The 72,089-nt window shown below is 42.0% G+C and overlaps 1 protein-coding gene and 1 long non-coding RNA gene across 2 annotated transcripts; one reads left to right on the forward strand and one right to left on the reverse strand.

Moving 5' to 3' along the window:
• The first annotated feature begins 808 nt into the window (after positions 1-808).
• lmo4a (LIM domain only 4a) lies at positions 809-33,451 on the forward strand. Its single transcript, XM_062031377.1, has 5 exons — positions 809-939; positions 27,248-27,494; positions 31,351-31,447; positions 31,537-31,695; positions 32,140-33,451. Exons 2-5 carry the CDS (start codon positions 27,253-27,255, stop codon positions 32,146-32,148), a joined length of 507 nt encoding a protein of 168 aa, XP_061887361.1. The 5' UTR covers positions 809-939; positions 27,248-27,252; the 3' UTR covers positions 32,149-33,451.
• LOC133638593 (uncharacterized) lies at positions 26,806-51,671 on the reverse strand. Its single transcript, XR_009823658.1, has 4 exons — positions 51,594-51,671; positions 35,001-35,163; positions 32,197-32,260; positions 26,806-27,512 (listed from the first exon to the last, which is right to left on the reverse strand). It is a non-coding gene; the product is annotated as an uncharacterized LOC133638593 (long non-coding RNA).
• Positions 51,672-72,089: the final 20,418 nt, after the last annotated feature.

Raw genomic sequence — 72,089 nt, forward strand, 5'->3', positions numbered from 1 at the left:
CAACCGGAAGTTTAGCGGGAAATTTAAAATTGCACTTTATAAGTTAACCCGGCCGTATTGGCATGTGTTGCAATGTTAAGATTTCATCATTGATATATAAACTATCAGACTGCGTGGTCGGTAGTAGTGGGTTTCAGTAGGCCTTTAAGGACAAAATTGCAATGAAAAACACATGTTTAATGTACTGTAAAATTTTTGTTAAAATAAAGCCAATAATGACATTTTTTGTGGTCCCCTTTATTTAGAAAAGTACCGAAATACTTTTGGTACCGGTATCGGTACCAACATATTGGTATCGGGACAACACTAATACACACACACCGAGCACCCACCGGCAGAAATGTAGATCGGCGCTTATGCGCATGCGGCTCGACTCATTTATCATTTGTTGTAAAGTACGCTGGTCTGTAGTTTAGATATATATATATATATATATATATATATATATATATATATATATATATATATATATATATATATATATATATATATATATATATATATATATATATATATATATATATATATATATATATATATATATATATATATATATATATATTGTGTTTTATTTGCATTGTAAATTAATTACCAATATAAAGTCAGTAGACTGTGAAAGCCTTGTACTTTAGAAATATGAACACTCGAAAATGCTGACATTTTTTTCTTTACAAGACTCCTTATATGGGCATCCAGCGTTGATGCTCCTGGAAGGAATCCAAGCCAGAGCCACGCCTCTTCCCTGGTAGGAGGCGGACCGAATAAGGACGCATTTATATTGGAGAGCACGCGCTTGGCAGCCGGGAAAGTAAAAGAAAGTGAAAGTGAATGTCTGTCAACTCAGCTGCTCGTTGACTGTCACACACCAGCTGGACTGAAAAGTTTTGTGGACTTCAGCAGTTTTATCTTTTGCTTCGTCGTATTCCTGAATTCAGTGACGTGAGTAAATACCCTGCTTGTTTTGTTTAATTTATTAATTGCAACAACAACTTTGTTCAATTTACTATAGAAATAGGTAAAACAAAACACTGAAAACAAGTCAACATATTTCCTTTTGAGATGCAACTGATGCTTAATGCTGGTGACTGGATGCTGACCACCAGCAGGGGATGCTGTGGTAAACCTTAATAAAGTCCAGAACTACTGTATGGGATGTCATAAAGTCTGATTCTATAGGCATAAAATGCATATTTTATAGTTATTTATATATATATATAAAAGAAGAAAAAAGTAAATGTACGTATAATGTAAATAAACAATACAGCATTATTAATACATGTATTTATTTTTTAATTCATTTGTTAAAAAAATTATATATCTATATCATATATAATTGAATAAATTAACCTTTTTGTGCAATGTATGTATATTACATGTCCGAACTTTAAGGACACGCTGTATATACCTCTTTTAGAAATTAATGACTGCTGTACTTTGTGGGGTTTTCATAACAAAATAGTAATTAGAATTAAATTAGAAGCTTAAAGGGAAACTGCACTTTTTTTCGGAATTGTTTTGTATTGTTCACAATCATTTTGAGAGACATGACAACGGATGGATTACATTTTTTTTTCATTTTAAATATTAAAAAAATGCGATCAAAAGTCAGCTTAATAGGAAGCCTATGGGAGCCACTCAATTATGCCTATAAGAGCCCCTAAAACAGTGGTTCTTAACCTTGTTGGAGGTACCGAACCCCACCAGTTTCATATGCGTTGTACCAAACCTTTCTTTAGTGAAAAATAAAATGTTGTTTTTTTTTCAAATTCAAGACAAAGTTATATGTTTTTGGTAACAGTTTAGTATGGGGAACATATTCTAAGTAACAAAGACTTAATTTAGAGTTATTTGGACACTAGGGGAACATATTCTAAGTAACAAAGACTTAATTTAGAGTTATTTGGACACTAGGGGAACATATTCTAAGTAACAAAGACTTAATTTAGAGTTATTTTGTTAGGGTTAGGGTCAGAGTTAGAGAGTTAGGGTTATAATAAGGCCATGCTGAATAAGGCATTAATAAGTACTTAATAATGACTAGTTAAGAGCCAATATGTTACTAATTTGCATGTTAATAAGCAACTAATTAATGGTGAATATGTTCCCCATACTAAAGTGTTACCATGTTTTTTTTTACTGTTGCATAAAATGAACCGTGCATGAACATCACCTTGTTCAAACAACAAAACCAACACAGTGCATAAACTCACAACAAACTACACACCTGCAAATCAGTCATCTGTTGCCGTATCCATAATACGCCGATAGGGAGAATTTTGTATTTACACGATGAGTCGGATGTGTTTTGACCTCCGCGGAACCCCTGAGGCCGACTCGCCGAACCCCTAGGGTTCGATCGAACACAGGTTAAGAACCACTGCCCTAAAAAGCATCCAAATACCTCCATTAAGGTTTTATATAAATGATGTAAGTATATATGTAATGTAGTAACAAGCACATTTATAATAACATTTATTATTGACGTTTTTTGATAATTTTAAGCATACGCGGCACATTAATTTAAAAAATGTGTCACGTTTGCCTTTTAATAGTTTCAGTTTCAGTTTATTTATTTATATAGCACATTTAAAAAACAACCCCAGTTGGCCAAAGGGCTGTACAGACATAAGAAAAGGGGCACATAGCGTCACATTCACATCGTAACACGGAAGGATGAATAAAATACAGTAGTAAAATATACCTTCAAAGAAGTCGAGAATATATCCACTAAAATACTAAAATGTAGTAAATAAAGAATAAAACAAGAAATGAAAACAACCAATAAATAATAATATATAATAAATAATAATAATAAATAATAAAACATCACTTACTCTACAAGGTCTGCTGTCATTAGTATGCTGACTGCCAGAATGTTCATTTATTCCCATTTAAATGAAAAATGTCTCATAATCCTCGAGAAGAAACGGGGTGGGGGAGAGGCAAGTGGTGTGAACAAGTGTTTTTCGGGTCATTCTCGCCAGTTCCAGGTCCTATATGGTGGTGTCAACGTGCCCCAACTTGTCGGTTTATATCAGATGAAGGCATGATTTAGGACCTACAATAAACTTACAGGGAGCAGGGAAACGAGAAAGCAGCTGATCAGTCGATGATGTAAACTTAGGGATACAGGAAGTGATCACGGCGCCGCTATAAATAGTTTGTCTGCGTTAGTGTTTATAATAAAAATATCACTTATATTTGGTTAATATTCAAGTCACGAAATGTAAATGGTTTATTGTTGGTGCTTTTTGAGTGGTTTGGAATGTTTTTTTATCTGATTTTATGGCCGCAATAGTATTGGCTCCCGTGTAAGCGGACTTTTATTTACGTTTCTTTAATATTTAGAATGCATTGAAAAAATCCATACGCCGTCATGTTTTTTTGTTAGTGATTGTGAATGAGAGGCAAAATTCCCCAAAAAAGTGCAGTTCCCCTTTAATGGCAAATATCAAGTAAAAGTAAATGTTTTCAAGTCCAAAAGACAAATAATTACAGGTGTTTCGTACACAAGAAGATAAGGCAATATTGGCTCACTTGTAATGGTCTGTGAAGATTTCAGAAACACAATGTGCTTCTCTTCAGTCATGTTGTATACCGAGATGCCTACTTTTTTCTCTGTATTTGCTGGCGTAGAATTAATTCATTGTGTACAAGAACTAGCGTATTGCAATTTTTTTGTAACTTTTTTAGTAACAGAGAATAAACAAAAACAAAACATATGGTGGGTAATAGTCATAGTAATGCAGTGTGTCCCTAAACTTTGGATGGCACCTGTAGACATCTGCCAAGGTTCAGCAATCTGATTTAGATCACCAATTCTGTTCCATATTCTTTGTCATACCAGCATTAACTGACATCGATAGAGTACCCCGTAAGTAATCACCAATTGAGTTTGAGTTTGAGTTTATTTCGAACATGCAAGCATACAACATGATACATCCCAATTTCCAGTTTCTCTTTTCAACGTGTTCGAAAAAGGAGTAGGAAGAAGTAGAGCTTATTTAATCCTACCCCTTTTCTTTTACATAACAGTTGCTAAAACTTTTGTTCACTTCCTGTTCTCAATTTATTCACAATATACTCCATAAGTAATCACAATAAAAACAAATAAATAAATAATAATTGGTGAAGTAAGTTACATTTCATATGATGAGATAAGTAAGATTATTATGAGAGTGAAAGAATGGATGAATTAAGTAAATTCAGAATGTTTATCATGGTTCTTCTTCTTTGTACTTTGTAAACACTTTAAGTTTAAAGAGTTTCTTGAAGTGGATCATATTAGTACATTGTTTGATTGCTTTGCTTAATCCATTGCATAATTTAATTTCACATACTGATATACTGAAGGTCTTAAGTGTTGTACGTGCATACAAATGTTTTAAATTACATTTCTCTCTAAGATTATATTTCTCCTCTTTTTTTGAGGAGAATTGTTGTATATTCTTGGGTAGCAGGTTATAGTTTGCTTTGTGTATAATTTTAGCTGTTTGCAAATTCACTATGTCGTGGAATTTCAGTATCTTTGATTCAATAAATAAAGGATTTGTATGTTCTCTATATCCAACATTATGTATTATTCTAACTGATCTTTTTTGTAACACCGTTAATGAATGAAGTGTACTTTTGTAATTATTTCCCCATATTTCTACACAGTAACTCACTCTTGACATTTGTTTTCAAGATAAGAAACCATACAATTTTAGCAATATTTATTGTTGATTGTCTCTGACTAGAAAGGACTAATCTCATTTTATAATTAAATGAAGTTTAAGTAAAAGTAAATAACAAAATAGATATTAACCATTATCAATATACGCATGCTACACACCCATGTAACTGAAAGAATGTCAGGTAAAAGCTCAACGAAACCCTTTTTTTAATGACAATTCAAACATTACAAGCGCTCAAATGAACAAATGTCCAAAACAAGCCAGCACATGTCAAGAATAAAACAAAACACTCATATGACTGATGAACTCCAATGGTGCTCAGTCGCAATGATACCACTCTCTCGCGCTCTGAAGTCACGGCGTCACTGCAAAACTTCGCTGACAGATGCATCCAAAACTGCCTGTACGCAAAATGTGTGGACTTTATGATTTGAGGCGTTGACATTGTTTAACACGAGTATCCAACATTGTTGACAAGATGCATAAGTCAGAAAAGATTACATTTCATCATAAGTCTCCTTTAACTTGCTCTCGTATCCCATCTGCGCTAAACTGTGCTTATTTGGTTTGGTTGGCTGTCATTGTTTAACCTTCTATTTTCACTAAATGATCACAATCTATTCTATTTTTCTATTTATTGTATTCTAACTATTCATTCACTGGAATAATATTGGCATGTGGATTACTGGATCGTTAGCAGGACGGTTGATTGAGCGCGGTAGCGGCGGTCGTAGGTAAACTCTTTAAACTGACACTAACTTTTATTAATATGCGAGACTTTGAGAGACTTTTGAGGAGGAAATATGGTTGAGTTACAAACTTTTATGTGGTGTTGCTTCCTTATTTGTGATTACTCCAAGCTGATTTTCACATCCTACCAATGTCTGGGGTGAATGTGACAGTGTGTCATAATGACGGTCAGCTGGGAAAAAACCCAAAAATGGTAGCCGTATCATTTGTCCAGAATCTTAATGGTCCTCCCGGCCTGACCCAATTTCAGTTAGAACTGGTACCAAAAAATTCTGATACTGAATATACATCCCTACTCATATCTAGTATTAAGTATATTTACATTTTCTAATTTTATAACATTTAATGCGTTTTCTCTGTAATGACACACTACTGTATCAAAGAATGGGTAATTAGGTTTGTGAATTATTTTAAATAAACGTTTTACATTTTTTTGTAAATTGATTGCAGCGGGTCACACGGTGGCCTATACAGTCAGGAAATCTTGGTTCGTATCTCCATTTGGGCATCTGTGTGTGGCGTTTGCTTGTTTTCCCCCTGCGTGCGTGGGTCTTCTCCCCGGGGACTACAGCTTCCTCCCACGTTCCAAAAATATGCACTTTAGTTGAATCGTAGACTCTAAAATGACCATATGTATGAATGTGAGTGTGAATGCTGTCTGTATGTACCCCTGCGATCGGCTGACGGCTAGTCTAGCGTGTACTTCGCCTCTAAACCGAAGTCAGCTGTGATATGCTCCAGCTTACCCGTGACCCTAATGAGGATAAGCAATATAGAAAATGGATAGATGAATGGGATGATTGATTGCAGCGTTCTGCTCCAACTGCTGGCGGTCTTCTGATGTTTTACTCAGACAGGAAAACCAGTCTTTACAATAATCACATCTCGAGCTTAGAGAGACCATAATTTAATTTTCTAGCTTTTCTGAGCTTTCATTCCAGTAACAATCTACATTTTATGTTTTCATAGCACTTAAGTGTAATGTAAACATGGACGTTCTACAAGCGGCAAAGTGTGCCTGTGTCACCGCGATCAAAGATAAAATGGTTTTGTCTGGTCGAGAGAACAACTTGCCATGGCTTTGCATCTGAGATTTCCCAAATGTCCCTCTTTCTCTGTGCATTTCTGCTCGCTATTTTCAAGCTTGTGGCTTAACAGTAACTGGACGCCCTTACAATTCCCCTGCTTCGGAATGGACCGAGGGTCAAAAAAGAGTCAGGATGCATGTGCATTAATCACAGGTTAAAAAATGATCGCTGTTAAAAGTGGGTGAAAATATGTCAACACGGCTAGATATATCCTGTGGTTTAGTTTAGTTTAGTTTAGTTTAGTTTATTAAGGATCCCCATTAGTCTACACCGCTTGTTGGTGGTGTACCCCAGGGATCAATACTGGGACCAAGATTGTTTAATCTTTATATAAACGACATTTGTAATGTTACAAAGGACTTAAAGTTAGTTTTATTTGCAGACGACACAACTGCTTTCTGTTCAGGAGAGAGCACACGGAAGATAATACAAATAATAACAGAAGAAATGAACAAATTAAAAAGATGGTTTGACAAAAACAGATTATCTTTGAATCTCAGTAAAACTAAAATAATGCTATTTGGTAATAGTAGAAAAGAGCATCATACACGAATACAAATAGACGGAGTAGACATCGAAAGGATACAATAAACCAGATTTTTGGGAGTATTAAGAGATGATCAATTGAATTGGAAATCTCACGTACAAAACATACAACATAAGGTGGCAAAGAAACATTTCAATAATGAATAAAGCAAAATACGTCCTGGGCCAAAAATCACTTCATATTCTCTACTGCTCGCTAGTGTTACCATATCTGAGTTATTGTGCAGAAATATGGGGAAATAACTACAAATGTGCGCTACATTCGCTAACTGTGTTACAAAAAAGATCAGTAAGAATAATACATAATGTTGGATATAGAGAACATACAAACCCTTTATTTATTGAGTCAGAAATATTAAAGTTCGGTGATTTGGTAAAATTGCAAACAGCTAAAATGATGTACAAAGCAAACTATAACCTGCTACCAAAGAATGTACAACAATTCTTCTCAACTAAAGAAGAGAAATACAACCTTAGAGGAAAAGATAATTTAAAACATTTATATGCACGTACAACACTTAGAACTTTTAGAATATCAGTATGTGGAATTAAATTATGGACTGGATTAAGTAAAGAAGTTAAAAATTGTACTCATATGATCCAGTTTAAGAGGTTGTTCAAAATAATAGTGCTTACAAAGTACAAAGAAGAAGAATTATGAGAAATACTTCCAACCTTATTGAAAATAAGATATTCTTCATCTCAGTATGTTATGCCTGGTCCACACCAACGGCGCTTGCCGCGCTTTAAAGCGGCGAGCAAAGCGCCGTCATTTTTGTCAATTTTTCCACGAATATCCCGATCTCTGAAGTAATGTTATGCTTTGATACGCTCTGATATGCTCTGATACACTCTGATACGAATTAGTTGCCGCTTTGTTACCGTTCCGCACGCTTTGATCCCGCTTTGATACGCTTTAAATCATGCTTTGATACGTTTTATTACGCTTTATTGAACTTTATTACGCTCTGACACGATTATCAAGCTCTGTTGTGCATTGTTACAACAAAAATAAGAAAAAAATGTGAAAAACTCAGTATACTGTTTTCCACACATTTTTTATATTCATTTATTTTTTCAATTTCTCTTTTTTTTCCCCGTTATATTATGTTTTATATCTTCATTTATTTTATTTTTGTCATCTTAATAAATATCTATCTTTCATTTGTTATGCTAGTTGAAAATAAAAAAGGCAATTATCCACACATTTTTTATATTCATTTATTTTTTCAATTCCTCTTTTTTTTCCGTTATATTATGTTTTATATCTTCATTTATTTTATTTTTGTCATCTTAATAAATATCTATCTTTCATTTCTTATGCTAGTTGAAAATAATAAAAGGCATTTCTTTTATAAAACGTAACATATTCTCTTTATTATTAACATTTTCATACAGAAAAATTATAGACAGTAATGTCAAACTGCAACATCAAACAGCAAACTAACAGAAGTACAGAAACAATGATCATCGTATAAAAAAAGGCAATGATGCAAAAGAGAATGGATTTGTAATCCTGTGTTGGTTTTACATAAAAGTTTCAATGTCACTAGTCAATATCACAGTCATTTCCTATTTGTAGGGGTCCGCGCTTTGAACCAAGATCTGTTAAGCTTTCCTACGCTTTTAGTCTAGTTTTGCTGAGCTTTGTCAGGCTTTGTCAGGCTTTGATACGCTCTCGGCGCTTTATTCCATTCTTGACAGAGCGCAGAATTTTTTTAAACCGTTTAGAAAATTTTGGCGAACTTGCCGCATGTCCCGCTTCACTACAAGCTTTCCCACGATCCATTAGGACCCTCACGCTTTAATCAGGCTTTGTTACGCTATAACGCCGCTTTGCATGCCGCTTTAAAGCGCCGTCAAAGCGCCGTTGGTGTGAACCTAGCATTAATAATGACTGAATTAATTAATTACATATTACAAAACTGTTGTTTATACTAATTCATAGATGTCATTTTATTGTATAAAAAGGTCAGTAAATGATTCTATATATTTGTAAACGCTCTGAAGTGGGAAAGGGGTAGGATTAAATAAGATTTGCTTTTTCCTACTCCTTTTCGGGCATGATGTAAAATGAAATGATATGAAATTGTGGGATGTATTATGCTGTAAGTGTGTTCATGTTCCAAATAAACTAAAGAAAGGAAAGGAACTTACAGTTAACGAGTTGTTATCGCGTTAACTTTGACAGCCCTAATATATTAGAGTTGGGAATCTTTGGGCACCTTACGATTTGATTACGATTACGATTCAGGGGCTACGTTTTGATTAAAAATCGATTAATAATGCATTTATGTATATGGAAGCAGTTTTACATTTCTTTTTGTTTAACTAAATAAGTGTTTATCACTTGCAACATTTAAAAACAGTGCATTTGTAATAAGAAGCAGTTAAATTAATTCCCATTACATTTATTATGTTACATTAAATGTGTGCAAAACTGGAATATAAGTGCCCTATAATAAAGGAGCTGGTTGAACCTCTCAGTGAGGTGTCTCGCTGCAGTCAGCCAAATTCTACAAACGGTCTGCATTTTATGATTCACAATAAATAAATCGATTATTGGCGTTTACTAATCGATTTTATAGTACTGTAAATGTACAGTACATATACAGTATATTAGGTAGAGGTGGGGGAAATAATCGATTTTTAGATTAACCGCAATTCGGACATGGACGATTACAAAATCGATTAGTAAACGCCAATAATCGATTGATTTATTGTGAATTTTGTGAGTTTTGCACACATTTAATGTAACATAATAAATATAATGGCAATTAAGTTAACTGCTTCTTATTACAAATGCACTGTTTTTAAATGTTGCAAGTGATAAACGCTTATTTAGTAAAACAAAAAGAGCATTATACTACCACCACCATGCTTGACGGTAGGATTGGTTTTCCTGGGATTAAAGGCCTCACCTTTTCTCCTCCAAACATATTGCTGGGTATTGTGGCCAAACAGCTAATTTTTTGTTTCATCTGACCACAGAACTTTCCTCCAGAAGGTCTTATCTTTGTCCATGTGAGAAAAGATGAGACCTTCAATCCCAGGAACACCATTCCTACCGTCAAGCATGGTGGTGGTGGTAGTATTATGCTCTGGGCCTGTTTTGCTGCCAAGGGAACTGGTGCTTTACATAGAGTAAATGGGACAATGAAAAATTCTTCAGGACAACCTAAAATCATCGGCCCTGAGGTTGGGTCTTGGGCGCAGTTGGTTGTTCCAACAGGACAATGACCCCAAACACACATCAAAAGTGGTAAAGAAATTGTTGTGTCACACGTTCCTGGTCCCTCCTCTGCACGCCATCTAAGGGCAAGGGCCGGGCGTCTCTCTCAGCCTGCTGCAGCCAGCACAGGTGTGGCTGGTTCCAATCAGCCCAGCTGCTCCACATCCCAGCCATCAGAGAGCAGCCTACATAAACAGCTGAGAGCCGGCGTCCGACGCTTGAACGTTGACTCCTGTGGTCAGTATAGACAGCATTTAGAATTACAGTTATCTAGTAGTATTCTGTGAGTTAGTTAAAGGAGAACTTGGTGCTCGTTTGTTCCATGCTGATTCTGCTTTCTGCTTCATTCCAGGCTCCCTCCTCCACAAACCCAGTGTCTCCCACGCCTCGCCGCCTCCCCGGGATCCCTCCGCTCCTCCGTAAAGTTTCATTAAACTCTGTTATACTTTATTACTGCCTCCGTTGACTTTGTCCTTGAGGGTCCCTGGTACATTTGGTTCAACAGCTCTGGTCAAGCCTAACAGAACGTTCAAGCCAAAATGAACCAAACCGGGTCCTCAGGGACAGAGGGACAGAAGAACCCTGAATTACGAGAGCTTGTGTTTGGCCAGGCCACACAACTGTCCACTTTGCATGAAGAATTGAACAAAGCTTTTCCCACTGTTCAATCCCAAATTGCTGTGCTTGAGAAGACTTCACAAACTACTGTTGGTAATGTGGCTGCTCTGTCTGGCCAAGTGAAGGACATTTCTGGAGTCTTGCTCGGCATACAGAAGACCCTGGAGGTCCTTACAGCACATGTTTCAGCTGAATCTAACTCTGCTTCAAGTTCTTCAAACCAGCCTGTTAACCCCGTCCTCCCCAGCACACAGCAGCCTCAGTCTGAGCCTGGCTTAGTCAGTCCTAGGCCATTTAATGGGGATTTTGGTCATTGCAGGGGCTTCCTGGCACAGTGTGAGTTACTTTTTACTCATCAGCCATCCAAATATACTTCTGATGGTTCGAAGATTGCTCTCATCATGTCCCTCCTGGTCGACGACGCTCTTAATTGGGCTATTGCAGCAGTAGAGAACAACCCTGTCTTTGCCACTAACTACTCTCAGTTTAAGAGTGAGTTTCAAGCTGTGTTTAACCACCCTACTGACGGACAAGATGCTTCCAGCCGTTTGCTAGTTATTCGCCAAGGGTCACGTTCTGTGGCTCAGTATACTTTGGAGTTCCGGATCCTTGCTGCTGAAAGCCAGTGGAACGACCACGCCCTTCTTAGTGTCTACCGCAAGGGGCTGAGTGATTCTATTAAAGATCTTTTGGTCCGTGACAGCCCACAGACTCTTAATGAGCTCATATCCCTGGCCCTTAAGATGGGAACACGACTTCAGGAGCGCCATGCGGACCGAGCCCAACGAAGCTCTCCTCCTCCTGGGTCCAGTCGCTCTGCTTCAGTGACCCGCACTTCACCATCTCCTCGCTCCACTCCACAACCTCGACAGCTTATGCTCCTCCCTGCTCCCTCTTCACCCGGGCCTGCCGAGCCCATGGAGATCGGCCGGTCCCGGCTGACACTAGCTGAGAGGGAACAAAGGCTCACCAACCAGCTGTGTCTTTACTGTGGTGAGCCAGGACATTTCATCAAGGTCTGCCCGATCCGCCCAAAAGACCCAGCTCGCCGGTAGGGGCTATACTGGTGAGCCAAACAACTCTTCCCCAGCCCAAGAATCATTCCAACCGACTTTTCCCTGCAACCTTGACCTGGAATGAAGAGACACTGTCTGTTAGTGCCCTCATTGACTCCGGTGCAGACGAGTGCCTCATGGACATCTCTTTGGCTCACCAGGCGGGCATTCCTTTAGTTCCTTTAGATCGCACACTGTCTCCCCAAGCGATCGACGGACACTCCATGGGAACTATATCCTTTTCCACAGAACCCCTCACACTCACTCTGTCTGGAAATCACTCTGAAACCATCCGCTTTTTTGTTCTACACGCCCCAACAGCGCCCCTGGTGTTGGGTAGACCTTGGTTGGAGAGGCATGAACCTCACATCTCCTGGGCCTCTGGTCGTATTTTGGGCTGGAGCACCGCATGCCATGCAACCTGTCTGCGCTCCGCCCTGTCCCCTTCAAGCAGACCCAAACCCATGTCCTCTCCCCCCGACATCACTGGTGTTCCACCTGTTTATCATGACCTTGCCTTGGTATTCAGTAAGGATAAAGCACTCTCACTTCCTCCGCACCGGCCCTATGTTATTGGCATTGATCTCCTGCCTGGGGCTCCCTATCCTAAGTCGCATCTCTACAACATCTCCCTACCAGAGAAGGAGTCGATGCACAACTACATTGCGGAGTCCCTGCTCTCCGGCATCATCAGGCCGTCGTCCTCGCCTCTGGGGGCAGGCTTCTTCTTTGCGGACAAGAAGGATGGTGGTCTGAGACCTTGCATTGACTATCGTGGTCTCAATGACATCACAGTGAAGAATAAGTATCCACTTCCCCTTATTAGTTCCACTCTTGAGCCACTCACTCATGCCCGAGTGTTCACTAAGCTTGATCTCCGCAATGCCTACCACCTAGTTCGGATCAGAGACGGTGACGAGTGGAAGACGGCCTTCAACACCCACCTTGGCCATTTTGAGTACCTTGTGATGCCTTTTGGGCTTTCCAATGCCCCGGCGGTGTTTCAAGCCCTCGTGAATGATGTGCTACGAGATATGCTAAACATCTTTGTGGTGGTGTATTTGGATGACATCCTTATCTTCTCCAGGTCTGTGGAGGAACACCACCAGCATGTCCGCCTTGTTCTCCAGCGGTTGTTGGAGAACCGCCTGTTCGTCAAGGCTAAGAAGTGTGTCTTCCACTCTGACTCGGTGACATACCTTGGCAACGTTGTGGAAGCTGGACAGATGCGTGCGGATCCTGCCAAGGTCAAAGCCGTGGAGGAGTGGCCACGTCCTACTAACCGGACTCAGCTCAGACGATTCCTGGGTTTCGCCGGTTTTCTACGCCGGTTTATCAAGGGTTACAGTCAGATCGCTGCCCCCCTTAATGCTCTAACCTCCGTTTCGCGTCCCTTTTCCTGGACGTCTCGAGCCGAGACAGCCTTTTTCAAGCTCAAGAGTCTGTTCTCCACAGCACCCGTGCTAATCCACCCTGACTCGACAAGACAGTTCATTGTCGAGGTGGACGCTTCTGACACAGGCATCGGAGCCGTCCTTTCCCAGAGGTCCGAAGAGGATCAGAAGATTCATCCGTGCGCCTATTTCTCCAGGAGCTACGACCCCGCAGAGAGGAACTACGACGTGGGAAACAAGGAGCTGTTGGCGGTCCATGACGCTCTGAAGGAATGGAGACACTGGTTGGAGGGAGCGAAGCTGCCGTTCATCGTGTGGTCAGACCACAAGAATCTGACCTACTTGAAGACGGCGAAGAGGCTTAACTCCAGGCAGGCCCGCTGGGCCTTATTCTTCAGCCGGTTTGATTTCACCCTCACCTACCGCCCAGGTTCCAAGAACGTCAGAGCGGACGCTCTCTCTCGTCAGTTCTCTAACGAAGATCCTGCTGTCCAGGAGGAATCGGATTCCGACACCATCCTGCCCCCTGCCCGGGTGGTAGGTGTAGTCACGTGGGCCATCGACGCTGTGGTGAGGCAGGCCTTAGAGAACCAGCCCGACCCTGGCAACGGCCCTCAGAACAGACAGTTTGTTCCTGATGCCGTCCGTACACCGGTATTGGAGTGGGGGCACTCCAGCCGTGTTGCCTGTCACCCTGGAGAGCGCAGGACAGCTTCGTTCATTGCTCAGAGGTTCTGGTGGCCAACCCTCAAGAAGGATGTCAGGGAATTTGTGGCCGCCTGCACCGTCTGCGCCCGTAGTAAGGCTTCACACAGGCCTCCTGCAGGCCTGCTACAACCCCTTCCTATTCCGAGTCGGCCTTGGTCTCACATAGGTATGGACTTCGTTACTGGGCTTCCTGTGTCCCAGGGCTGTGACACCATTCTGACGGTGGTCGACCGATTCTCTAAAGCAGTTCATTTTGTCCCTCTCCCCAAACTCCCGTTTGCTGCTGAGACGGCTGACCTCCTAACCCTCCATGTTGTCCGCCCCCACGGCATTCCTTCGGACATCGTGTCAGACCGTGGTCCCCAGTTCATCTCCAAGGTGTGGAAGGCCTTTTGCAAGGGTATTGGAGCCACGGCCAGCCTCTCCTCTGGATACCATCCACAATCCAATGGGCAGACGGAGCGCGCTAACCAGACAGTTGAGGAGACTCTTCGCTGTGTTGCCTCCAGCAACCCCTCTTCTTGGGCTAAGTACTTACCCTGGGTGGAATATTCCCTCAACACCATGGAGAGCTCTGCCACCGGCATGTCACCCTTTCAATGCTCGCTGGGTTACCAACCCCCTCTGTTTCCCGAACAGGAAGTGGAGGTAGCAGTTCCCTCCACCGAAGCCCACCTCCGCCGGTGTCGACGCATCTGGGAGGCTGCCCGCGCTGCGTTACTCCGTGCCTCTGCACGTACCCAGCGTGGTGCCAACCGCCGGAGGGTGCGTGCACCTGACTATCAGCCTGGTCAGAAGGTCTGGCTATTGGCCCGGGACCTGCCCCTGCAGACGTCCCAGACTTCAACCCGCAAGTTGAATCCTCGTTATGTCGGACCCTACACTGTGGACAGTGTTATCAACCCCGTTGCAGTTCGTCTGAATCTCCCTCCTGCTCTTAAGGTTCACCCGGTGTTCCACGTGTCCCAGATTAAGGCCGTGACCACTAGTGCCTTGTCTCCCCCTACCTCCGCCCCTCCACCCCCCCGAGTCCTGGCTGGTGGTGATCCTGTTTGGACGGTTCGGAAGCTGCTCGCCGTCCGCCGCCGTGGGAAAGGATTCCAGTACCTGGTGGACTGGGAGGGCTTCGGCCCTGAAGACCGTAGCTGGGTGCCCCGTTCCTACCTGGCTGACCCCTCCCTGCTGGACGATTTCTATCGGGACAATCCAGGTGCCCTAGGACAGTCGTCCGGTGCCTCCCCTAAGGGGGGGGGTACTGTTGTGTCACACGTTCCTGGTCCCTCCTCTGCACGCCATCTAAGGGCAAGGGCCGGGCGTCTCTCTCAGCCTGCTGCAGCCAGCACAGGTGTGGCTGGTTCCAATCAGCCCAGCTGCTCCACATCCCAGCCATCAGAGAGCAGCCTACATAAACAGCTGAGAGCCGGCGTCCGACGCTTGAACGTTGACTCCTGTGGTCAGTATAGACAGCATTTAGAATTACAGTTATCTAGTAGTATTCTGTGAGTTAGTTAAAGGAGAACTTGGTGCTCGTTTGTTCCATGCTGATTCTGCTTTCTGCTTCATTCCAGGCTCCCTCCTCCACAAACCCAGTGTCTCCCACGCCTCGCCGCCTCCCCGGGATCCCTCCGCTCCTCCGTAAAGTTTCATTAAACTCTGTTATACTTTATTACTGCCTCCGTTGACTTTGTCCTTGAGGGTCCCTGGTACATTTGGTTCAACAGCTCTGGTCAAGCCTAACAGAAATGGCTAAATAAGGCTAGAATTAAGGTTTTAGAATGGCCTTCCCAAAGTCCTGACTTAAACGTGTGGACAATGCTCAAGAAACAAGTTAATGTCAGAAAACCAACAAATTAGCTGACCTGCACCAATTTTGTCAAGAGGAGTGGTCACAAATTCAACTAGATGCTTGCCAGAAGCTTGTGAATGGCTACCAAAAGCGCCTTATTGCAGTGAAACTTGCCAAGGGACATGTAACCAAATATTAACATTGCTGTATGTATACTTTTGACCCAGCAGATTTGGTCACATTTTCAGTAGACCCATAATAAATTCATAAAAGAACCAAACTTCATGAATAGTTTTTGTGACCAATAAGTATGTGCTCCAATCCCTCTATCACAAAAAAAATAAGAGTTGTAGAAATTATTGGAAACTCAAGACAGCCATGACATTATGTTCTTTACAAGTGTATGTAAACTTTTGACCACGACTGTATATGCAAGACAAGATACATTAGAATTGTACAAGCCTGCTAAGTGAAAAAAATAAATAAATGTCCTTACTTGGCAAGCAGGCATCCTTGATTTAATTTCTGTGCCTTCTAAAACCACAGAATGTTCAGAAACTTTGGCCCCAGTTGCCATAAACGTGCGACTCAAACTTGTGTGTATACTCACCGGCGGCTGGACTGAATTGTTATTATTGTTATTATTAAGTGCACTGGAGGAGGTGTGACAGGCAGAGATGCCAAGCAGTTAGGTCTGTACTTATCATTTATTGTCTCTCCTGACTTATTAATCTAATTGTTATTTTCCTCTTCTTGGCTGTTTACTGTCTGATGTTTTGCGGTTCCAGTTAGACTTCTGTTATAAGTGTACAACGCATTTATTCTTATCGTTTCACTACTTCACACCCAAGATGGCTTGGCACTGCTGCTAGCTATAGCTTGTCCTCTCCTCCTCCTTGTGTGTCCGCGCCAACATTAAAAGAAAGTTAGCTAATCGTTCTCCCATGGTTAGTTAGAACCATTGATTGATTGATTGATTGAGACTTTTATTAGTAGGTTGCACAGTGAAGTACATATTCCGTACAATTGACCACTAAATGGTAACACTCGAATAAGTTTTTCAACTTGTTTAAGTCTGGGTCCACTTAAATTGATTCATGATACAGATATATACTATCATATTTACCGTAATTTCCGGACTATAAGCCGCTACTTTTTCCCCTCGTTCTGGTCCCTGCGGCTTATACAAGGGTGCAGCTTATTTACGGCCTGTTCTTCTCCGACACCGACAAAGAGGATTTCGGTGGTTTTAGTACGCAGGAGGAAGACAATGACACAATGATTAAAGACTGACTTTTCATATACCGGTAGGCTGGTTATTTTGATAACGTACAGGCGAGCACTTTGTATTACTTTGCACCGTTGTATTATTTGTACTCTGCACGAATACTGTTCGCCATGTCAAAGATGTGAAAGTTTGATTGAATGATTGAAAGATTTATTGTTAATAAATGGGACGCTTTGCGTTCCCAAACAGTCATCTCTGTCCCGACAATCCCCTCCGTGGTAGCAGGAACCCCTATATATTACGGTAATTACACATCAAAACCCTGCGGCTTGTAGTCGGGTGCGGCTTATATATGGAGCAATCTGTATTTTCCCCTAATTTTAGCTGGTGCGGCTTATAGTCAGGTGCGGCTTATAGTCCGGAAATTACGGTACTATCATCATAATACAGTCATCACACAAGATAATCATCAGGGTATATACATTGAATTATTTACATTAACCATTAACCAAACCTAGAACTGACGTTTAGAGAATGTTAGCATTAATGCTGCATTTTAGAATCGTCTGTGTAACTTTATTTAACATATGTACCATATTTCTCGGACCATAGGGCGCACCGGATTAAAAGGCGCACTGCCGATGAGCAGGTCTATTCAGGTCTTTTTTTCATACAAAAGGCGCACCAGATTGTAAGGCGCATTAAAGGGGTCATATTATGATTTTTTTTCTAAATTTAAAACACTATCTTGTGGTCTACAGCAGTGTTTTTCAACCACTGTGCCGCGGCACTCTAGTGTTCCGTGAGATACAGTCTGGTGAGCCATGTGAGATGATCTAATTTCACCTATTTGGGTTAAAAATATTTTTTGCAAACCAGTAATTATAATCCGCAAATAATGTGCCGTTGTTGAGTGTCTGTGCTGTCTGGAGATCGGCAGATTTACCATGTTATACTCTTCCATATCAGTAGGTGGCAGCAGGTAGCTAATTGCTTCGTAGATGTTGGAAACAGCGGGAGGCAGTGTGCAGGTAAAAAGGTGTCTAATGCTTAAACCAAAAATAAACAAAAGATGAGTGTCCCTAAGAAAAGGCATTGAAGCTTAGGGAAGGTTATGCAGAACGAAACTAAAACTGGACTGGCTACAAAGTAAACAAAAACAGAATGCTGGACGACAGCAAAGACTTACTGTGGAGCAAAGACAGCATCCACAAAATACATCCGAACATGACATGACAATCAACAATGTCCACACAAAGAAGGATAAAAACAACTGAAATATTCTTGATTGCTAAAACAAAGCAGGTGTGGGGAATAGCGGTCAAGGAAGACATGAAACTGCTACAGGAAAATACCAAAAAAAGACAAAACAGCAAAAAACTCAAAATAAGTCAGGGCGTGATGTGACAGGTAGTGACAGAACACCTACTTTGAGACAAGAGTTATAGTGATGCATGGTTGGTTATGGTTTAAAGTCATATCCAACAATTGCGACAACGCCTTTTTATTGTCTATATCGGCTGCTGAGTTTCAGTTTTTAATGATTTCTGCTGGTGGTGTGCCTCCGCATTTTTTCAATGAAAAAAATGTGCCTCGGCTCAAAAAAGGTTGAAAAACACTGGTCTACATAACATGTAATGGTGGTTCTTTGGTGAAAGTGTTGCATAGATGATGTTTTACAGATCATCTTCAAGTAGCTTTCTGAGCATCTCTTCATGATGCGCCGATTTGTGGGCGGTCTTATTTACGTGTCTCACCTTCGACAGCCCCCACGACCCCGTAAGGGACAAGCGGTAGAAAATGGATGGATGGACCTTCGGCAGAGTCTTCTCCCCATCATCTGCAAGGACGGGAGTGGAAGAAGTGTCAAAAGATGGAGCTAACTGTTTTAACAATATTCCGACTTTACTTAAATCAATAACTGAGCAGCATCTCCTCATCCGTGGCTCAATAATGCAACATGGAACATTCCTAGTTATAACGGATCAGTTATTTCTTTCAAAGATTCAATGACTCAAATTGTTGACATTTTAGTTATTTAAAGGCCTACTGAAATGAGATTTTCTTATTTAAACGGGGATAGCAGGTCCATCCTATGTGTCATACTTGATCATTTCGCGATATTGCCATATTTTTGCTGAAAGGATTTAGTAGAGAACATCGACGATAAAGTTTGCAACTTTTGGTCGCTGATAAAAAAGCCTTGCCTGTACCGGAGGTAACGTGACGTCACAGGTTGTGGAGCTCCTCACATCTGCACATTGTTTACAATCATGGCCACCAGCAGCGAGAGCGATTCGGACCGAGAAAGCGACGATTACCGATTCGGACCGAGAAAGCGACGATTACCCCATTAATTTGAGCGGGGATGAAAGATTTGTGGATGAGGAAAGTGAGAGTGAAGGATTAGAGGGCAGTGGAAGCGATTCAGATAGGGAAGATGCTGTGAGAGGCGGTAGGGACCTGATATTCAGCTGGGAATGACTAAAATAGTAAATAAACACAAGACATATATATACTCTATTAGCCACAACACAACCAGGCTTATATTTAATATGCCACAAATTAATCCCGAATCCCGCATAACAAACACCTCCCCCCTCCCGTCCATATAACCCGCCAATACAACTCAAACACCCGCACAACACACTCAATCCCAGAGCCCAAAGTACCGTTCACCTCCGTAAAGTTCATACAGCACATATATTTCCCCAAAGTTACGTACGTGACATGCACATAGCGGCACGCACATATGGGCAAGCGATCAAATGTTTGGAAGCCGCAGCTGCATACTCATGGTAGCGCATATCCAACTCAAAGTCCTCCTGGTAAGAGTCTCTGTTGTCCCAGTTCTCCACAAGCATGCGTATCCAACTCAAAGTCCTCCTGGTAAGAGTCTCTGTTGTCCCAGTTCTCCACAGGCCAATGGTAAAGCTTGACTGTCATATTTCGGGAATGTAAACAATGAAACACCGGCTATGTGTTTGTGTTGTTGCAGCCGGCCGCTAATACACCGCTTCCCACCTACAGCTTTCTTCTTTGCTGTCTTCATTGTTCATTAAACAAATTGCAAAAGATTCACCAACACAGATGTCCTGAATACTGTGGAATTTTGCGATGAAAACAGACGACTTAATAGCTGGCCACAATGGTGTCCCAAAATGTCCGCTACAATCCGTGACGTCACGCGCAAACGTCATAATACCAAGACGTTTTCAGCAGGATATTTCGCGGGAAATTTAAAATTGCACTTTACTAATCTAACCCGGCCGTATTGGCATGTGTTGCAATGTTAAGATTTCATCGTTGATATATAAACTATCAGACTGTGTGGTCTGTAGTAGTGGGTTTCAGTAGGCCTTTAACAGCTTTATTGTTTATTTTTTAACAAAAAAAACAACATGTAAACTCTACTAGGTATCAAATACCTTCTTTGTAATGTCCACGTATTAACCCAGTGCTAACTCAACAAACCGTAAGAAACAAAAGTAAAAACTATTCAAAAGGGTTAAGTTCACTTTTCTAGAGACATTTTGGGGCAACGAGGATGCCAAATGACAATGTGTTCGAAGCAGAAGACATAAAACGGCAGGTTTTAAGTTTCATGTTGGCCAAGGGGGAGGAGTCACAGTCACCCTTTACTGTGTACCTCTTGCTTGGCCAAGTATAAACCATTTGCTTGCCTAACAGAATTGGTATTGTGACATCCTGTGGGCACATTTAGAACAGCACTTTCTTTCGTTAAAAAAAAGGCAGCTCATTTTAATACTTGGCAAACTCATCACGCGGGCCGGGTAAAACCTGTTCGCGGGCCTGATCCGGCCCGTGGGCCGTACGTTTGACATTTCTGTCTGTTACACACATAAAGCAGTAAGTAAGTCTAATAAAAGGATTCTTCGAAAGGATCCCTAGGATATTGTGTAAATAAAAACACAATTCTGGGCTCTTTCACAGTGGTTATGGTTGAAACATATTTCGAGCTGGCTCCAACATTTCTTCCTCGATGTTACAGAAAGCATGAATATATATGCCTTTTCAAAAACTCAAGGAACTCTCTCACATTGTTGATTTGATTGAATTATGTAACATGCGACTTGATGCCCGTCACAAGCTCATCCTCGAGTGTTGCCCAGGCTTGGGACGAGCAGTGTTGGGTTAGTTACTGAAAACGAGTAACTAGTTACAATTACTAGTTACTTAATTTCAAAAGTAACTCAGTTACTAACTCAGTTACTTACATCAAAAAGTAATGCGTTACTGTGAAAAGTAACTATTTAGTTACTTCTTTTTTTCTTCTTTTTTTTTAAAGCTCCCATTAATGCCCTTTTAGCCTTCATTTCAGTACTGTTATTGCACTGGAGAATAATACAATCTGTTGATCAACTTGACATGCATTTTTATTTTCATTTTAACACAATTAATGAAAAACAGTGCAACATAAAAAGGCATTTCTCCTTTCTTTAAACTTGGACCAATGACCATTGATAAAAAACAAGTTAAAGTGCAACATGAGAAGGCACATCATCTTCCTTGAAACATAGATAGTGAAATAAAGCCTGACATCTGGAGTGATGCTGCTGTCTTCCACACTTGGAGCCATGGATTGTAGAATCCTTGTTTTCAGTGGCAGGATCATTGACACAGATGGTGAAGTTTCAGTGCTCAGTAGAGATGTAACACTTTTGAGGGGTTTAAGCACCTGGAGGACCTCCTCTGCCACTCTCACATCATCATCAGACAGGTTGATGATGTCTTTGACATTTTTCTTCAGGGTGTTGTGGGTCAATGCAGAGTATATAGCTGCCTGCTGCTCCAACATATCATAAGTGGAGTTCCACTTCGTTGGGACATCATGTATGAGCTTTATGAGTAGGCAGCTTTAGCATTTCTTGCTTTGTCTTAAGCACATGAGCAGCTGTTGTGCTAGGAAATCAAATCAAATCAAATCAACTTTATTTATAAACCTCCTTCCTGATCCATCCTATTGACTGAGATTCCCTTCTGTGATGCCAAATTCACTACATGTGCAAAGCACCTATCTGTGGTCCCAGTCCTGCCTCATTCACTGCAATTATTAGATTTTTGGCATTATCATTTGTGACTGGGATATCTCTATCTTCCATTCCTCCACTGCTTGTGTCAGTACCCGCGCAAGGTGACTCTCGTAGAGGGGGCGTGTCTTCTCATCTGCCAGTCTGCTGTGATAAAGTGAGCGCTTATCGTCACATAGTTTCCCTGGACGTGCACCAGTCTGTCGTGAGCGCAACTGGTGATGCTCGGGATAGTTCATCCACAACTTTTTCTTCTCCTGCTCATAAAGATCTGGCACAATCTTATCGCTGAAGTGGGTGTGCGACGGGATGTAACGTAACGTGGCTCAAGCACGTTCAGCATGTGTTTAAAACCCTCGTTTTGCACAACGGAGTCTGCACCTATAAACACACCGATTAAATTGCGCGGTGCGTTCAAGCTCCTCCGTTACTCCGCTCGCCATGACCATGCTGTGTGTGGACTGAACGTGCATGCGAACAACCTTTTTGTTTTGTTTTATATATCAAACCGCGGATCACGTGTGTGCCTCCCCTTCCCACAGCCACACCCAGACACACACACACGGCTCTTTTCTTCTCTCCACCTTGTGACAGGGGAAGATTTAGAAGAACGACACCGCGCAGCGCATCTGTTTCTAGCCGATACTACATAAAAAATAACGTAAAATAACGCAGTAACGCATCATGTAGTAACGGTAACTGAGTTACTGAATATAAAAAAATAACGCGTTAGATTACTAGTTACCGCCAAAACTAACGGCGTTACAGTAACGCGTTACTTTGTAACGCGTTAGTCCCAAGACTGGGGACGAGTAGACTTGATTGCTGTAATAGCGGCAGTACTATTGGGATCTTTTTTAATGGAGGGCAAATCATCACTAATCCTTTTTGGACATACTGTAATGAGAAAGTAGAAGTATTTGATGCACTATATTGTGACTGTAAGCCTGTTTGAAATAATCGGAATACCAATACTAAAAATCGGGACCGGACAGATGCCAGAAAGGACAAAAAACATGATTTCCTGGAAAAAACTGGAAGGTGTGACCACTGTATCCTTTATTTCAGTGGTTCTCAAACTTTTTTTTACCAAGTACCACCTCTGAAAACACTTGTCTTTCCAAATCCCACCATAATGACAAACATTAAAATACAATAGCGTCATAGGCCTTAATATTCATTAAAACAAGTATATTTAATATTTTTGGCCACTGTAGCATCAAACACAATTTGAACAGTAGCACATCCATCCATCCATCCATTTTCTACCGCTTATTCCCTTCGTGGTCGCGGGGGGCGCTGGAGCCTATCTCAGCTACAATCGGGCGGAAGGCGGGGTACACCCTGGACAAGTCGCAGTATTTGAATATTTAACTAAGTGATTATTTGGTGTACCACTAGATGGAGGCCGCATACCACTATTTTACTTTTTTTTGGTACTATTTTATTTTTATTTGGTCATCAGTTCATGTAAACAGTACACTTCAAGTGCAGAGCACAGCAGTGTCAAAGTCAAGGCCTGTGGGCCAAATCCGGCCCGCGAATGAATTATCTAAGGCCCCCGGGATGTAATTTGATTATAATTAGAACCGGCCCGCAGGCCACAGCCGCCTGCTGCTGTTTTGCACACACCAATACTCCATCAAGTGCGTCCCAGGGATCCCATCAAGTCATAAAAATGGAGTCCCACAGTAAATTTTTGGGGTCCCCCTCTTTTGTAACCGTTTTGAAAACAAATTATAAATGTCTGCATTATCCTGCTATATCTCACATTCTATATTGTGTTTTGGAAAAAGGTTGTCATAAACGTTACTTAATTCATTAAAGAAATAATACAAAAGAAAACACATTTTTATGCATATGTAAATGTATTCAATTATAAACATTAATTCACTTTCTTCTTTCCTTCATGGATCTAAACTTTACCGCTACTGGTATTTTTTTCCATATTTTATTGTAACATTTTCAGAATATGTTTGTTCTATTTTTGGCCAAGTAAGACAAAAAAACAAGCTGAAGTTGTCTTTATTTTTTAGTTTTAATGCCATGATTTTAATAGTACGGCCTGCGTGTGCACAGATTTTTCTCCACGCGGCCCCTGAGCTAAAATGAGTTTGACACCCCTGGGCCATAGCAGATAAATAAATAAAAGTATCATTTTGCATTTCCTCACCAAAAAGGTATAGACTGAAGCTAAAAGCTTATCATGCATGTCAAAATAGAGAAAAGAAAAGAAAAACAAAAAAAAGGTATATTGAGATAAAGAAACACGAGCACTTTCAGTAAGTCGGCCTGGTCAGTAAGGAGCGCAAATGTGTGGAATTCAGTACCTGAGGAGGTTAAACTGGTCGCAATTACAAGGCCTTCACAAAAAATGTTTAAATGTGGCTTATCAACGCCTACAGCTGCCAGCACTAAAAGATGAGCCTGTTTTGATGCTAAGATAAATGTTATGTTGTGATGTTGTATTTTATATTTCTTTATCATATTGTATATGTATTGTGTGTTTTTTTTTCTTTTTCTCTCCATTTCTTTTCTTTTTCTTTTAAATTGTAATTTTACTGCCTTTTTTACATCATGGCCAGGGGACTACAGATTAAAACTAGCCTTCTGGCTAATTCTGGCTTTTTTAACCATGTGTAGTCATGTGTTTTATGAAATTGCATTGTCCCCTTTGAAATAAACTAATCTAATCTAGAGTCTCTGTCAAATTCATAGTACTTGCATTGTTAAGCATGTAAATACATGCATTTACCAATACATACATATGTATATATATATATATATATATATATACATATATATATATATATATATATATATATATATATATATATATATATATATATATATATATATATATATATATATATATATATATATATATATATATTTACATACACACATCTACACATACCGTATACGATTGGTTAAACGCACAATTTTGCATATACTTTTTTCCTTTTTTTTTCATCCCCTTCCTCTTTCTCCCTCTTTCCTCCCTTTCCTTTCCATCCCTTTCTTCCCACATCGTATTCCACAATACAGTAAAGTAAAGAAGTAACGTATATGTATAAAGAAGTTAGTAATGTATAGGTATATAAACATGATACTATCATGTTCCACGTCTATTTATCGTACTTATTACTACTCACAGCACATCTCTGTACTCATTTATCGTCTTGTTTTTAAACAATTTTTTAAACACATGAATTGAGCTGCACATTCTCAGTTCCTTTTAGCAGCATTTTTGACAGGTTTACCCCTTTCATAGATACACAATGTTCTCTGGAGGTAGTTCTTGGCCATGTTGTTTGAAACATATCTGCATTTCTGAGTTCATACACAGTTTATTTGGTCACAAACAGCTTCTGAAGACATTGTGGAAGTAGATTGTTGTGAGCTTTGAACAAAACCAATAGAGTTTGAAGACCAACTATGTCAAAAAATTTTAGGGTGTAAAGATGAATAAATAGGGCGTTGGTAGGCTCCCGGTACACTGCTGTCATAATTATTCTGATGACTCTTTTCTGCAGGATAAAAATTAGATTAACATGAGTTTTATAAGTGTTTCCCCATACCTCCACACAGTATGACATGTATGGGACTATGAGGGAACAAATTCGTACAACACCCAAAACCAGTGAAGTTGGCACATTGTGTAATTCGTGAATAAAAACAGAATACAATGATTTGCAAATCCTTTTCAACTTATATTTAATTGAATAGACTGCAAAGACAAGATATTTAATGTTCGAACTGGGAAACTTACTTTTTTTGCTAATAATCTGTAACTTAGAATTTCATGGCGGCAACACGTTGCAAAAAAGATGGCACCGGGGCATGTTTACCACTGTGTTACATAGCCTTTCCTTTTAACAACACTCAGTAAACGTTTGGGAACTGAGGAGACACATTTTTGAAGCTTTTCAGGTGGAATTCTTTCCCATTCTTCATAATGCGCCACACAATTTCAATGGGAGACAGGTCTGGACTACAGGCAGGCCAGTCTAGTACCCGCACTCTTTTACTATGAAGCCACGCTGTTGTAACACGTGGCTTTGCATTGTCTTGCTGAAATAAGCAGGGGCGTCCATAATAACGTTGCTTAGATGGCAACATATGTTGCTCCAAAACCTGTTTGTACCTTTCAGCATTAATGGCGCCTTCACAGATGTGTAAGTTACCCATGCCTTGGGCACTAATACACCCCCATACCAACACAGATGCTGGCTTTTCAACTTTGCGCCTAGAACAATCTGGATGGTTCTTTTCCTCTTTGTTCCGGAGGACACGACGTCCACAGTTTCCAAAAACAATTTGAAATGTGGACTCGTCAGATCCCAGAACACTTTTCCACTTTGCATCAGTCCATCGTAGATGAGCTCGGGCCCAGCAAAGCCGGTGGCGCTTCTGGGTGTTGTTGATATGTCTTACTTAGATTCAAGGATAATTTGTTTACATCAAACCATGTCTTGAGTTTGCTCAGTTCTCTTTCTTTTGTCTTCAGAAGCTCCTGTAGATTTTTACCAATTTATAGTATGCGTACCACAGTTAGACCACCGGTGCTGATTATTTGTTTTTTTAAATATGTTTAACTCTTTTAGATTAATCGCAGTGAATTACTTCCTTGCATAATTTTGATAAATTTTAAGAAAACACAACTGAAATTTTACTGTACATATAGGAATTGTTTTACTTTTTTTTTTTTTTTTACTCAGATGCACGTCATTTATTTGTTTGAAACTTGGTAACAGTTTTATCTAAAGACCAGTCGGGATGAATTATGAAGTAAAATTTCACTCATCTTTGCACCGATTGACCCGATCACTGACCATAACAACCAGTGCTGATTTAAGTAAAGGAGTATAAGCGCTTAAAATTAAGTGGGTGACTAATCCGTGTTTATACATGATTAATGCAAGATTTTTGTGTAATTAATTCCCTGAACTTTTACACCCCTAATTTGAACCAAAAGTGTTCAGTCAGACCTCTGGACTATAAGTGACTATAGTTATTTTAAAAAGCCACGCAAAAAACATATGCAAATATGAAAAACATAAAACTAACACGACTACCTTTCCTTTTTCCCCCTCTTGTCCTGTCCTGCTTTAGTTGTTATGGTGAACAGCAGGGTGGAGGCACCCTCAGTGGCAGTGATGGGCAGCGGCGGGGCGACAGCAGGCAGGTCGTGCGCAGGATGCGGAGGTCGTATCGTGGAGCGCTTCCTCCTCTTCACCATGGAGCAGTACTGGCACACGCGCTGCCTCAAATGCTCCTGCTGCCACGCTCAGCTGGGCGAATACAGCAGCACCTGTTTCAGCAAAGGTGGCATGATCCTCTGCAGAAACGATTACATCAGGTCAGCATAGCTCCCACTCTGTGGAACACAGGAAACATTTATAATATTAACCGTAATGACAGTGACGTCATTTGCCAGTGTAACACAATAACAGACGACAACAACACAAACTTGTTTTACTTCTGATACGATACCGATATGAGAGCCTTGAGTATTGGCCAATATTAACCCTTGTGTGGTGTTCGGGTCTGTGGGACCCGTTTTCATTTTTTATTAAAAGAAAAATGATACAATTAATTAATTTTCCAAACTGAGACTCACTGACTTTGGCTCATTTTCTGTGAAGAACATACTGTATATCAGAATACATATTGAATGACCACACACCATACACCCAATGTACACATTTCCATTACATATAAGATGTCCGGATCCACTGGACACGGGGCTAATAGAAGTGTGGAAATATATGTTCTGTGTACCACACACACACACACACACACACACACACACACACACACACACACACACACACACACACACACACACACACACACAGCAGGCCTAGACAGGTGGAGGACAGAGTGTAGGTACACAGAACATCAGAGGTTCAAAATGTGCGAGAAAATGAGAGCAGACAGTGTTGACAAACAATGTTGCAACCTTGTGTGGGAACCGCAGGTGCAGAAACACAAAAGAAGAATCCCTGCGGGATGCAGAAACTGGCAGAGAAATGTTCCGTGCAACGTTCATATTGTTGTTACTCAGCTAGCGTTTGTGGGTCTGATGGACCCGTTGAATTTTATGGCTTTTAATGCCTCACAATCAAACACTTTTATGTTAAAATACTGAACAGATGTTTATTGGGATAAGGTAAACATCTGTTCAGTATTTTAACATAAAAGTGTTTGATTGGGCTCTGTACCAAGGATGTCGTTGTGGCTTGTGCAGCCCTTTGAGACACTTGTGATTTAGGGCTATATAAATAAACATTGATTGATTTATTGATTGATTGATTGATTGATTGTGAGGCATTAAAAGCCACAAAATGCAACGGGTCCATCAGACCCACAAACGCTGGCTGAGTAACAACAATATGAACATTACACAAGGGTTAATATTGGGGGATACACAGGGAGCGTATGCACATACCCAAAAGCAGCAACTGACATTTTGCAGCCTTGTTGTTGTTATGATAGAATATATATTCAATGAAAGCTAATGTTAGCTATTCAGATCACTATCACACAAAGCTAATGCCCTTGTGTTTTGTGCGGGTGTAGTTATATCTTTGCGTGTTGAAAGTTTTAAGAGGGTGGAATATAATGCTTACAACACATTGGAAAGATAATGCCTCACATGACGGTTGCAAACAGTCCCTTTAACTGCTGATTCTTGTTGCTAACCAGAACAGCAGCACCTACTGAAGGAACGAACATAAATCGAAGAGAAACAAATACAGTCATACAGGAGCCAGTGGAGCTGATGTGGGAAACAGCAACATGAAGGTAGTGTTGTCTGTGTGCAAGCGTGGACGGCACTAGAGAAAAAGACTGACTCCCAGTTGCAAACCGCTCAATTTAAGAGGCTGATGAGGCAATCGGCCTCAGGTGCGTCCCGAAGCCACGCCTCAAGCCGGCCTGAGAACGTCTGGAGAGAGAGCGAGGGGCAACCAGGCAGTGTGGCAAAACACAACATGTAACAACATTTATATCATGTGCAGCCAACTGTGCACTGCAAAAAGTCAGTGTTCAAAAACAAGAAAAAAAAATACAAAAGACGGCGTGGCGAAGTTGGTAGAGTGGCTGTGTCAGCAATCGGAGTGTTGCTGGTTACTGGGGTTCAATCCCCACCTTCTAACATCCTAGTCACGTCCGTTGTGTCCTTGGGCAAGACACTTCACCCTTGCTCCTGATGGCTGCTGGTTAGCGCCTTGCATGGCAGCTCCCGCCATCAGTGTGTGAATGTGTGTGTGAATGGGTGAATGTGGAAATACTGTCAAAGCGCTTTGAGTACCTTGAAGGTAGAAAAGCGCTATACAAGTATAACCCATTTATCATTTATTTATTAAAAGTTAGGGGCATTTTACTTGAACTAAGCAAAAATGATCTGCCAATAGAACAAGAAAATTTGGCTTGTCAAGACTTTCCAAAACAAGTAAAATTAGCTAACCTCAATGAACCCGAAAATACCTTAAAATTAGTATTTTCTCACTAATAACAAGTGCACTTTTCTTGATAGAAAAAACAAATATGAGACCTTTTTTCTCTATATATTTAAAAATATTCTTAAATTAAGTAAATACTAGTGCCATTATCTTGACATAATAATATGCACTAGGCATTACATTTCTTGCATTTTCCCATCGATAACATGACATCATCGCGCCAAGTGCGTGCTCTTTCAGTCAATTAGTGCGCAAGGAATATATATATATATATATATATATATATATATATATATATATATATATATATATATATATATATATATATATATATTTTTTTTTTATTTTTTATTTTTTTTTTATTTTTTTACAGCCCGGCCCTGGACCAATTTTTTTTTATTGTAATTTTGAAGAATTTATCTGAATGTGCATGAACTATTTCTGTTCAAAATTGTTTTAAATGTCACATGTTAAATGTTTAAATATTAACTGTCAGTTTACTGTACTGTGCCAACTGTACTACTATATGAGTACGTATGTTCTATTGTTTAATTGAAAATAAAACAGCAAAGTCCATTTGGCTGTCATCTATTTTAATTATGAGACACAATTGTGTCAAAGTCATGATTTTTTATTTCATGCTTGAAATAAGAAATTTTTACTTTGAAAAAGCAGTTTTATACTTGTGAGTGTTGATGACACAGCTGTGCAACAGTTGATATTCTAGTTTCAAGCATGTTTTACTCAATATAGGTCATAACATCTCAGCAACAAGCTGTAATATCTTACTGAGATAATTTAGGACCAAAACCCTTAAAACAAGTAAAATACTCTAACATAAAATCTGCTTAGTGAGAAGAATTATCTTATCAGACAGAAAATAAGCAAATATCACCCTTATTTGAGATATTTCATCTTACTTAGATTTCAGTTTTTGCAGTGTGTCAGTAGAAATGTCCACGTTTCAACCTACGAGAATTCCACTTCCAACTAGAGACAACATGCTTCAGTGAATTGTATATGAGTTTTATATTTGACACACGGACGCTCACATAGACTATAATTGTAGTTAAAGAACCATTCAAAAATAGCAACTAAATAAATCAGAAGTTACTCACAAATCACTCGGTGCTTGAGGAGTTTTTTTTCACAGAGTACTTACTCTTACTCAATTATTTTAATGACTACTTTTTACTTTTACTTGAGTTATAACGGTACTCTTGAGTACAATTTTTGGGTACCTCTGCTCATTACCCAACAGCAAATTCCTTTATTACAATTCACTCACAGAGTCAGCCATCCAGTAATAAAGAGTGCAATATTGGGACAGGACAATACGGCAGGTGTGCAATACGGGGGGAGTGTAATGTGTGATCTCATAACTAATTGATATACCTGCGCACTGTTCACTGTCGTCACTGTATTGTCGGATGAACTGTATGTATGTATGTATGTATGTAAAACACTGTGTCTTGATGTCCAAGACAAATTTCTCCTCGGAGACAATAAAGCTATTTATTATTATTATTATTACTATTATTATTATTATTATTATCATTCTGGCAGCAAAGAAATAAAGTGTAAACCTTAAGTTGAGGGAAAGACTGGACAATTGTCATACCAAATATTTCCTTCAGCTTCGATCATTGTAAAAAGTCTGCTTTTTGTCTTCAATTTCCATAACAACGTCAGGTGAAAATGATGAATAAATTGTGTTGTGGTTTGTGTTTGCAAAATATGTCTGTGCAGGCTGTTTGGACACAGCGGAGCTTGCAGTGCGTGTGGACAATCAATCCCTGCTAGTGAAATGGTGATGCGGGCACAAGGAAACGTTTACCACCTCAAGGTGAGTACATCTCAGTCTTGACGCATAACATTTATTCATGGATATGCTCTGCAGACAAAACGACTAAAAAAAACTATTTTATGTATCAGTGTTTTATTTGTGCAACTTGTCGGAACCGCCTGGTTCCCGGGGATCGCTTTCACTACATCAACGGAACCATCTTTTGTGAGCACGATCGGCCAGGAGATGGACTGCTCAATGGACACGCCACTCAACTGCAAGCTAACAGTCTGATGTCGGACCAAAAGGTAAATTGCAAGTTTGCACTTTTAGGCAGACGCGTAAGCAAAATAGGAAAAACTTTTACTATTACTTTTGCAGATACATGCTTGTTGATAGCGACAATATTGTGTTCCAGTTTGTGCCATTACTTTTATACAGTGCTGTATTTCTCTGATTTTGTAGATTATTTTTGTTCATTTCTATTGTGGAAGGTGACAGCGGTCTTTAATGACAGTAAAGGTGACTGTGTAAACAGAGCGATGTCCCCATTAAGTTAGCATTGCCAGAACACACACACACACACACACACACACACACACACACACACACACACACACTTGGGAGTGCACCCCAAACAAAACAATCATATTATATTTGGCTATGCAGTTTGCATGCATTTCACTGTATGTACAGTACATGCCTGTAGTTCATGATTTCAAGTTTGTAACTCTATTTATAAACATTTCCAGGTTTGCTGAGGAAGAGGATGGAAGGAAAAAAGTGTGCCTTCTCCCTTTAGCCCTCACCTCAGAAGGAGTGAATGGGCTTCATTCTGGATGATTGGACCACAAGGCTGCCATCTTTCAAGACCTGGCAGTAAAAAGAAAACAACTAACATTTCATTGCAGTGATCACAATGAAATCATCATGCCTTGATTTGGGTCATAAGTACGGCGACAACACCTAAATTCTATTTCCGAAATGGCAGCAGTGAAACTTTTTTTGGGGAGGAAAAATGTGTATATGACTGAATTGTTTTCTTCTTCTTGAAACCAACTTAACATACAAACATGGACTTTGGCCAAGTGTTCGTCTTAATGTTTGGGGTAAAGTGGTGTCTTTTCACATTATAAAAAACATTCAAGCTTTAATCTGAATTGTATTTCTGTTAACACCAGACACAACAATCCAGTTTTCTGACCGTTATCCTTTTCACTGTTGGGCAGTTTCAGTTTGAACAGATTGCTATGAAAATAGAAACTGGTCCATTACTTTTGCCCATGTAACCAATTCATGCAAATTCAAGCAATCCCCATGAATTATGCACATCTTTGCAACTTTGTCCATACTCACGCACTTTCCTTGCACATTTTGGCCAATCATTGTCATTTTCACTAGGTATGTTCCGACCAGGGTTTTATACCTCAAATTCCGATACCGATCATCCATGAGTGAAATCAGCCAATATCTATCACGTATTAATTTTTGTATTCTATACGTTGAGTGCTATTTACAGTTTAAAAACATCAAAACAATATTTCAACTATAGTTCCTTATTCTCTTTTTATTCATACAATTGTTTGAGCGATACAAAAGTACACACTAACTAAACAGGAGCAACAACTGCTATCTGCTACTCATTTAGACCATTTGGTTTTTGCCCTCAATGTCATCTTGTGGAATTATTCCTTGAACTCGTAAACATTAAAGGCCTACTGAAATGAATTGTTTTTATTTAAACGGGGATAGCAGATCCATTCTATGTGTCATATTTGATCATTTCGCGATATTGCCATATTTTTGCTGAAAGGATTTAGTAGAGAACAACGACGATAAAGGTCGCAACTTTTGGTCGCTGATAAAAAAAAGCCTTGCCTATACCGGAAGTAGCGTGAGGAAGGACTCCTCACATTTGCACATTGTTTACAATGCAGCGAGAGAGATTCGGACCAAGAAAGCGACGATTACCCCATTAATTTGAGCGAGAATGAAAGATTCGTGGATGAGGAACGTGAGAGTGAAGGACTAGAGTGCAGTGCAGGACGTATCTTTTTTCGCTCTGACCGTAACTTAGGTACAAAGGTTCATTGGATTCCACACTTTCTCCTTTTTCTATTGTGGATCACGGATTTGTATTTTAAACCACCTTGGATACTATATCCTCTTGAAAATGACAGTCGAGAATGCGAAATGGACATTCACAGTGACTTTTATCTCCAGGACAATACATCGGCGAAGCTCTTTAGCTACTGAGCTAATGTGATAGCATCGGGCTCAAATGCAGATAGAAACAAAATAAATAAATCCCTGACTGGAAGGATAGACAGAAGATCAACAATACTACCAAACTCTGGACATGTAGCTACACGGTTAATGCTTTCCAGCTTGGCGAAGCTTAGCAATGCTGTTGCTAACGACGCCATTGAAGCTAACTTAGCTACGGAACCTCGACAGAGCTATGCTAAAAACATTAGCTCTGCACCTACGCCAGTCAGCCCTCATCTGCTCATCAACACCCGTGCTCACCTGCGTTCCAGCGATCGACGGAAGGACGAAGGACTTCACCCGATCATCCGTGCGGTCGGCGGCTAGCGTCGGCTAGCGCGTCTGCTATCCAAGTCAAAGTCCTCCTGGTTGTGTTGCTACAGCCAGCCGCTAATACACCGACCCCACCTACAACTTTCTTCTTTGCAGTCTTCATTGTTCATTAAACAAATTGCAAAAGATTCACCAACACAGATGTCCAGAATACTGTGGAATTTTGAGATGAAAACAGAGCTTTTTTGTATTGGATTCAATGGGGTACCAATACTTCCGTTTAACTAGTGACGTCACGCGCATACGTCATCATACATAGACGTTTTCAACCGGACGTTTAGCGGGAAATTTAAAATTGCACTTTATAAGTTAACCCGGCCGTATTGGCATGTGTTGCAATGTTACGATTTCATCATTGATATATAAACTGTCAGACTGCGTGGTCGGTAGTAGTGGGTTTCAGTAGGCCTTTAACCAAAAAAAGATTTTGAGAAAAGAAAAATGTTGACCTAATCACTCAAGTATCGATCATCAATTTATGGATCTATCGGCCCTCTTATGTGTCGTGTACTGGGTGCGACAATGCGATACGCCAACAATTATGTTATGTTATCCTCTCTCGAGATTCTTATTAATGCACTTGTTAATTTCCTGTTAATAGCTGTTATGTTCTTAACGTTTACTAAGCAGTTAATTATTGGTTTTGTTTAAAGCTATCTTAGTGGTTAACTTAGCTATGAGCATGCATGTTCTTGGCTTGCTCTCGGTGTGTAACATGTTTAGCATCGTCCTCCAGTGATAATGTTACGTAAGTTACTAAGAAAGAGTTTATTTGCCGTAATGAGGGTGATTTTTATAAGTTTAGGAGAGCGGCTCTGCACTGTGTATGGGGAAACATAATTAGCTGCTAGCCGCTTGTAAATACAGTGACAGCCTGGGGGGATTTGTCTTTGTCATCTGTCACGCTTGGTGATACTCTCTAAGAGGCTAGCGGATCCCAAGAGGCAAAACACAGGCAGGAGTATGAACAAGGGAGGAAGACTAGACAGGGCAGTAAGGCAAAATGTCTTACAAGAACTGGAATCGAGGCGAAGAATCCAAAGCATGAATCCGAAATCCTGTGTCCATGGGGAGTAATCAGCCAGTGTCTTCCTGCCCGTACAGGTGTGATGAAATAGGCCTGTTAATTACCGGTATGCACACCTGCAGCAATTATGCTCAGGGAGTGGTTAGGTCTGTAACAGAAAACAAAGGGGCGGTAACAAAGAAAAACACAAGACACAAAGGAAAAAACTATTAACTGCTCCAACAACTGAACACCCAAATGGTCTTATCGCCCAAACAAAAGGTGACAAACAAGTGGATGGAAATTAGTGTCACAATAGAGTGTGACAGTGATCAGTGTCAGGTTCAAACACTGATGACATCTATTAAACAAGACAAGAAAGCAAGGAATTAAACAGAGACAGAATTACTTTTGGCTCAATTGAGGAGAGACGTCTGGACTGTACTCTTGTACAGTCTCACCACTCTCTGGCGAAAGATTGTACGCCTCTTCTTTTATTTGGACTTTCCCTGATTACATGGCAACAGCTGTTTCTAAAGGGACAGGGGTCGTAAACAGCCTTTGATTACAAAACAGTTCAAAAGAAAAGGTCGGTTCAAAGAAAAGGTCGTAAAAGAGTTAAAAAAAGAGGTCCCTGGAGGGGAGTCGGGTCCTGCTTCCTCTTCGCTTTGTAGATCTCGGGTCAAGACAATTTATTTCTGTTGATTACAATACATGAAAGAAACAGAACACTTTCATGTTGCTTCCCATCATACACAGTGGAGTTTTACAAGCCTTCTTCTTGGTAGGATCAAAGACAGCTTTTGTCTGCTCGCCGGGCGAGCTGAACTCAATGTAACACAAAGTTTTGTGATAACTTAGATACAATTATTCTAACAATCAGCATTGAAAAATGTATGAACATTTGGCAGAGATTACAGCCTCAAGTACTTTTGAATATGATGCCATAAGCTTGGCACACCTATCTTTGGGCAGTTTTGCCTTAGTTAAAAGTTTACCTAAATGCACCAGAAATACTCTCAGACCATGAGAAACATAATTCTCTGATGAGAGAAAGCTTGAAATCTTTGGTGGGAATGCCAGGTGTCATATTTGGAGGAAACCAGGCACCGCTCATCACCAGGACAATACCATCCCTACAGTGACACATGGCGGTGGTGGCAGCATCATGCTGTGGGGATGGTTTTCAGCAGCAGGAACTGGGAGACTAGTCAGGATAGAGGGAACGATGAATGCAGCAAAGTACAGAGACATCACGGATGAAAACCAACACTTCCCATCCAACCTGATGGAGCTTGAGAGGTGCTGCAAAGAAGAATGGAATAGCATCGTATTCAAAAAGTGCATGACCAAAGTATTGAACAAAGGCTGTGAATATTCATGTACATATGATATTTTCGTTTTTATTCTTAATAAATGTGCAAAAGAAAAAAGAAAAAACCTTTTCACATTGTCATTGTTAGGAGTTGGTGATGTGGATCCCAAGGATGCAGAGACGAATTTGGGGTTTACAATTGTTCTTCCTTTTTATTAGGCGGAAGCACAAGGTAGCAAAAACAAAAGGCGATGGTGGAAAACACACAACACACCATGTAAAAAACTACTGAGGGAAAACAAACACACAAAACTAAAAGCGCTAGACAAGGCTAGGAAAAATATACTTCATGAGAGAAGAAATAAGACTAGGTACAAAAAATAAAACGCTAGACAAGGCTAGGATTAATACGGGCCAACCTGAGGTGAAAGGTACACGAACTAGAGAGTCCTCTTGGCACGACCAACCGTATGGAAGCAATGGCAAAGTTCCGGCGCTCACCGGTTGTCAGCAGCCTGGTTAAATAGGCTGTTTTTAATTACAGTCAGGTGTGTGCTGCTGCCTTGCGTCAGCTGCACTCCATACTGTGAACGAGAGAGAGAGTGAACATGGAGTGCAGACAACAGAAATAGGCAAGGACATTTACAGATTACCACAGTACCCCCCCCTCAACGGACGCCTCCTGGCGGCCTACCTGGCTTGTCTGGGAATCGAACGTAAAAGTCCTTGATCAAGTCCTTGTCAATTATAAGCGATCTAGAAATCCATGACCGTTCCTCTGGGCCGTACCCCTCCCAGTCCACCAGGTATTGGAAACCCCTTCCCCTTCTTCTCACATCCAAGATGGTGTTTACAGTAAATGCTGGGTGACCATCAACCAGCCTGGGTGGAGGAGGCGGTACCTCCGGAGGACTGAGCGGGCTGGATGAGACAGGCTTGATGCGGGACACGTGAAAAACAGGATGGCACTTGAGAGATCTAGGGAGATGGAGCTTGACTGCAACACGATTGATGATCTTGGCAATGGGGAATGGTCCAATGAACCTGGGAGCCAGTTTCCTAGATTCGGTGGCCAATGGTAGGTCCCGAGACGATAACCAGACCTTCTGTCCCAACAGGTAGTGTGGGGCTGGTGTGCGATGGCGGTTGGCTAAGAGTTGATTCCTGGCCGATGTTCTTCTTAACGCCGCCCTGGTGTTGCGCCAAGCCTGGTGAGCCCGATGTAGGTGTGCAGTAACAGATGGGACGTCGGCACTGGGTTGGGTAGAAGGAAAAACTGGTGGTTGGAACCCATAGGCGACGTGAAATGGAGACAGGCCGGTGGCGGAGCTAATGAGGGAATTGTGAGCGTATTCGATCCATGGGAGATTCTCAGACCAGGTCGAAGGTTGCTGATGACAAGTGCACCGGATGGCTGCCTCCAGGTCTTGGTTGGTCCGCTCGGTCTGTCCATTGCTCTGAGGGTGGTAGCCGGAGGACAGGCTAGGGGAGGCCCCCAGAGATTTGCAGAATGCCCTCCAGACGGCCGAGGAAAACTGTGGTCCTCTGTCGGATACCACATCAGTGGGGATGCCGTGCAGCCGGAAAGCGTGGAGCACTAATAATTGGGCAGTTTCAAGAGCTGACGGCAGCTTGGAGAGGGCCACGAAGTGGGCCATCTTCGAGAACCGGTCCACAATGGTCAAGACAGTGTCATTACCCTCGGAGGGGGGTAGTCCTGTGACAAAGTCCACAGCTATGTGTGACCACGGGCGGGAGGGGATGGGTAATGGGTGTAACAGTCCTGCTGGAGCCTGGTGGGATGCCTTGTTCCGGGCGCAGATCCGACATGCTGCCACAAACGCCTTCGTATCTGCCAGAATGGATGGCCACCAAAAACGCTGGGAGAGGACAAAACTGGTGCGACGAATACCTGGATGGCAAGCGATCTTCGACCCATGTGCCCAATCCAGAACGCTGGAGCGGAGCCGAGGAACCACAAACAACCGGCCTGGTGGGCAGCCCCGAGGAGATGTGTCCGACTTCAGGGCCTCCAAGACTTGCCGCTCGATGTCCCACTGGAGTCCCCCAATGACGTGGGTATGGGGAACAATTGGTTCATGTGAAGAATTCTCAAAGGATGAAGAGTAGACACGGGACAGGGCATCGGGCTTCCCATTCTGAGAACCAGGTCGGAAAGTGATGATAAAGTTAAAACGGGTCAGAAATAGTTGCCACCTGGCCTGGCGGGGGTTCAGTCTCTGTGCGGTCCTTAAGTAGGACAGGTTCTTGTGGTCTGTGTAGATGATGAATGGTTGCTCCGCCCCTTCCAGCCAATGTCTCCACTCCTGAAGGGCCAAAATGACCGCCAGAAGCTCCCTGTTGCCAATGTCATAATTTCTCTCAGCAGGGGATAGGCGACGAGAGAAGAAAGCACAGGGGTGCAACTTCTGGTCGGTGGTAGATTTCTGGGAGAGTACGGCCCCTACACCTGAATCAGAAGCGTCCACCTCAACAAAAAATTGGAGAGAACGGTCAGGGTAACACAGAACAGGGGCAGAAGTAAACAACCTTTTCAGCCTCAAGAACGCGGAATTGGCTTCGGGTCCCCATTCAAACGGAACCTTAGTAGAGGTTAGCCTCGTAAGTGGCTCAGCGACGCGACTAAAATTACGAATAAATCGCCTATAAAAATTAGAGAAGCCCAAGAATCTCTGAAGGTGCTTCTTGGAAACCGGAGTGGGCCAATCTACTACTGCTTTTACCTTAGCGGGATCCGGTCTGAGTCTACCCTCCTCAATGATAAAACCTAAGAATGGAATGGAGGATGAGTGAAACTCGCATTTTTCCGCCTTGACGAACAGTTTGTTCTCGAGCAATCGTTGAAGGACTAACCGAACCTGCTGCACATGTTCGTCAAATGTTGATGAATAAATTAATATATCGTCCAAGTAAACAAAGAGAAAACGACCTGTCATGTCCCGAAAAATGTCATTAATGAAACCCTGAAAAACGCCAGGTGCATTAGTAAGTCCAAAAGGCATGACAAGATACTCAAAATGTCCGAGAGGAGTGTTGAATGCGGTCTTCCATTCATCCCCCTCTCGGATGCGAACAAGATGGTAAGCGTTACGTAGATCGAGTTTAGTAAAAAACCTCGCTGATTGTAATGGAGTAAAAGCTGAATCAAGGAGTGGTAGAGGATACTTATTCTTGATAGTAATTTGATTAAGAGTGCGGTAGTCTATACAAGGCCGTAGGGACTTGTCCTTCTTTTCGACAAAAAAAAATCCAGCGGCTACAGGTGCGGTCGAAGGGCGAATGAGGCCGGCAGCTATAGATGTGTTTATGTATTCTTCTAGTGCTTTGAGTTCGGTGTTAGACACCTTGTACATACGGGTCGATGGTAACGCCGCCCCGGCTAGCAAATCAATGCCACAATCGTAGGGTCGGTGGGGGGGAAGTGAGAGTGCTCTATCCTTGCTAAACACCGCCCTTAAGTCATGGTAGTGCTTGGGCACGTTTGTCAAGTCTATGTTCTCTATAACAGCGGTAGGTGGCGGTGTACGAGATCCTGCTGCGGAACGAAGACAATGTGTGTGGCAGGTTACACTCCAATTAATAATGGCCGAACGAGGCCAGTCTATGTGCGGGTTATGCTTATGTAACCAGGTTAACCCTAGAATGACGGGCGCGGACCGTGATGGCACAACAAGAAAAATTATTTTCTCACAATGATTACCAGACAAGCGCAGGTTGAGTGGGAGTGTCTGGTGGGTTATGCTGGCTAATAGGCGCCCATCAAGAGAATACACCCTCTTGGGCACAAATAGTTTGACAACAGGAATCTTATGGAGTCTCATGAATTCAAAATCCAAAAAGTTATCATCTGCTCCTGAGTCAATGAGAGCGCAAATGTCTATTTGTTGGTTAGACCAAGAAAGAGTACCTTTTAGCTGCATTCTGCCTGCGGCCAACGAAGGAGAACGACGACCTCTGGTGGACGTGTCCTCTGGCGAGTGAGGGCGCGCTCGTGGCCGTGCGGCGGGGCGCGGCAGTTCTTTGCAGCGGGAGATGAGATGATCAGCGGCCCCACAGTATAGGCAGAGTTGGAGGTGAACGCGACGTTCCCTCTCGGCGGCGGTGAGTCGGCGGCCTCCCAGTTGCATCGGCTCATCTATCTGCCATGAAGGGGGGTTGTCTTCGAGTTGCTCTGTCTTGCAGATGGCAGGTCTAGCAGGCGCTGATTGGCTGCAAGGTGGGGCTTGTCTTCCTAGTCGATCCCTCCTCTCCTCCAATAGGCGGAAGTCGATTTGCACCGCCAGCTCGATGAGATCATCCAGATTCGTCGGGAGTGACAGCGGGATCATCATGTGACGAATCTCGTCCGCGAGACCCAGGAAGAAAGCGTCCAATAGTGCTGAGGGACCCCAGTCACAATCGGCCGCCATGGTGCGGAACTCGATCGCGTAATCCGCGACCCGTCGTGAACCCTGTTGCAGCCGGAAAAGGGATCTCGCTGCCTCTCTACCTGGGAGTCGTCGTTGGAAGATTTGCTTCAAGGATTTGGAAAAGTTCGCGTATGTGGAGCTGGAGGTGGTCTGACGGTTCCATTCTGCAGTCGCCCAGGTGCCAGCGCGGCCAGACAGGTGAGAGATCACAAACGCTACCTTAGCCCGCTCAGAGGTGAAAGCGGAAGCGTTTAGCTCAAAATGAAGTTCACACTGCGTCAGGAATTGTCTTACGTCTTCCTTTTCCCCGGAAAAACGTTCGGGTCGGGAAAGCCGTATGTTGCTAGTACTAGCGGGTTGTGTAGGCTGGGTGGATGCCTGGTCAGGCACGGTGGTCGAGGTGGGTATGACGGTGGCTAGCAGCATGTTGATTCGCTCCAACATGGCGTCTTGACGCTCCGACATCCCCTGTAGACCTCGGCTCAGGTGGTCAAGCTGGTCCCCCTGCTGGTTGATCCTTTGAGCCTGGCCTTGCAATGCTCTTTTCCAGGAGTCTGTCTCTGCGGGTTCCATCGTTTGGCCGGAACTTTCTGTTAGGAGTTGGTGATGTGGATCCCAAGGATGCAGAGACGAATTTGGGGTTTACAATTGTTCTTCCTTTTTATTAGGCGGAAGCACAAGGTAGCAAAAACAAAAGGCGATGGTGGAAAACACACAACACACCATGTAAAAAACTACTGAGGGAAAACAAACACACAAAACTAAAAGCGCTAGACAAGGCTAGGAAAAATATACTTCATGAGAGAAGAAATAAGACTAGGTACAAAAAATAAAACGCTAGACAAGGCTAGGATTAATACGGGCCAACCTGAGGTGAAAGGTACACGAACTAGAGAGTCCTCTTGGCACGACCAACCGTATGGAAGCAATGGCAAAGTTCCGGCGCTCACCGGTTGTCAGCAGCCTGGTTAAATAGGCTGTTTTTAATTACAGTCAGGTGTGTGCTGCTGCCTTGCGTCAGCTGCACTCCATACTGTGAACGAGAGAGAGAGTGAACATGGAGTGCAGACAACAGAAATAGGCAAGGACATTTACAGATTACCACAGTCATTATGGGGTACTGTGTGTAGAATTTAAAGGACAAAAATTTATTAATTAAATTTTGGAATAATAAGGCTGTAACATAACATTTGGGAAAAAGAGAAGCGCTGTGAATATTCCGGATACACTGTATTATGAAAAAATAGACATATGTCAGCTTTGTGTTGAAAGTGACAAAGCATATTATTCTTTACATTACAATGTTTTTTCATTACATTACGTCACGTACATTACGCGCTTTCTTCCTAAACATTTAATTTTGTTTTTGTTTTGTTTGTTTTTAGAATGTGCAGCAGGTTAATTAAAAAAAACACTGCAGGCCTCAGTTTGGACACCCCAACTGTAAAGATAGCGAATTTGTTGCAATAAACACAATTTTGTTTTATTTTTTTTAGGACTTTTTGTTGATAAAATATGTTGAAATTAAATATAGCCCTTTTTCAAAAAATTTTGTTTGCAGTATTTGTCTTATTTTGCACAAACAGTGTTTATTTGTGAAATGCATTCAGTAAAAGACACATGTCATTCAGGACAACGTCATTCAGGACAACGCATGTCAGCAGACATTAGTTTGAGGGAAGAGCTGTCGCATTTACTGGTATTGCTTGATATCGGTATCAGAAATAAAGTGCTGAATGATTTGGAATATCAGATATCGGTAAGAAAGCCAATATAGAGCATTTCTAGATAAAATATAACTTATATATTTCATGCAAAGAACTGGTAAAATACATTTTAGAGACTGCAGGTTAACATGTCTTCTGTCTTATTCAGTGGGTTGGGGAGGTACATATTTCATCCAATCAGACTACTTGGAATAATTAAACTGATCAACTTAATTAGCTTCATTACGTTGATTTGACTACGCACCACTGCCATATGGTGCAAGAAAACAAAAAGAGAGGGGAACTAATTAAAAGTAAAATAATGAGGATTTTAATTAACTGGTCCCTCAGACACCAGCAAATGGGGATGTGGAGATGTAATTAAAAAGTCATGTTGTGCTGGCAACAATCCCCCTCTACCTGTTTTAATAACAGCTTCATCCATCTAATTAAATCTGTAAATGAATTAGTAAAAATGAGGGGCCTTGGTTGTGTTTACGTAAAACTAAGCATGCAACAGTACTGTCCTGTGTGTTTGAAAAGTTCAGACGCAAAAACAGATATTTCCATTTTTTCTTGTTTTTTTGTGAAGCTTTTCATGAAACAGCCATCCTGTTGACGGCTGCATCGTGACATCATCACATTGACAGCTGCATGACAAGACAACAACAGCAGAGTATACACACGATTCAGTAGTTACTGTTGCGTCCGACCAGTCTTCCTCTCAGGGAATAAAACACACTGGTCGATCCCAAATTCTTTCGGATGACATATATGTTGAGTAAGAAGGACCACCAAGACAGAATAGTAATACTATCAAGTTTTACTAAAGCTTTAGGAGACCAGCCCTCACAATGCTATAATAGCAGCATCAAGAAGCGGTCTAAAAATGAAATGGAAAGAGTCAGCTTATTTAGTATGAAAACAGCCCCCTCCTGCCCAGAAAGAAATGCAGCCTTTTTGTTCTAAACTGATAAGGTCTCCTCCACAAAATGGGAGTACATTATACACCCAATAGCAGTGGTGTGCCGTCAGGGCCAGCAAGGCCTTCTCTGCTGGCCTAACAACCAGAAATCATGTTCATAATTAAATATAAAAGTATTTTTTTTATTTACTTTCCCTAAATATCTAAAAATATTCATATTCTCTTCATGTCATAATATGCTCCTTCCAGCGGTGTTGTTTTTAGGTGATAGAGTTTTTATCCAATCAGAATTCAGCTAGCTTATGTTGCCATGCTGTACGAAATCTGCCCAAAGCCTTCAGATTCAGCAATACTGGCGTCTGTGCACTGTAAGTGAACGGGGATATAGAGTTGACAGACAGTTGCGGTAGCCAATCAGATCACGAGTTGTTGTCAGTAAGGCCTACTAGATGGCCCAAGGCAGATATATATTGTGATGTTATGAGCTAGGTAACATAAGAACTCCATTTACCCAGCATGCCACAGTAGTGAAGAGGATGCGCAGTAGCCGCGTTTAGCCATGCCGGCAGCGGGATGTTTTTGATGAGCACCTTGTGGAGTAAACTTTAAGAACTCAGCCAACATCTTTTATGATTAGACAAGACAACACATACTGTATATTTGCAAGGCCATATTCAAGAAGGATATTTAAAGAGAAACTACATCCTGTGAGACGATATCGGCCAACCCCGGAAGCTAGAATGGGTTCTACAGATTGTGAGTTCAGATATTTTATTTCTTAATTTTTTCACATTTTTCGTTTTTTGCTATTTTAATTTTGATAGTACCACATAAGCTATGTTTTAATTGCTTATGCGGGTTTATTGATTTTTAAATGCGCCAGAAAATAACCCGTTATGTACACTGTTGATGTGATCCAATGCCCAGTAGTGCGTAAATGTGTTCCTGTATAGTATTTCTCCAGCAATGGTCATGTGGTGACATAAATGATGGTATTTTGAGAGGTAATCATTGAAGTCGGATATCACTGAAGGCCTAGGTGGGAGACGCACGGCCCGCCACTGCCCAATAGACATTCCAGCGCCTTCAAGGTGAAACACAGAGTTTACTGGCGGACATAAGATACAAGCACAAAGATCACGAGAAAACACACTACATGGGAAAATACTAGCTGATTTAAACATGGCTATGGATTAAAAAGAACACTTGAAAATATGTCATTCTCACATCACACATGTATCCTGTACATAATGTACACAGGCGATAGACTGGAGTTTTCCCACCGCAGTGTGTCAACCTTTCTTGCCCTCATAGACTGCTCAGGGTTATTAGGGCAGCTTCCCTTTTTGCGCCCAGTAGCTGAGGGCACCGCACGCTCACTGATTTAATCAAAGTTACTCATTATTAGCAGAGGTGGGACCAAGTCATTGCTTTGCAAGTCACAAGTAAGTCTCAAGTCTTTGCCCTCAAGTCTCGAGTCAAGTCCCGAGTCAAGACAGGCAAGTCCCGAGTCAAGTCCAAAGTCAAGACTGGAAAGTCTCAAGTCAAGTCACAAGTCCTGCATTTTGAGTTTCGAGTCCTTTCAAGTCCTTTTGACCACAGACTAATATTTTTACACAGATTGTGTATGCTTTTAAACCGCTGTATTTATTTATTAAAACAAGTGCATTTGAAATAGCAGGAAATAAAATAGTACTGACATTGCAATTCATAATAGCACTATTAACCAGTCATTTTAATAGTTTAAACAATTTTAAACATTTAACTCATTCATTTACAGAATAAACACATTTGCAAAAACAAGTGCAACTGTACTTATTTGTACAAAAGTGTTAACATTGTATTTCCATGGCATATTGCATTGTAACTAGTTCCACAGCAGTTTCTATTCTGTTCTTACCTTATCTCATTGATCTCATCTCATACTGTATGTGTGTTGATGTGTGCGTACACTTGAAAAACATAACAAATACATGAACATAACAATGAACAGAGTTGTACTTTTTAGATGTCAGGGCCCTATGCAATATGTACACATATTCTTAATATAGTATATATTTTAACTGACCTTTATTTGACTATGTTTGTCTTTTTGTAGGTGGCTAAAATACGCGGTGCTGCTGACCGCCGTCTAACGTTACGTTACTGTGTGTGATACATTGACTAACGTAACGTTATGTGTAGGTACCTCATGCAACCCTGCTTAAAAAATCACTTGACAAAAAGTATGAATAAGGTAGCAAACTGCAGTGGACGCAACATATTGCCGTGTTTGAAATGACGTTATAACCATAAACATCTTATAAGTAGACGCAATATTGGTTGCTGTGACGCGAGCAATTTGCATCTTGAAGTGGTGATGAGGAGCCGGCGAGCAGCCTAAACTGATAGTTGACAGGTAGAAAACAAAGATGCCAGGCTGGTGTTCAGCGTTTTCCTGCTCAAATGAGCGGACTGTTGAAAATAGGAATCGGGGGATTACTTTTCACAAGTAAGATTTAACATTAATGTACTATTGGTTGTATTTTATGAAAATAACATTACCACAGAGTTGAGAAGGAGCAAAGATCTTCAATATTTGTACGTGAAAATCACAAATAAATCTTCTGGGGGAGGATGACGCCCCTAAAGGGGTTTGGTTTACAAACTTTCTGCCCCACCTAAAACAAAATTCACCAGCCGCCATTGATTATAATGCATTCTCATTTTAGGCAAAATATAAGACAACACTTTCTTAACAGTATAATTGTAACCAGGAATAAGTCTTCAAGTAACAATATTCAAATACTAATATTGTTGGGTAAAACAGAATTTGGTTTTATTCTGAATCCAGTGAAACAGATTGGTGGTTTTAGCTGATATAAAGACTTTCAGGTGTTTATATATGTTTAAGTATTTGGCAGACGCTTTTATCCAAAGCGACATACATAAAAAATACATATATAACAAGCACTGTAAACATGATCATTTAAGGGAAAAATGTAATACAAAATATCAATACAAAGTGTCACGACAGAATAAACTCTCTGCTGCTGCAGCAACAGAGATACGGTCTATAAGATATATAGATATCTAATGTATTCATACATTGTTTATGTAGCATGTCTATATAACGTAATCATATTGTTTCTTCAATTTAAAAATATCTGACCGTTTTTTTCCCCCTTCTCTGGGATTATATTCCCAGTTTTAATCTCGGACGTCTGGTCATTTATAGCGTATAAGAATATTCTATTACTGTTAAGCAAACTATGAATAATAAAACATGTGTCCGTTATCATAGCTACACGTATGACAAAAAAGCGCGTGAAAATGAGTGGTATTCAGTGAGGTAAAATGAATTAAATGCGTTGACAGTTCATTGCTCCTGCCAAATGAATTGCACTGAGTGGAGCGGATCACCACTCCAAGATGGCGGCCCCGCGTCTCGTCTGCGCCAGTAGGCAGTAGCACTCGATGCTGTGTCTACTTATAAGATGTCTATGGTTATGACGTTAGCAGTGAGTTTACAGCCTCACTGATTTAACTACACAGCAAATAAAAGTCATGTTACTTAGCCAATAAACGTTATCTTACATTCAAAACTTACCCTTCTTTGGGCAACTTCAAATGTCGAACGAAGTTGGAAGTTGTTGCGTCTCCGTCTGTAATATTCGAACTGCGTGATTTGCATACGGCAATTCTTTGACCAAGTCGTAGTTTTTATACCCGAACGAAACCAACTTTGGTATAAATCTTTCTCACTGGCGCGTTGTTTGACAACTCTTGTTCATTGGTTGTCCTGCAATTTGATTGGCTGAATGCTGTGTGATGAAAACAACGTAGATCTAATTTGATTGGCTGTTGTACTGAGAGCACACACGCTGACACGCAGCACACACGCTGATAGACAGACACGTACAAAATGAAAGCTACGGAGCGCTCCCAAATAACTTTTTAAGCTTTAGGTTTTGGGGAAAGTAGCAAGTCATGTCAAGTCAAAAGGCTCAAGTCCAAGTGAAGTCACAAGTCATTGATGTTAAAGTCTAAGTCGAGTTGCAAGTCTCTTTACATTTTGTCAAGTCGAGTCTAAAGTCATCAAATTCATGACTCGAGTCTGACTCGAGTCCAAGTCATGTGACTCGAGTCCACACCTCTGATTATTAGTGCTTCCATTTAGTTTCAATCCCTGCAAAACAGACACGAAGCAAGGTGCTGATGTTGGATAATGTCATTAAATTTCAATGCATTGTTGGGTCTGATGGATTAGTCTGTTTGTGCCTCAAAGAGAGCATGGCGCTTGTCAGTGAATTGCTAAATATAAATATTTTCGGAAAATTGTATTTTACCTCCTGGTAACGAACGGTGTAAACTATTTTGTGATACTGACAGCTCAAAATGGCTTATACTTTTTTTGCACCTTAACTCTTCATTTGTAGTCTGTAGTCAAAAAGCAATGCAATAAATTAAGAAATAAGTCAACCAACCTGACTAAATCCTTTAAAAAAAATTACATTAACGACAAAATAGAGGAAAACACAAATAAGCCACGTGAGCTCTGGAAAATTCTCAACAACCAGCTTCCTGGTTGCAGCCAGAAACTTAAAACCAGACTCACCAACATCAGCATCAAGGAGGGTGACTCCCTCATTACAGACAAAATGGAGGTAGCTAGCAGACTTAACCCCTTTTTCACCAGCATAGCCGCAACTCTTGTCAACAAGCTGTCCCACCACTCTGGTCGCTTTGGTGTAGAACCCATTAAAGCCTTCTACAGAAAGCTAGGAGTATCCAACGATGATTTCAAATTAGAAATGGTCACAGCTGATGAGGTGTTTAAAAAATTGAGCGCGCTCCACCCAAACAAGGCCACCGGCCTTGATAATATTCCCTCCAGATTCCTCAGGGACTCTGCCTCCATCATTGCCCCGATCATCACGCACATAATAAACCTATCAATAACACAAGGCCAAGTACCAAAAGATTTTAAGATAGAAAGAGTAACTCCCCTCTTTAAAAAAGGAAGCAAATTGGAACCTGGCAACTACCGACCTGTTTCTATTCTCAGTTCCATTTCGAAAGTAATGGAGAAAATAGTTTATGAACAGGTAGATAGTTACCTTGCCACTAATAAACTCATGTACAAATTCCAATCCGGCTTCAGAACTAACCACTCCACTGACACATGCCTTCTCTATCTGACCGACCACATCAAACATGAGGTGGACGCGGGCAAATACTGCGGCATGGTCATGCTGGACCTTCAGAAGGCCTTTGACACCGTTAACCACGCTATACTGTTGGTAAGCTTAAAGCAATCGGATTTAACAAAACCTCATGGAGCTGGATGCAATCTTACTTGGAGGGAAGGGAGCAGGTGGTAGAGGTAAACGGCACTGTGTCCCCCCCCTCTCGGTGAGCTGTGGAGTCCCCCAAGGCAGTATATTGGGACCTTTACTGTTCCTAATATACATAAACAACTTGTCATCAGCATGCGACTGTGAATTGTTTTTGTTTGCAGATGACTCGGCCTTGCTGGTATCAGACAGGGACAAGTCACAGATGGAGAAAATCATCAGTGCTGAGCTCTGTAGAACTTTCACCTGGCTCGCTGACAACAAGCTATCCATACACTTGGGTAAAACGGAATCAATAAATTTGGGTCCCACATCAACCTTAAGAAAGTCAATGACTTCACTATAAAAGTGGGTGACATTGTTATCACCAGGAAAGATGAGGTCACCTACCTAGTTTCCATTCTAGAGGCTAACCTTTCCTGTGATAAAATGGCAACCAAGGTACTCAAAAAGGTTAACCAACGAACGATATTTCTCTACAGAATCTCCTCTCTGGTCAACAAAAGTACCATGAGGATTCTGGCGGGAACTCTCGTTCAACCCTTTTTCGATTACGCATGCACCTCCTGGTACCCTAGCACCTCCAAAACCCTCAAATCTAAACTCCAAACATCCCAGAACAAGCTAGTCAGGTTACTTCTAGACCTCCACCCCAGATCCCACCTCACTCCTACCCACTTCTCCAAAGTGGGCTGGCTCAGGGTGGAGGACAGAGTAAAACAACTTGCACTGAGCCTAGTCTATAAAATCCACTACACCTCCCTGATACCGAAGTACATGTCAAACTACTTCCTTAACGTAAATGACCGCCATAACCACAACACCAGGGGGAGCTCCACTAACCACGTAAAACCCAGATTCCGAACTAACAAAGGTCTTAACTCATTCTCTTTCTATGCCACATCAATGTGGAATGCGCTCCCAACAGGTATAAAAGAAAGGGCATCTCTCTCCTCCTTCAAAACCGCAATAAAAGTTCACCTCCAGGCAGCTACAACCCTAAACTAACACCCTCCCCGGATTGCTAATAATCAAATGTAAACAATCAAATGCAGATACTTTTTCTTATGCCTTCTGATCTCTCTCTCTCTCTCTCTCTCTCTCTCTCTATGTCCACTACTTGCTGTCCACACCCCTGATTGTAAATAATGTAAATAATTCAATGTGATTATCTTGTGTGATGACTGTATTATGATGATAGTATATATCTGATAGTATATATCTGTATCATGAATCAATTTAAGTGGACCCCGACTTAAACAAGTTGAAAAACGTATTCGGGTGTTACCATTTAGTGGTCAATTGTACAGAATATGTACTTCACTGTGCAACCTACTAATAAAAGTCTCAATCAATCAATCAATCAATGATTGTTAACTTAGGTTCGGTACAGAGGTTTCTAAATTTCCCAGGAGGTGTTCCTAGTATCTTGCATCTACTCTGTAAATAAATACAGTGCAGACTTTGGCTAGCAGAAGTCATGGCTAGTGATAGAGCCAAGGACAAGCCAGAGCTAAAAAAAAACCCTCTTCAGGTGTTTAAGTTTCATGTTGAACACTTGGCCTTCCCGGTGAAATATGTAAACAAAGAAGATTGGCAAGCGGTAGTCAGTGCATAAAGGTTCCGTACGTCTCTGTGAAATCAATGCACAAATGTAATCGGGCAATAGTCCCATAAGAGCCTTGTAAATAAAAGTGTACCAATGACACTGTCTCCTAATGGACAGAAAAGGCCATCCCAACCGAGAGTACAAGTCACAGTGGTGTGTCATGGCTCTACAGTTTGTGATGAACCTCAAAGAAGCATGGTAAACACAGTCCACCATCGAAGACAGGAATGAGTAGCATTCATATAAAAAAGATCACAATAATCTAGCACAGTTAAAAATGTGGCAGAGACAAGGTGCTTTTTTACACCAAAAGAAAAACATTTCTTATTACGGAAAAAAAACCAATTAAAGTTTTAGTTTCTTCATCAGATGATCAATAATGTTGTTGATGAAGTACAGAGTATTGAGGAGTACAATGACCAAACAGACCAAACAAACCCATGTGCAAACGCATGGCACAATACTAAGGTTAGTTTCTTTGGGCCCAGAGTCAGCAGTTCTTTTGCATCTTCAAAAAAAAAGGACAGTCCTTTGAGGAGAACAATGGTAACATTATCGATATCAGGATCTCTGGTTTGAAAGAGGAGTTAAATAAGCCATTTATGTCAAACTAAAAAGGCTCTCTCTCGGGTCAGCGTGCCTCAGATGGTAAAGCAACCATTCAGAAACTTGAGGGTTCCTTTTATGAATCCAGCTTCCATGATCCTAGTCACTGCTGTTGTGTTCTTGGCCAAGACACTTCACCAACCTTGCTCCCAGTGCCACTCACACTGGTTTATAAATGTGAATGTTTGGTAGTGATTGGAGAGGCTGTAAGCGCAAATTGGTAGCCACGTTTCCATCAGTCTACCTCAGGGCAACCGTGGCTACAGATGTAGCTTGCCACCAAGAATGTGGAGCGAATTATTGATGGATTCTCGAGTCTCACTGTAAAGTGCTTTATTGTCGAGAGAAGCGCTATATAAATCTAGTCCACTTTTATTATTAAACCAAAAAGGCCCACTGAAAAAAAGTTGCCTGAATGCTCAGCTTTCCATAAAATGTCAAAAATAAGTGCTAAAATATGTACTCTGTTGTGTTTACATGACTAAAAATGAGCTTGAATGTGTTCAACTTTTATACAGAATAAGCTACGTTTCACAGGTCACTGACACAACTTTCTTTTAATTCATTCCCGTAGCATCAGAGTGCAATCAACAGTGTTGAAGCTCAGCCTCCAAAGACATGCTCCCTTGTTCACACAGGAACTACGCTAAAATGAAAATGGCTGGCCCTGACCTGGAACACTGCTAGAGGAAATGCTCAGTTTTGACCCGCCCAACGACGTTGAGTGTCCCCGGGGGTCTATGAGGCAGTGGGACGGCCTGGCGGCTGGGCTTCTGCATAATGATTGGATGATCTGTCACAGGGTGAATCAAAACAAAATGAGATGCAGAAATCTTGAAATATAACCCACCATTGTAGTATTTTTCAAGATTAATTCCATTGTTCTGAGTTTTCCAATCTTTGTTAAAAACAACTAGTAACAAATATATTATATTTTTATTGTGTTATTGGAGACTGTATTAGTGTCTGAGACTGACTTCTGTTGCTCCGCGGTTACTGTCCCCAACGAGCAGCTTGTGCTGCACGCAAGCCCCTCCATCGTCCCAAAGCACTCTCAGTCGGTCACGCTAGCTTCGCACAGCAGCCCCAGCAAGCGAGCAAATGGAGGGTAGAGTTTACGTATAAATAAATGGACATATTATGTAATGATGAGGTTCCCCTCCTTGAAATGCCAGCAACTGCCACTGGCCTACAATCATGTTCTGATGTCTACTCCCCAAAGATTGTCTCATTCCACTGGAAGAGTGGTCACTAACAAGTTGTTTTGCCACCAGGAATTCAAACAGACCATTGGTATGCAGGACGCCGGACAACAACAGCAAGAACAACCCTATGGTGACCACCTCCAAAGAAATACATAAAATAAACTACTCACCTAAAATTTTGAACTGTATAAGCCTTTTAAAGGCCTACTGAAATGAATTTTTTTTTATTTAAACGGGGATAGCAGATCCATTCTATGTGTCATATTTGATCATTTCGCGATATTGCCATATTTTTGCTGAAAGGATTTAGTAGAGAACATTGACGATAAAGTTCGCAACTTTTGGTCGCTGATAAAAAAAAGCCTTGCCTGTACCGGAAGTAGCGTGACGTCACAGGCTGAAGGACTCCTCACATTTCCCCATTGTTTACAATGCAGCGGGAGCGATTCGGACCGAGAAAGCAACGATTACCCCATTAATTTGAGCCAGGATGAAAGATTCGTGGATGAGGAAAGTGAGAGTGAAGGATTAGAGTGCAGTGCAGGATGTATCTTTTTTCGCTCTGACCGTAACTTAGGTACAAGCTGGCTCATTGGACTCCACACGTTCTCCTTTTTCTATTGTGGATCACGGATTTGTATTTTAAACCACCTCTGATACTATATCCTCTTGAAAATGAGAGTCGAGAACGCGAAATGGACATTCACAGTGACTTTTATCTCCACGACAATACATCGGTGAAGCACTTTAGCTACGGAGCTAACGTGATAGCATCGTGCTTAAATGCAGATAGAAACAAAATAAATAAACCCCTGACTGGAAGGATAGACAATCAATCAATCAATCAATGTTTATTTATATAGCCCTAAATCACAAAAGTCTCAAAGGGCTGCACAAGCCACAACGACATCCTCGGTACGGAGCCCACATAAGGGACTCGGTACAGAGCCCACATAAGGGACAATACTATTAAACCATGGACCTGTAAATACACGGTTAATGCTTTCCAGCTTGGCAAAGCTTAACAATGCTGTTGCTAATGACACCATTGAAGCTAACTTAGCAACGGGACCTCACAGAGCTATGATAAAAACATTAGCGCTCCATCTACGCCAGCCAGCCCTCATCTGCTCATCAACACCCATGCTCACCTGCGTTCCAGCGATCGACGGAAGGACAAAGGACTTCACCCGATCATCCGTGCGGTCGGCGGCTAGCGGCGGCTAGCGTCGGCTAGCGCGTCTACTATCCAAGTCAAATTCCTCCTGATTGTGTTGCTACAGCCAGCCGCTAATACACCGATCCCACCTACAACTTTCTTCCTTGCAGTCTTCATTGTTCATTAAACAAATTGCAAAAGATTCACCAACACAGATGTCCAGAATACTGTGGAATTTTGAGATGAAAACAGAGCTTCTTTGTATTGGATTCAATGGTGTCCGAATACTTCCGTTTAACTACTGACGTCACGCGCATACGTCATCATACATAGACGTTTTCAACCGGAAGTTTAGCGGGAAATTTAAAATTGCACTTTATAAGTTAACCCGGCTGTATTGGCATGTGTTGCAATGTTAAGATTTCATCATTGATATATAAACTATCAGACTGCCTGGCCGGTAGTAGTGGGTTTCAGTAGGCCTTTAAATGAACAAGCAGTAAGATTCCAGTTGCCTCCATTCAACCGTTGCTAATTACCATAACCTGAACACTAAGAATCCTGATGTTGAGTTCAGATAGGTTGGCTAATATTGACCTGAAAGTGACCACCCCATCCGCCAGTTTTTCTGTATGTTATATTGATATTTTTATTTATTGAGAATTGTATTCATTTGAGAATTACCTGAAGTTTTCAGTCCTTTATGTTTTATTTAATAAATCAGGTTATATGTTTTGAATTTTGTTCCCTTACCGTACCCAAAATGAGTTGGTATATGACCTTCAACCTGAGTTACTGATCAAGATTGTATACTGTTACATCCCTACTTAAAACACTTGGATGATAAACTTTCAGATCCCCGTACCAAATAGTCTTCCTCCCATTGTTTGAATATTTCACTGACCCCATCAACCTCAAGGGTTCCAAAAGGCCGGTCATGTCCCATTTTAAAACCCACCACCAGTTCGCATCCAGAGCCAAACAGTCAGCAAGGGATGCAATCTGCTCTGTCCTCACACACCTGGACATGGACAATGTGTTAATCAAAACTGTTGATGTTTAACCTCCAGGAGGTTACCGGATTGATTTGATCTATGGACACGGGACCCATTTATGAATTATTTAAGCGAACCCGGGTGATCCAGAAAGGCACATTTCCCATTTGCAAAGGATAAAGCAATCATTAGGAGTAATTAAGTCTCTTCAATGGCTGTTGGGTAATGCGTTTCAATCAACTTAACGCCATTGTCATCTGTTTCTTCAGGGCATCCAACTCGATTGAAGCATTTCAAGAGCAAACAGACGATTGACCAGATGAGCAGCGCGTAAAGAGCGTTCTATTTTGATTATGTCTTTGTTGCACATGATCAGCAGGATGTGAAATTTAAGTCATATTCAGTTATTGTCTCCTTACTGCACCTGTTTTTGCAGGTACATCTGCCTGCCTGTAGGAGCTGGATCCAACATCCATTCACACTCACATTCATACTTCTTTTGGCCAAGCATTCTTTTTCCACGGTGGCATAATTATATAACGTTCATCTGAAATTATTTTTAAAAACAAGATATTGGGTGCACAGTCTGTAATATACATACACACACTTAAATAGTTTAATAAGCGGTGCATAAGGTCCTATAGCAGGGCTGTTCAACTACATAATGAAGAGGGCCACAGTTTCAAGGGCCCAAGGGCATCGAAATGTGGATATTTCGTCAGAAAGTGCCTTTGCAGGTTATATTACTTTGAGACTGCTTTTATTTAATTACAAAGTAAACACATTGGCTTTCACACTGCACTGTCAATAAATTCATTATTCTGGTCTCGCTACTGGTTTCCAGCGTGTGCAGCTTATTAACAGCATGAAGAAACAGAAGCTCCAGACGTTTTGTTGAGGATTGATGTTCCTTCCTCAGTTGTATTTCTTTACACTTCCTTCATTTAGGTTTGTATGACTAAAAATATAAGCATAAAATAAACATTACAAAAGTATTATGTCAATTATGTATTTTGCATTAAAAAAAATAGAAGGGTCAGTGTTAATACATTCCGACAATAAACTACAGATGTTTACGCTTATAGAAATTAAACAACATCCACATCAAACATTGGACATAATGTATGCGTCTGTGACTCATCACAATTAAACCAAGTGTCGCTCTTATCGCCCTCTACTGGTCAAATTTAGCGGTACATGTATCAAATGAGCTGTGATCGCCAGGGTTAATCTCAGACAAAAAACACGACCACGAAATACAAAAGACATAACAAAGTCAGCAATTTCAACACAAAACAAAGTAAACATCTTTATTCACAATATCTACTTACAAGGATCTGACCAAGTTTCGTGATGTAGCTTACATTTGCGGATTTTTCTACCCTTGTTGCTGCTTGTTTAGAACACTGTGTCCGTTGCTTAAAAGGTCCAAAAAGAAACAGAACATTCATATTTTGTTGTCCAGTCGTTGGTGAAAGTCTGATTTTGGCAATTTATTTAGATTTTGTTCAGGGTTTAATGAGAAGTCTTCTTCTTCTTCTCACCCCACTGCTGCTTCATTGTGACACATATGCCTCACTGTTGCCGCCTGTGGGGTTATGGGACTACTGCAACCCTAGTTTTAATGGTATCATCAAGCCTATTTGAGGGATTTCGGCGTGCCAAATGAAAAGCTTTGGCGGGCCGGACGAGCCCCACGGGCAGCCAGTTGAATAGGCTTGTTCTAGAGTGTCTTTTATCTTAACAAGGTCAACCTCTTGTTGACTGCAGGTGCTAGTTTCTCATTCTTTTCTTATTATCCCTCATTCGCTCAAGAAATATTTCAAAAGTTTAGACAATTGATGACTCTATTTTTGTGCGGCAGCCCAACACCCAATTTTATGAATATATTTTTAGACTGTTGTTTCTTCCTTTCAAATTATTTTACTTTTATTTTATTTTTTTTACTTTATTAAATTTATATATTATTTTATTATTATTCCTTTCAAATTCTGAACGTGAAATGAGGACCTCCTCGGCCACTACAACCTCTGTGTCTTCATCTGGGATCCAACCAAAAAGAAAAATATTACATACAGTTGTGGTCAAAAGTTTACATACACTTGCAAAGAACATAATGTCATGGCTGTCTTGAGTTTCCAATAATTTCTAAAACTCTTATTTTTTTGTGACAGAGTGATTGGAGCACATACTTGTTGGTCACTAAAAACCTTCATGAAGTTTGTTTCTTTTATGAATATATTATGGGTCTACTGAAAATGTGACCAAATCTGCTGGGTCAAAAGTATACATACAGCAATGATATTTGTATTTGGTTACATGTCCTTTGGCAAGTTTCACTGCAATAAGGCGCTTTTGGTAACCATCCACAAGCTCCTGGCAAGCTTCTGGTTGAATTTTTGACCACTCCTTTTTTATCAACACTTTTATCGTTTTCACCATAAACGGCAGGTTATTGTGATAGTCCATATCACCCTACTGGCCAGGTGTGGACTGTGGGCCATGAATTTGACACCTGTGGTCTAAACGCCGTAAATCACCATCACAGTAATAACAGGAAACAAACAATATTGCTTTTCAACCATTTCGGTTTCTTCAGTATTTGCTGTGTAATCCTAATACAGTAACAACAAGTTGTAAGCAAAAAAATCTTGCAAGTGCAAACATTCTGAATCAAAGAGGTTGTGCACAGACAACATATCTTTGGGTGGACATCCAGCAGGTGTTTTCCAGGCAAGAACCTCCTCTGTTCTCAGGTCAACTCTGTAGTGCTATGTAAGTTTGTTTACACTGCTATCATCTGTGCAACGTTTCCCTGTTTGCAAGTTGCCTGATAGCTTTTCCATGCAACAACGCTGTCTTAATGAGTTTGGGCCATCTCATCCTTGCTAAAGATGACTGAAGCTTTTTTACATTTCCACTTTCAACCATTTAGATGTATTCAGTGTTTGTTTGAAATTCTAATACAGTGCCAAAATGTTGCGAGCGAAAAAATCTTGCAAGTGCAAAAATTCTAAGCCCCCCCGGTTTTCAAACCTAGTGACACCCCTGGTGTGGCTTGAAAATATTTTCCATTGGGAGACATGTTAAAATGTCCGAATCCTTGCTAAAAGCCACTAATACAGACAACAAAGGGGCAGTTGTCCTGTTGGCAAACACAGGTGGCCCCCAAGGGGTACCTCTTTACTGGCTTGGCTGATAAACATCTGTACTGACATTTCCCTCTTCTTTCTATCTGAAAGAGTCCAGGACTGACATTACGGGAAGCATTTTAAAAGGTCCAGAGATATTGCTCTCTTTGATATGAATTGAGGCAGGTTCTTTAGGGAATCATATTGAAGAAAAATATGAGAAACTGTTTCTAACGCCTACATTTGGGAGAAAGATTCTGCAATACAAGCACACACAATGCCATAATGAATAATCATGCACTTGGAAAAGTCAAATACCTCACATAGGCTTGGGCTGATAATACACTTTGCTGGATGATACTGTATATTGCCCCAAACATAGAACATAGAGCAGAGAAATCTCTGATCAGTACAAAGTTCAATAAATCACAGCATTCAATGAATCCAACATATTACACGTTTAGCAGACTTATTTACAAAGTATATTTCAGTGGAGCAACACACTTACCGCCCGATGGGAGCAGACCTTTCCCAGCAGGGATCCAGCCACACAATGAGTCATACACTGAGGTGCTATTTAATCAAACACAGTGATTGCCAACCTGACACAGCTGCCTTGAGGCAGGTGGCCACACATCAGCCTGATTGAGAATAAAATTAGGGATGTACTTGCCTTCAATGACCACACCTAGAGGTTGGCGTAGTTTGACCGCCTGGTGCATGCTTTCATTGTGATGGCTGGCCCTCTGCCTAGTCTCACCTGTTCGGGGGTATTGTGATGCTCCAAATATCCCCCACCCTAAGCTCCTTGTTGGGACGAGGAGCTTCCTGTTCCACATCTTCGTAGCAGCGGGACATTGCGTCGGCGTGGCGGATATCCTTTACGGGGCGGTGCTCGACGGGGAATTTATAATTTTGCAGTTCCAGGAACCAGCGGGTCACCCGAGCGTTGCTGTCCTTATTGGTGGCCATCCATTTGAGGGGGGCGTGGTCGGTCACCAGAGTAAAATGTCTTCCCCATAGGCAATACCTGATCTGTGGATGGCCCACTTCACAGCAAGACACTCCTTCTCCACGGTAGAGTATTTTTCTCGTGCTTCAGCAGTTTTCGGCTAATGAAGGTTACGGGGTGTTCATCTGCTCCAACCAGTTGGGCTAGGACTGCCCCGATCCCAGTGCCAGAGGCATCTGTGTGGAGGACGAATGGCTTCGTGAAGTCGGGTGCTACAAGGATGGGTTCCTCACACAGAGCCTGCTTTAACTTCTCGAAGGCCCCTTCCGTTTCGGTGGTCCAAGATACTTGGTGGGTTGACCGTTGGCGAGTTAGGTCGTTGAGGGGGGCCGCTATTGTGGCAAAGTCTTTGATGAACTTCTGGTAGTAGCCGATCAGACCTAAGAAGGACTGCACCTGTCTTTTAGTGATGGGGCGGGGCCAGTTCCGTATCTTCTCCACCTTCTGGGCTTGGGGCCGCACACACCCACGGCCTATCGTATATCCGAGGTAGTTGGTTTTGGTCCATACTACCCGGCACTCCTTGGCGTTCGCTGTTAGACCAGCCTGACGAAGGGCCCTGAGGACAGCCTCCAGGTGTTCCAGATGGTGGGCCCAGGTGGCGCTGTGGACCACGATGTCATCAAGTTAGGCGGCGGCATAGGCTTGGTGAGGACGGAGGATTCAGTCCCTCATGCGCTGGAAGGTCGCAGGGGCCCCGTGGATGCCGAAGGGGAGGACAGTGTACTGGAACAAGCCGTCTGGAGTTGAGAAGGCCATCTTGGGTTTGGTTCTCGGGGTCAGGGGCACCTGCCAATAACCCTTGGTCAAGTCTATGGTGCTGACGAAGCGGGCAGGTCCAAGGCGTTCAATCAGCTCATCGGCTCTAGGCATGGGGTATGCATCGAAGGTGGATATGTCGTTTAGTTTGCGGAAGTCGTTGCAAAACCTCAAGGAGCCATCTGGTTTAGGGACAATGACGATCGGACTGGACCAAGGGCTGTAGGATTCTTCAATGATGCCTTGGTCAAGCATCTTTTTTACCTCTTCTCTTATCGCTGCCCTCCGCGCTTCTGGGACCCCGTATGGTCGTTGCCTGACCACCTTCCCGGACGGGGTCTCTATATCATGTTCTATGACATGGGTGCGCCCGGGCATCTCTTTAAAAATGTCCCGGTAGCGGCCCAAGAGTTCTTGGACATCTTGGACTTGTGCTGGTCCAAGGTCCACGCCTAAACTGACGGCGGGTTTCTGGGAAGAGAGGTCTGTTAGAAGGGCTAGGCAAGGTGCAGCAGCTTAGACGCCCGCTCAAGCCAAGCTCGCTACATCTTTGACGCCCATTCAAGCCAAACTTGATCCAGCTCAGACGCTCGCTCAAGACAATCTCGCTCCAATTTCGATTCCTGCTCAAGCCAAGCTCGTCTAGCTCAAATGCCCGCTGAAGCCAAGCCCGCTCCATATTTGACGCCTGCTCAAGCCAAGCTCGATCCAGCTCAGACGCCCGGTCAAGCCAAGCTCAAACCATCTTTGACACCCGCTCAAGCCAACCTCGCTCCAGCTTCGACGCCGCTCAAGCCATGCTGCCACCTCCTGCACGATCTCCGCCGCCACTCCTGCGACTAGCCAAGCTTCCACCTCCTGCACGGCCTCCACCACCAGTATTACCTACAGCTTAGCTTCCGCCTCCTGCTCTACGCCCAGTGAGGCCGCCGGCCCCAACGCCACATCCAGCAAAGCCGCCGCCACCAATGCTACGTCCAGCCAAGTTGTCACCCCCTGTGCGGCGGCAGCTGCCGGCAGTCCTGCATCCAGTCAACCTGCCACCTCCTGCATGACCTCCACCGCCTGCTCTACCCTCAGCGAGGCCCCCATCCCCCGCTCTACACCGAACGAGGCCACCGCCTCCTCAAGTCGGTCCGACTCCACCATTCTCGTCTCAAATGGGTCCGACGACACCATCTTCGTCTCAAGTGGGTCTGACACCACCATCATCGTCTCAAGTGGGTCCGACACCACCATCTTCATCTCAAGTGGGTCCGACACCGCTTCTGGCCTTGTCTCAAACGAGTCCGAGGCAGCTTCTGGCCTCGTTTCATGTGGGTCCAACGCTGCGTCCGGCCTCGTCTCAAGTGGGTCCGACGCTGCTTCCAGCCTTGTCTCCAGTGGGTCCGACGACGCTTCCGGCCTCATCTCAAGTGAGTCTGATGCCTCCTCCAGCCTCGCCCCTGGCTCCGCAGTCAGCTCCAACTGAGTGGGTCTTCCGACGACACCACCAGCCCTGCCATGCCATGGCATGGCCCGTTGCCCGGGTCATGTTGTGATGTTTAGTTTTGTACTATTATCCTTAGTTTATTGTCTATTTCTGTTTCAGCAACCTCTTTAGTCTTTGTCGTTGCCAGGGGTGCTGCCATTTTCTGTACCTGCCTCTGATTAGTGGTCAGGACACTCACCTGCTCCTGATCACTAATCAGAGAGCTAGTTATACCTGCCTCAACATCTACTCAGTCTGCCAATCTTGCTCGCTACACACGCCTGTTGCGTTTCTTGATTCCTTCATGTAAATTTATGTTGCTAGCTATTTGCTATTATCCTCATACAAGTTGATAGTTGGGCTTTGCCGTAGCTTCCTGTGCCATCGGCACATTTACCGTTTGTATTTTTTGCCTTTGTTTATGGAGAATAAATCTACATCTTACCTGCACGCTGCTTTCTGACGCTTTCTGCATCTTGGGGAAATGACCACCTCAAAGACACGCGACCCAAACGCTACACTTTTCTTAACTATTGTGTATTTGGATCTCAAAAATATGGAATCAAACCGTGGAGGCATGGCGCAAATATTTATAAAACAATCTTGCCTTCTTTCAAATTTGCTCCAAACAAGCTGTTTGGAATTGGAGACTTTAATGACGTATGTTTTATTAATGACATCAGCAGATATCTCCATATATAGTAGAAGTTCATCTGAAGAGCTTTGCATGAGTCCGCCATTTTTATCCAGTAGCAGTCCAAACCTTTTGGGGGAGACTGGCTCATACAGTACATGCACATGCAGGATTAAATTAACCACTGTAGCACACAGTAGCGTACAATTCTAACATAGCTGTCAGTAGACTCGATATGTAAGCGCTAAAAACTATACTGAACAAAAATATAAACACTTTTGTATTTGCCCCCATTTTTCATGAATTTAACTCAAAGATCTAAAACATATACCATATACACAAAAGACCTATACCTTTGGAGACAGCTTATCAACTGTCAACTGTCAACTTTATTGTCAATTCTTCACATGTACAAGACATGCAAGGAATCAAAATTAAGTTTTTAGCACAGTCCCACTCAAGAGCAGACAAACATTACAGGGAGACAGAACAGGACCGCTAAGGGGTCAGCCAACTTCCGGCGCCCCTTAAAAAGGTGGGAAACAGGTAAACATTGGGGGAGGGGTGAGTAAAAAAAAAAATCAGTCTAAGGCTGGACTCCCGGGGACGGGATCCAGACTGAAGCCAGAAAAAAAAAATAATAGCCATAGCACACATAAAGAAGTTACAAAGAATTCACAAGACTCGCAACAGAGGGGAGGGAGTGGGGGCTATGAAGGCAGGCTGCTGCTATCTAAGCATTGCTCAGCCGTCCATCACCCCTAAGGGATTCAAGCGCCGAAGGCGTGGAATGAGAGGTGGGGTATGCGTGTGTGGCGTGTATTTTTCGTGGATGCATGTTTGTGTGGAAGCCTGCAGTGTTGTGTCTTCACCGCACTGTCCTTCGAGAGAGTTTCGAAGCCAGGGAAACAATCCAAATTAAAATGATTTGTTTACGAGCAAAAATACATTTAGCTTTTCACTCTTAATTGTCTATTACTGGTCCTCAAGTTCATCCTGCAGGGCAGACGGTCCGATCTTATCCAAATCACTAGAGTTCTGCCCACATCCTCCAATCATTTGTGGTAGCTCTGGGGTACTTGAAGGCTGCCAGCAACTTCCAATTTGTCGACAAACCAGAGCAACGCTTACTCCAATCAGCAGATGTCCTGTTGTCATAATTCCGAATAGGTGGATATCTTCACGTCCTCGACTAAAAGGGTCGCCAGGCACGCGGCACTCCTTCTTCTCCCAAGAGTCCGTCGTGTGTCCACCAACAACCGCTACGTCAAGACAGGCAGGTTCCCCCAAACCCGAGATCTTTTCAATTTCGTTGAGAGGCCAGTTAATTAGTTCTATTGTTTAGATTTGGAGAGCAGTGCAAAAAGAGGCAACAAGAAAGTTAAGACAAGACAAGACAAAGAAGCAAGCAGGAGAGATAAGGGAGAAGGAAATGGAGCGTCAGCCCTCGATGAGTGCCCGTGATATATGGTAGAGAAATGAACATTCAATTCACGGGCAACAGCTCTGGTGATCATTCCTGCTGTCAGCATGCCAAATGCACTCTCCCTCAAAACTTGCGACATCTGTGGCATTGTGCTGTGTGATAAAACTGCACATTTCAAAGTGTCATTTTATTGTTGCCAGCCTAAGGCACACCTGTGCAATAATCATGCTGTTTAATCAGCATCTTGATACGCCACACCTGTGAGGTGGGATGGATTATCTTTGCTAAGAAGAAATGCTCACTAACACAGATTTAGACAGATTTATGAACAATATTGAAGAGGAATAGGTCTTTTGTGTATAGAGCAAAAGTTCATGAAAAATGGGAGCAAAAACAAAAGTGTTGCCTTCATATTTCTGTTCGGTGGTGATGACGCAGTGGAAGCGGAGGACTTTGGCACAAAAATAAGACGATGCATTCATTCTAAGACAGTCAGAAAGCGGCTTGAAGATGATCTGTAAAACAAAATCTCTCAAGTGGGCTGGTCACCGCCTCAGCCTCCGGGGTCTTGTCGGAGTAGCAGTGTTCTCCCTGCCTGGGGAAGAAGTCACAGGAAGTGTTACATCTTGTGAAGGCCAAGGCGAGGTCCCCGGAATGGAAGAACAAGAGTCTCTAGTCCCTGGGCTAAGGTCCATCCACACACACGGCTGTAAAAAAGAGGCGATCGTGCTGCAAAGACATGGGGAATCCTTCGTTTCTAAGTGTGTGTTAACATTAGGGATGTCCGATAATGGCTTTTTGCCGATATCCGATATTCCGATATTGTCCAACTCTTAATTACCGATACCGATATCAACCGATACCGATATATACAGTCGTGGAATTAACACATTATTATGCCTAATTTTGTTGTGATGCCCCGCTGGATGCATTAAACAATGTAACAAGGTTTTCCAAAATAAATCAACTCAAGTTACTGCCATATTTATTATTGAAGTCACAAAGTGCTTCTTTTTTTTTTAACATGCCTCAAAACAGCAGCTTGGAATTTGGGACATGCTCTCCCTGAAATAATTCTGATACCCACTACAATTATGGGAACCACTGTAACACAGCCATCCTTTAAAGTGCATGAACATTAATAAAACTGCTTCAGTCTAGACTAGTAGATAACACAGCCATCCTTTAAAGTGCATGGGGAAAAAAGGCACAAAACATAAATAAAACAGCTTCACTCAGTCCAGACTATTAGTCTATTTGTGCAACAGATGAAGCTCAAAGAGTGGGCTAATTCTTTTTCTCCTTGTCATCACATGTGAGAGGTAGATTTTTCTGAATGAAAACAAGCATCTGCAAGGGGTTCTGGGTATTTGTTCTGTTGTGTTTATGTTGTCTTACGGTGCGGATGTTCTCCCGAAATGTGTTTGTCATTCTTGTTTGGTGTGGGTTCACAGTGTGGCGCATATTTGTAACAGTGTTAAAGTTGTTTATACGACCACCCTCAGTGTGACCTGTATGGCTTTTGATCAAGTATGCTTGCATTCGCTAGTGCGTGTGTCAAGGTGTAGATACTATGTGACTGGGCCAGTACGCAAAGGCAGCGCCTTCAAGGATTAATTGGCGCTCTGTACATCTTCCTGCGTCCGTGTACATAGCAGCGTTTTAGAAAGTCACACATTTTACTTTTGGAAACCGATACCGATAATCTTGAAACCGATACCGATAATTTCCGATATTACTTTTTAAAGCATTTATCGGCCGATAATATCGGCGGTCCGATATTATCGGACATCCCTAGTTAACATATTTGGACTGACAAATATAAAGATACTAGACATATCGTGTATTCAGCAATTTCCTTTTATAGTTTTATATGGATGACTTATGGGGGCTGATTAACATGAATTCAATTGATGTGTTATGCTGTCTGTTGACGTTTTTTTTTTAAACTGTTGTTTGTTTTATTTAGGGAATATGTTAGTGTAATATACCTCCTACATGAAAAGACGTCTTTCTGTTAGAATAATTATGCATATATTATCACACAACTCTTATGCTTAAGGGCCGTTGCTATAGTTATTATCAATTGTGCTGAAGTTGTACTTTTTCTATCTGTGCAAAGGGACATCGTCTCGTATCAGTGTTTTCAGACCCTGAATCGGCCTGCTGACTGCCAAGGGAACATCGAGTGCCGTGACGCAGACAGAGCAGAGACAGGGCGATATCACGAGTATCAACACATTTGCATTTCATTAATAGTCATATATTGTGTCTAACTGGAGCTGCTGGGATTAACCTTTTCCTTCAGCAGCAGCTTCAGTGATGTAACCGGGGACCTCCCAAATAAATAGAGGAAGCACGTGGGCTGGACTTTAGAGCGTAGTTTGGATCTGTAACTAGAGTACAGCCCAAAAAACGTCTCTCCTCAATTGAGCAAAATTTAACTTTGTCTCTGCATGATTCCTTGCTTCTTGACTGTTTAATAGATGTCATCAGTGTTTGAACCTGACACTTTCATTATGCATTTTCTTGCCTTTGAGTCATTCCAGACCCACAAATGCACTGGTGATGCGATCCACAGTCTCGCGCACATAATTAAGTGTCAACGTGTGTGCATATGTTTCTGGCGGTCTGCACCTCTTGTCAATTGCACACGTGGTGTTAGTAGATCACACGCAACACGTCCACTAATAGAACAAACAATTTAATATTTTGCACACGATGTCTAGCGCGTGGTATTTGGATCTTAGTAAATCAGCCCCTCCTTTACAATGTCTGTTCTCAGTCACTGTTTCCATGCACTAACTTAGTCTGATTTCTCTAATAGTTCGGTTTTTTGTATTTTCACACCTGTGAAATCCAAGTGTCTATGCAGTCTCTCTAATGCGCGAATATTGGCCGTACGCCCTGTGCCTCCCGTACACTGGGGGGCGCTTATTTCCTTTTAGCACGTATTAATGACTGCTTTTCTGTAATACGTGTCTAATGGCTATGCTGATGTTAAATAGCAGACAGTATCAAGATATGATCTAGATTGCGTTACGAACATGACGCTACTACCAAGAATGTAAGGGGGCGCATGCAGGTCCGAAGCAAAGAAAGATTGATGGAAGAGTTTTTTCGAAGGAATTTTCTGACTGAGATCATGGAAACAAAACTTTTGAATGTCTCTGAGTTCATTTAAAAGGCAGCAAAGGCTCTGTGGATTTATGGTAGGAGTTTTAAATCTGAAGGAAAAGACCGTTCTGCCCCGACTGATACTCTTCCAGAAGCTTGCTATTGCCAGTTGTGTGGAATACAGAGGTTTTGTTAATCAGTTTGGATTGCACAAATACAGCATGAAGAGGTTTGTGTACGTTTTATTATTTGCCTTTAATATACTGTACCTGCTTCACTCTCTTTCATCTCATTCATCAATCAATCAATCAAAGTTTACTTAAATAATGTGAGGAACTCGCATGGCTGCGGTTGTAGTGACCCCGAGATGCAGGAACCAGGCGAGCGGGGATCGGGTAAGAGGATTTTAATATACTTAAACGGTTCTTAACATATAGTCAATCCTCGAGCGCTGAGGAGCAGGCGAGGCAGGCATAAGAAGCAGCCTGCTGATTAGCACCAGGTGTGACCAGGATGCCAATTAGCAGCAGGTGAGGGAAAAACAGCGCTCAGGGAGACATGCAGGAAATGTAACAAAATGGGAGTGCTGACAGGAAATAAACAGAAATTAAGTGACAGATCGTCACATATACCTGTAGCCCTTAATCACAAATGTCTCAAAGGGCTGCACAAGCCACAACGACATCCTCGGTACGTATTTTGTTTGGGAGTCCGAATTAAGCTGGCATTTTAGATTTCCTTAGCTACCTTCTTAAATAAATCTCTGGGGGGGTTTTTCTACCATCGATGCACTTTAAAATGTTCTATTTTAATTTATGAAGCAAATAAATAGGATCCTCTTTATTCCAATTGTTGCCATGTTTTATTGTGTGGTATCTGCTTCCGGGTTATATCCCGCACGTGGAGACTGGCACATGCGCAATACCAAGTGTGGTCTCCAAGCCCCTCGAGAGATCTGGTTTTCAATCGTATAATCTATGTGTGTTAGTCCAACTTTTCAAAAACCGAACACAATCTGATTAAAGTTTTTCCATGGGTTGTAGGAGGCTTATTTAGAGCCTCCTAAAATATTTGAGAAATCGGACTAATTTAGTGCATGGACACATACTGAGTGGGATGCCGACTGTTGGGATGTTTATATCTTCCCGTTTGGATGAAGAAGTAATCATCATCCTCACTCAGTTAAAACAAAAAGGGGGCGTGGCACAAACAGACATACAGTCATTTGAAAAAAGCACTGCACATCATAATGGTGGCTACATTTTTTATGTTAAAGGTCTAAAAAAATTGTTTAGAAACTTATATTAATGGTAATTTGCCCATGTCTACCTTAAAGTAATCCCCAGATATACAATTCCATCTACGTCATCCATTTTCTTCCGCTTATACGAGGTCGGGTCGCGGGGTCAGCAGCCTAAGCAGAGCATCCCAGACTCTCCTCTCCCCAGCCACCTCGTCCAGCTCCTCCCAGGGGATCCCAAGGCGCTCCTAGGCCAGCTGGGAGACATAGTCTCCCCAACGTGTCCTGGGTCTTCCCCGTGGTCTTCCCCGTGGTCTCCTACTGGTCGGACGAGCTCTAAACACCTCTCAGGGGAGGTGTTCGAGGGGCATCCTGACCAGATGCGCAAACCACCTCACCTGGCTTCTTTCGATGTGGAGAAGCAGCCAAACAGCGACTACTCCTGAATAACAAAGCACCTCACCCTATCTCCTACCTCTGTGGTAGAGCCCCACTATCCGACGGAGGAAACTGATTTTGGCCGCTTGTACTCGTGATCTTGTCCTTTCAGTCACAACCCAAAGCTCATGATCATAGGTGAGGATAGGAACGTGGATTGACCGGTAAATTGAGAGCTTTGCCTTATAGCTTCACCACGACAGATTGATACGGGGTCCGCATCAATGCTGATGCCTTACCGAAAAGGCTGAGGAGTGTGATCCCACGATAGTTGGAAAACACCCTCCAGTTCCACTTCTTAAAGAGAGGAACCACCACTGCAGTCTGCCAATCCAGAGGCACAGCCTCCGATGTCCACGCAATGCTGCAGAGTCTTGTCAACCAAGACAGCCCCACAGCATTCAGGGCCTTAAGGAACTCTGAGCGGATCTCATTCATCCCCGGTGCTTTGCCACCGAAGAACCTTTTAACTACCTCGGCAACCTCAGCCCCAGAAATAGGAGAGTCCACCACAGATTCCTCAGGAACTGCTTTCTTATAGGAAGGTGTGTAGGTGGGATTGAGGAGGTCTTTGAGGTATTCCCTCCACCGATCCACAACATCCCAAGGCAAGGTCAGTGGCACACAATCCCCACCACGCAGGATGTTGACAGTGCACTGCTTCCTCGATCATAGAACTGCGGCCTAGGGTGTTTTGGTGCCAAGTGCACATATGGACACCCTTATGTTTGAACATGGTGTTTGTTGTGATGAGCACAAAAGTCCAACAACAAAACACCTCTCGTGTTTAGATCCGGGAAGCTGTTTCTCCCAATCACGCCTCTCCAGGTTTCACTATTGTTGCCATTGTGAACGTTGAAGTCCCCCAGCAGAACAAGGGAATCACCTGGCGGAGGACTCTCCAGTTCTTCCTCTGGTGAATCTAAAAAGGGCGAGTACTCTGAACTGCTGTTTGGTACTTAAGCACAAACAACAGTCAGGACCAGTCCCCCCACCTGGAAGCGGAGGGTGGTTAATTAAACTTTTACTGCCACAGCCGCTCGTTGTCTCTCACAGTTTGCAACGTCAGAGTGAAGAGAGTCCAGCCCCTCTCGAGAGGACTGGTTCCAGAGCTTTTGCTGTGTGTCAAAGTGAGTTTGACAAGATCCAGCCGGAACTTCTCCACCTCGTGCAGAAGCACAGGCTCCTTTCCCCCCTAGCAAGGTGATGTTCCGCGTCCCAGTAGCCGAGGATCGGACCGCCAAGGGCCCTGTCTACGGCTCACATTGCACCCAACCTTTATGCTCCCTCCTATGAGTGGTGAGCATATTGGAGGGCGGGCACGCTTTACATCTTTGGGCTATGCCGGCCCGGGTCCCATTGAAACCGGCCTGCCCACCAGGCACTCGCCATCAAGCCCCACCTCCAGGACTGGCTCCAGAGGGGGGCCCCATTTACCCGCGCACTGGCGATGGAAATCTGGGTCCTTGATTGCGTCTTTCCATAGAGGTCTTCGAGCTACTCCTTGTGTGATCCCTCACCTAGGACCTGTTTTTCTTGGGACACCTTACCAGGGGGCATAGAAGCCCCAGACAACCTTATATAACAAGATAAGGTGGCAGCTCAGGAGAGGATAATTCTTTGGGTTTTTCTTTGGTTTTTTTGTTTTTACTTTAATAATTATAAAATGATATTGCTGAGTAGACAATAGGTCTATTTTTTTGACAGTCCCTATTAGAGGTGTCCGATAATATCGGGCTGCCGATATTATTGGCCGATAAATGCTTTAAAATGTAATATCGGAAATTATCGGTATCGGTTTCGAAATTATTGGTATCGGTTCCAAAAAGTAAAATTTATGACTTTTTAAAACTCCGCTGTGTACACGGATGTAGTGAGAAGTACAGAGCGTCAATAAACCTTAAAGGCACTGCCTTTGCGTGCCGGTCCAGTCACATAATATCTACGGCTTTTCACACACACACACAAGCGAATGCAATGCATACTTGGTCAACAGCCATACAGGTCACACTGAGGGTGTCCGTATAAACAACTTTAACACTGTTACAAATATGCGCCACACTGTGAACCCACACCAAACAAGAATGACAAACACATTTCGGGAGAACATCCGCACCGTAACACAACATAAACACAACAGAACAAACACCCAGAACCCCTTGCAGCACTAACTCTTCCGGGATGCTACAATATACACCCCTGCTACCCCCTATTCCCCGCCTCAACCCCGCCCACCCCAACCCCGCCCACCTCAACCTCCTCATGCTCTCTCAGGGAGAGTTCCAAGCTGCTGTTTTGAGGCATATTAAAAAAAATAATGCACTTTGTGACTTCAATAATAAATATGGCAGTGCCATGTTGGCATTTGTTTCCATAACTTGAGTTGATTTATTTTGGAAAACTTTGTTACATTGTTTAATGCATCCAGCGGGGCATCACAACAAAATTAGGCATAATAATGTGTTAATTCCACGACTGTATATATCGGTATCGGTTGATATCGGAATCGGTAATTAAGAGTCGGACAATATCAGAATATCGAATATCGGCAAAAAAGCCATTATTGGACATCTCTAGTACCTAGGACGGAGCTGCAGTGCAATCTCTGTGTAACTGCATCAGTTTGCACATACTTTTTAGATGTGCTAAATAGCGCTCGCAGTTGAGTTTTAATATTGATAGATCACTCTGCTTGTGCTAAATAATTATATTTGCATCTTCTACTCCCATTATTGTTGGTGTGCTGATGATTGGCATATATTCTTCACATTCTACACATGTAGAAAGTGGTGACCCTCGCCCCATCCTTGTTTGTGAATGACTGAGCATTTCACGGAAGCTGCTTTTATACCCAATCATGGCACCCATCGGTTCTTAATTAGCCTGTTCAGCTGTGGGATGTCCCAAATAAGTGTTTGATGAGCATTCCTCAACTCTCTCAGTCTTTTTTGCCACTTGTGCCAGCTTTTTTGAAACATGTTATAGGCATCAAATTCCAAATGAGCTAATGTTTGCAATATTTGACTTTGCAGTGTGTTCAATAGGTTGAAAAGGATTTGCAAATCATTGTATTCTGTTTTTATTGACGATTTACACAACGTGCCAACTACACTGGATTTGGGTTTTGTATATTTAGAGTTGAAAAAAGATCACAATTGAAGTCTATTTCAAGCGTTGTAACAAACAAATAGCACCAATTCAATGGAATGACCCATATACATATAGTTTACTGTCTATAGTTTGATGTGAAGTGTTTTATGACACACAGGCCTCAAGCAAGAGAGAATAAATGCCAATTTTTCAAGTTTTACTGGCTAGTTTCTTCTGAACAATAGTGTTGTTTTCTCTGAAGGATGTATTATTGAGAGCATAGAAAGCGCCCCAGGATTTTGACAGCTCCTGCGTGCGCGCCATTTGATGGATGAACCCCACTGGAAACGTTTTTTTGTACAAGCCAGTGGGAGTTAAAGAGCCTCGTGCATGTTAATACCAAAGGAAACATTAGCCAGAGTGGTCCCGCTGCTAACTCCCTCCTGGATGATTTCATCACTCATCTCTCTGAGGCTCGGCATGACTCCAGCATATGCAGGAGATGGGGGAGGAAATTAAAGACACCAGGCTATATTCTGCTCATGCTGCTGAGGGATTTCTGCATATCCTGTGGTGTCTGTCATTTAAATCAATGTATTTGGGTTTGTAAGACAAAAAATGGATGAATCGACAATCCCTTAAAAAGAGATATGAAATGATAACTAGTAAATGTTGCAGTCAATTGTGTTTTTATCAACAAAAAATGAAGGCAGCAAACACTTCAGTAGAACAGCAGGGATAGAGGATCAATTAATTATCAATATTATCAAGGATACCAAGTACTGGATCATTTATGAGGTGGATAGTTTTCAGTTCTCTTCGACGATTATTGTCACACATATCTGTGATTTTTTTGTTAGGTTGTTCATATTGTTGTTTGTTGATCGTTGTCTATAAAAGCAGGAAGTACATTTTTGGACACAGGAGGTTTGGGGGCAAAAAGGGAAATGAATGAAATGATAGCCAATGTTAGTTTTTGCTTTTGTTGACTAATAGATAAATGTGAAAGTTAGTTAGTTAGTAGGTCAGTTAGTTAGTAAAGTTATGTGCAGATACATATATGTATACATTATTATATGTATGTATGTATGTATGTATGTGTGTGTTTGTATGTATATATATATATATATATACGCAAATATATGTATATATACACATATGTTTATATATATATATTTATACATACACATATATTTATATAGAGTATATATACTTATAGATGTATGTATATATGTATATATGTAAATATATGTATATATGTAAATATATATATATATATATATATATATATATATATATATATATATATATATATATATATATATATATATATATATATATATATATATATATATATATATATATATATATATATATATATAGGGCAGCACGGTGAAGCAGGGGTAAGTGCATGTGCCTCACAATACGAAGGTCCTGGGTTCGATCCCCGGGGCTCGGGTCTTTCTGTGTGGAGTTTGCATGTTCTCCCAG

Source organism: Entelurus aequoreus, linkage group LG21, assembly GCF_033978785.1.
Source record: "Entelurus aequoreus isolate RoL-2023_Sb linkage group LG21, RoL_Eaeq_v1.1, whole genome shotgun sequence".
Classification (NCBI taxonomy): Eukaryota; Metazoa; Chordata; class Actinopteri; order Syngnathiformes; family Syngnathidae; genus Entelurus; species Entelurus aequoreus.

Excerpts from the sequence above, each read along its gene's own strand:
- lmo4a (XM_062031377.1), top strand. The coding sequence starts at position 27,253 with ATGGTGAACAGCAGGGTGGAGGCACCCTCAGTGGCAGTGATGGGCAGC. Across the intron at positions 27,495-31,350 it reads TGCAGAAACGATTACATCAG|GCTGTTTGGACACAGCGGAG; the intron begins GTCAGCATAGCT and ends ATGTCTGTGCAG. Across the intron at positions 31,448-31,536 it reads GAAACGTTTACCACCTCAAG|TGTTTTATTTGTGCAACTTG; the intron begins GTGAGTACATCT and ends TTTATGTATCAG.